At 39.1% G+C, this 72089-nt stretch overlaps 3 protein-coding genes across 3 annotated transcripts; all 3 read left to right on the top strand.

Annotated features, from left to right (window-relative positions):
• The first annotated feature begins 2557 nt into the window (after positions 1-2557).
• LOC140234680 (uncharacterized) lies at positions 2558-4251 on the top strand. Its single transcript, XM_072314749.1, has 2 exons — positions 2558-3311; positions 3728-4251. The coding sequence occupies exons 1-2, from the start codon at positions 2558-2560 to the stop codon at positions 4249-4251; spliced, it is 1278 nt and encodes a 425-aa protein (XP_072170850.1).
• An 8371-nt stretch (positions 4252-12622) lies between these two features.
• On the top strand, positions 12623-13887 carry LOC140234581 (uncharacterized). The gene is made up of 2 exons (XM_072314639.1): positions 12623-12976; positions 13633-13887. The coding sequence occupies exons 1-2, from the start codon at positions 12911-12913 to the stop codon at positions 13885-13887; spliced, it is 321 nt and encodes a 106-aa protein (XP_072170740.1). The 5' UTR covers positions 12623-12910.
• Positions 13888-29237: 15350 nt separating this feature from the next.
• On the top strand, positions 29238-55788 carry LOC140230124 (BTB/POZ domain-containing protein 9-like). Its single transcript, XM_072310323.1, has 13 exons — positions 29238-29379; positions 30795-30900; positions 37087-37222; positions 40409-40639; positions 42432-42581; positions 45318-45432; positions 46087-46306; positions 48444-48563; positions 50396-50505; positions 51330-51519; positions 52320-52427; positions 52885-52963; positions 54887-55788. The coding sequence occupies exons 1-13, from the start codon at positions 29238-29240 to the stop codon at positions 55127-55129; spliced, it is 1950 nt and encodes a 649-aa protein (XP_072166424.1). The 3' UTR covers positions 55130-55788.
• The last annotated feature ends 16301 nt before the right edge of the window (positions 55789-72089 follow it).

The following is a 72089-nucleotide window of genomic DNA, read 5'->3' as shown; positions in this document are numbered from 1 at the left end:
GATCAAGTTACTGCGCACGCTCAGATCATGTTTTTTTCTCTTTGAACGTCCGCGCGTCTAAAATCTAAAGCTCCCTATCGCCGAAAGGGTGCGTTGATGGGAGCGTTGGGTCGCGTCGCGTTGACTGGAACCCCACCCTTCGTCCAAAGCCCCCCCCCCCCCCCCCCCGGTTTTGCCGAAAGGGTGCGTTGGTACTTTTTCTCATGCAATATTAAGAGACGAGTTTTGAATTTATATTTAATCTTCAAACAACCATTTCAAAGAGGCTATCGTCCGAGATCGGTTTATACTCTTATTATAGGCGCGGTCAGACTGGCAAAAGATCGCGAAGTTTAAGATCGCGATCTTTAAGATCTCGAAGTTTTGCCAGTGTGATCGAAAACTTCCCGCGAAACTTCTCGCGAAACTTCTCGATCTGTTTGCGGGCGTTGTCTCCGAAGCGCGAGGCCATTGTCATGTTCAGATGTGCATTGTTACATCACAATCACTAGCCATCGGACGGCGCACTCTTTCTTGCGCGCGTACGAATGGACCAAACTTCGCGATCATAAACTTCTCGATCTTTTGCCAGTCAGACCGCGCCTTATCACCACTTGGTCTACAGCCAGTTGGTCTGATAGACTGTTTAATATCAGTTGGTCTAATAACCAGTTGGTCTAGTCATCATTTCGTCCAATTACTGTTTGGTCTAATTGTTTTTTGGTTTAAATTACTACTGTAGTATTTGGTCTACAGTCAATTCGTCTAATACTGTAATAGCCACTTGGTCTATTTTTGGTCTAACACCAATTTATATCATCAAATACCGATTTGGTCTATTATGAGTTGGTCTAATCCCATAAAAAAAGGAAAGTCTGCCGGAGATCTTCGGCATACTTTTTAGTCTGCGGCAAGAGTAAGCGGGAGTATGCGGCAGAACCAAGCTTTGCTGCAAACCACAGTCTGTGGCAGATCCGATGCGGGAAGGCTTCCACAGAAAGGAACTTGCGGCAGACTTCTCGCATACTGCATACTAGTACCTGTGTAGAAATCTTGCCGCAGATCTGCCGCAAATCTGCCACAACCTCTTCCTGAATCGTACTTATGAATATTCATCATTAACAGTCTACTGCAGATCTGCCGCAGATCTGCCGCAAATAGTTTAGTAACCGTGCCTTAAAACATAACAATTTTAATATTCATCATTAAGAGTCTGCGGCAGCAGCTAATTTGCATGTGAAAATGATGCCTGTCTGCGGCAGATCTGCGGCAAGGCATCCGCAGCAGTATGCAGCAGGCTGATTTCTTTCCTATGGGATTCCATTTCGTCTAATCATCAAATGGTCTAAAATAAAACCAAATTTGTCCAATATAAATTTGGTGTACACATCATTAATTTTGGTCCATTGCCCAGTTGGTCTATAGCCTCTGTCTATCATTATTTAGTCTACACCCATTTGGTCTAATAACCATTGACCTTATTGTCATTTGGTCTAATAGCCAGCCTCCTGGTCTAATCAGGTATCATTTTGGTCCAATCATTGTTTCATCTATAATTATGACCAACTGGGCGTTTTTTTTTTTGTTTTTTTTTTTGGGGGGGAGGCTTTTATTGATGTACGTGTACACCAAATTTATATTGGACAAATTTGGCTTTATTTTAACGTTAGAGCATTTGATGATTAGACGAAATGGAATTAGACCAAATCATAATAGACCAAAAATAGACCAAATGGCTATTATTAAACGAATTGACTGTAGACCAAATAGTAATTTAACCAAATAACAATTAGACCAAACAGTAATTGGACGAACTGATGACTAGACCAACTGGTTATTAGACCAACTGATATTAAACAGTCTATTAGACCAACTGGCTGTAGACTAAGTGGTAATAGAGTTTAAACCGATCCGGACGATAGCCTCTTTGAAATGGTTGTTTGAAGGTTAAATATAAATTCAAAACTCGTCTTTTAATATTACATGAGAAAAAGTACCAACGCACCCTTTCGGCAAAACCGGGGGGGGGGGGGGGGCTTTGGACGAAGGGTGGTGTTCCCATTAACGCGACGCGCCACCACCCAACCCACCCTTTCGGCACAAGTCATTCTTATCACCACTAATACTGTTAACCTTAAAGGATTCGAAATATGATGCCTAAGTCCACATAATATTATTTTATGCAAAACCATTGAATCGCAGAGAGACATCGAAATTCTCGCTTTTCCCCGATTGTGACAATCGGGGAAAAGTGCATATGGTGCATAAAGTGCATATTATGCATATCGAGTGTAGTGGCTATCCAATCAGTTTCAGGCGGGGTGGAGCACCCCAATTTGCATCTCATTATCGCCCCGTTCTATTTGAATTTCCAACGGGCATCCACGGCTGCCCGAAACTGTGTGCATGAAAAAGTCAAATCTTTACCTTCTCCTTGTGCCGCTATATGCGTGCCGCTAGTAAACTCAAACTTCCCACACTATCTAAGTTCTTAAAAACCTTCCTTTTGATTAAAAAATTATGAAATTTGCTGTACTATTACAGGAGCAATACGCAGTGGAAATAAGAAACAGATTTCATGTACTCCAGGAGAGAGAATGAGTCTGCCACAGAAACGTACCAACGCTTTATTGATGCAAATCAACAAGCAGCAGAGACATGTCTCAAGCAGATCAAAAAGGCTCGGAGGGAGGAGCAAAGCTTAAACCCTAAAGTTACTGTTGCCAGGAAGAAGACGAAAGCTGCATATAGGGCGTTCATCGCAGACGAGGGTGAAGATGGTAAGAGCAGAGAAGAATATGCAAGGACAAGGGAAAACTTGTACAGAACATATGCAATTCTGGATCAGGAAAAATTGTGTAGGCAAATAGCTGAAGTAGAGCAAGCACATGAAAATAGAAAATATGGACTGAGCTGGAAGCTCATCAATGACATCTCCGGACGAAAGGCATCTCAGTCTGTCAGGATTCGAGGTGAAAGTGCAGAAAAGAGAGTTGCGACCTGGTACTCACACTTCAAGAACCTCTTGGGCAACCCTCCTGAGCTTCTAGAAAGTAATGAACCAATAACACCTATTTTTAGTGACCTTCCCATACCAGATGGTCCGTTTACGATGAGTGAGTACACGAAGGCTAAAACAGAAATGAAGAACAACAAAAGCAGTGGGGAGGATGGGGTAGCCCCTGAAGTTCTGAAATATGTTCCTGTGGATGATATTATCTTAGAATTTATCAACCGCTCATATGAAGATGGGGACCAGCCGGAACAGTGGTCTACACTTAACATCATCCCAGTACCAAAGTCAGGGGATCTCTCCAAGACTGACAACTACCGTGGGATTTGTCTGAGCTCAGTAGTATCCAAAACATATAACAGAATGATCTTGAACCGTATCAGACCCTACATTGATCCACTGCTTAGGGACTCCCAGAATGGCTTCCGACAGAAACGATCGACTGTAGGATAGATCCTAGCACTTAGAAGAATACTTGAAGGAGTGAGAGATAGGAGCCTCCCTGCAGTGATCACATTTATCGATTTCAAGAAGGCCTTTGACAGCATCCATCGGGGGAAGCTCCTAGAGATTCTCAACGCTTATGGCATTCCTGAGAAACTAGTTCGTGCGATTGATGTCATTACTCCAAGACGCATGCAAAGGTGTGCTCGCCTGATGGAGAGACAGAGTATTTTGAAATACTGGCTGGGGTACTTCAAGGAGACACATTGGCACCCTTTCTGTTTATCGTAGCCCTTGACTATGCTTTGAGGCTTGCCATCAATGGCAAGGAGGAGGAGCTTGGATTTACATTGGTGCCCCGTCAAAGCCGTCGTGTTCCGCCCGTAATGGTCACTGACCTTGATTTTGCTGACGATATTGCCTTAATATCAGATACGACTGAAAAGGCAAGGGAGCTGCTGTTTGCAGTGGAAAAGGAGTGCAAGAAGATTGGTCTACGGCTCAATGCAAAGAAGACAAAGGTGATGGCATTTAATATCGACGGCGCAGTACTCGATGTGAAGAACGACTTCAAGTATCTGGGCTCCTGGATTGCCTCGACAGAACAAGACATCAGGATCAGACGTGGCCACGCATGGAATGCTTTGCACAGTATGAGGAAAGTGTGGAAATCTCAGCTTAGCGACGACATAAAACGGCGACTTTTTGTCACAACAGTTGAGTCTGTATTACTGTATGGAGCAGAGACGTGGACACTTACAGCCAGACAAGAGAAAGCATTATGGACGGAGTGTACACACGCATGCTCAGGTTAGCCCTTAATGTGTCATGGAGTGACTACGTTAGAAATGATGACTTGTATAGTACATTGCCAAAGGTGTCTGACAAAGTGCGTGAGAGAAGGATGCGATTATAGCGGGACACTGTGCGCGACACCCTGAACTATCTGCGAATTCCCTCGTACTCTGGGAACCTAAACAGGGAACTGCAAAACGAGGAAGACGTAAGGCCACTTTAATCAGTGTCCTGAAGAAGGATGCAGGCCTAGATAGCATTAATGACCTACGGACAGTCATGTTAGATAGAGAGGTTTGGAGGCGCAACTTTGTTTATGGAACCCGAGTTGGCATCGGCTGAAGCAAATACATGCCGTCGAATGAGAGAAGGACGCGAGAATTATCATCGGTCTCTTTTGGGAGCCACAAGCACGGAAAGTTTTCTGCGAGGCCAACAAACTGGGTATGTATGGCGAGCGCTACGCATGGATTCTGCGTGGTGTCGGCTACCAAGACCCAGAGTTCCTCTTGAGGGACGATCCCTCCATCTCTTGCGATCAAGCGCGCCGGAACACTTCTGGTTTTGGGGGGCAAAATCTGGACGGGGGCACATAGTGACGATGTGAGATCCTCGGCGCGGGAGAGAAGCGAGCGAGCGGGGGGGGGGGGTGGAAAGGGGATACCCCCTCCTACACACACACACACACACACACTCACACACACTGTAGGGAGCTTTTGTAAAACAGAGTCGCGTTTATAGACCATTTAAAAGAAAAAATAAGGAATTAAACATAGTAAAAAATAATCAGCGCGAAGGATTATGATTATTACATACGGGAGTACATAATAATGTGATGGTGTGAGATCCTCGGCGAGGGAGCGAAGCGACCGAGCTGTGGGAGGGTGTGGGAGGGGGAAAACCCCCTCCCACGGTAGGGACTTTTTGTAAAAACAGAGTATAAAAGTCGCGTTTATAGAGCATTTAAAAGCAAATTTCTAGGGAATTAACATATTGAAAAAATCAGTTGAAAGGACTATGATCATAACATATGGGAGTACATAATAATGTGATGGTGTGAGATCCTCGGTGAGGGAGCGAAGCGACCGAGCGGGGGGAGGGTGTGGGAGGGGGATACCCCCTCCCACGGTAGGGACTTTTTGTAAAAACAGAGTATAAAAGTCGCTTTTATAGAGCATTTTAAATTAAATTTCTGAGGAATTAAACATAGTAAAAGGAATCACTGCGAAGGACTATGATAATAACTTATGAAAACTTTTCAATTTACTATAAGTACGGGCAGAACGAGCGAGCCACTTTCACTTTGCCATTTATTTGAAATGTACTCATTAAAAGCTTGAACGTGATTGCATCGTTCGAACAATAAAAAATATTCTTATACTGCTGGAAAGCAAAGAAGAAAATGAAAAATGTAAGGTTTAATATAAAGGTATGTTTCAGCGGGCACACTCGAGGACACGAGGCTACCATCTATACACTTTACACATAATTAAGTTACTATTAGTGTATAGATACAATAATGTATGTTGTTAGTGTATTATAATTTTCGCCCCGTTAGGGGCGAAAATTTTGCATTTTCAGTCATGAAATTACAACATTTAGACAAGAAATATGCCTTTATTGTTCATTTTGGTCTTTAAATAAGTGATTAATTATTTCTTACAGGGGGCACTTTGGGGGGGGGGGGCAAAAACTCGTTTTGCCCCCCCCCCAACATTTTGTTTTGGGGGGCAAGTGCCACCCCTGCCCCCCCCCCCCCCCCCCGTTTCCGGCGCCCTTGCTTGCGATGCCCAACAGCTGATTGACTCGAGTCGTGGTGGTGGTAGAACTTGAGATATTAAAGCGTTTTGAAAATCCCCTCTCGCAAAACATGCTCTCTGTTTTTTTCCGACTGGACTATGGCCGGGCTCCAGTGTGTCCGAAATTGGCAACATAAGTTCATCAGGCCTCAATCCATATATGGTGAAAGTTTTCGCTTGGTTCCACTTGTACTTTTTGAGAAATCAACTTGTTTCTACAGGGTTTGGAATAGAAAATTGTAGTCAGGGAAACAATTGAAAATGACGTCATTTCTTTTCCCGTAATATTGGGCATGCGTGGTACGTGAGATTCAGGATTTCGTGCTCATTGTTGGTTTGCATGACGATTGTGACGCAGTCAATTTTGCTGAGTGTCGCAAGGCGGTGACTGCTGAGCTGCTGCCGCGCACGCTGCATGCAGCAATGCGTTGTGTGTGTGACATGCAACGCTACAGTGACGCGATTATATATACATGGGACCGACCTGTACGCTTTGCGTTCTTGTCATTTTTGACATCACCTTCTGTTTTTTTCCGATACAACCATGGCCGGGAATATTACGGTATGAAATTTAAAATGCAAGCTGATAAATGAATTTCGGTGTATTTTGTTCGAATGGCGCTTTGGTTCCGCAATCACACTTCGTGAATTTTAGGATGATTTTCGAGGCATATTTTTAGTAATTTTGCTCGCCAGATTTTCGCTAAAATTTCATATTTTATCATTGTCAAATCCTTTAATATGTTATATGTGTATATTCGGACATGTTTTAAAATTCAAACTAACTCAATTTTAATCCGAAAATAGGTTTCCTTAAATTGTTATTAGCTTGAGAAGTTGTTTACTTTTTCTCAACTACGCGAGTACATGTTGTTTATTTTATGCAAATGAGGCTCGGCTGCCGATGGATTTCTGCGAGATAATTGGGGTGGTCCACCGCGCCTGGTTTGTGGGGGGTGGTGTTGTGAGTGGAGGATTTTGTTGATGCCTCTTGGCAGTGGACGCGTATGGCGCGCCGTTCCACCGATAATGCCGATAAACACTGTTTATCGGCGATAAACAGTGTTTATCGAGCGAAAAACACTGTTTATCAAGTGATAAACAGTGTTTATCGAGAAAAACTCAGTTTATCGACCGATAAACAGAGTTTTTCGAGATAAACACTGTTTATCGAGCAATAAACTCGGTTTATCAAGTGATAAACAGCTAGTGTTTATCAAGATGAAACTCTGTTTATCAACTGATAAACAGTTTTTTTTTTCGATTAACACTGTTTATCAGCGATACAGTGTTTATCGTCGATAAACAGTGTTTATCACGAAAAACTCTGTTTATCGGTCGATAAACAGAGTTTTTCTCGATAAACACTGTTTATCACTTGATAAACAGTGTTTTTTGCTCGATAAACACTGTTTTATCGCCGATAAACAGTGTTTTTCGGCGATAAACAGTGTTTATCGGCATTATTGGTGAAACGGCGCGCCATAGACGCGACACTAATAAAGGAAACAAGACAAGCATGGATCCGATGCACACATTTATGAACTGGGGGACAATAGCCTATAGTATACAATTCCACTTTACCAGGAACGAGCATGCAGGGGGAGCTGACAGAACTGTACAAACAGCACATGAAAACAGCAACAACAACAACAACAACACACACACACATATGGTATGGTATTCCACGTGTATAGGAACAATGATTTCCCCATATAGGCCTATACATGTTTCAAACGTAAATGCATCTTTTATAGAACCACCATGACACGCTCTACAAGCACTGTAATAACGAGACCAACTGAAGAATGCATTCTCTACTCTCCATAGATTGATAAATCAAAGTGTAAGTTTGTCATACAATCCATACAGTCATAAAGAAAAAAAAAAATGCAGGAGCTTGCAGTGGGAGTGTATGGTAGTTTATAGGGGCCTACTCCCTGACCTGTGATAACTATCGGGGTTGCCGTGTCAGTCGTATGATAGTTGCATAATTTTGGTAACATTCCAAATTAAAGAAGAGAGAGAGAGAGAGAGAGAACAACATGGTTACCATAAATCTTGTTTAGGTATTGTGGATAAGTGCATACATAATTATATAGTTTTTTTATTATTTGAGATGTGTGGTTTTTTTTTTTTCTTTATCTGCGGTTTCCCGTACCATCTGCACTCTTTACATTAGAATAGAGGAATGCAATGGCAGTTGAACTTTGGGTGATGCAGTTTTTGATCACAAAAAATGAACAATCGACACTGAAATTCAAACTTGCCTTTCCAATAAGTATTGTTAATTTGATTAAGGTATTCAAAACACTGCCTTTTTTCATCAGACGATCTTTTGTTCGGTCACGATCGAGTAGCAACAGATCTGAGATATTGATTTTAAATAGCGCAAACAATCACGTATGATATTCTAGGTTTTACATAATATTTCCCACTTTTGATCTTTGATAGTTCAAACACCATATAGGCCTCCTATGAGAATACATAATACTGCAGGACATTGAACGGAGCAATAGCTGAATATAATTAGTGTGCAGTATTCTTGGAGGTAGTTTAAAAAATGAAAAATCAGTTTTATTAAATTCAAGATTGGGATAGGCCTATTTCTAAGTTAGGATTCAGATTTTGCTCTATTTTCAACCCTCTGTACAAAACTTTAATTTTGCCCAGAGGTCAATAATGTATGGGGTACGACAGGGCTGCCAACATTGGAAACTAGTTGAGAGTGAGACTCCCATAAGCCAATGCTATAATTTAGGAGTCAAAATGAGTGAGATCAATAGAAATGCATGCAAATGAAATAAAGTTTTAGAGTGAAAAAGGACCAAAATGAGTGAGTCTCACTCTCAATGAGTGAGAGTTGGCAGTCCTGGGTACGAGTAGTGTGTGGTGAACCCCCAGTGGTCCTGAACAATGGCCAGGGTTTTCAAGCATGCTCTACATGAGAAATTCCACTATCACAGCTAGTCTTTATTCATCCTGAAATGTAATATATGCTAGCACGTATGAAAACATGTGCTTACTTTTTTTTTTTTTTTTTTTTCGTGTGCATGCATTTTACCCTTCACCATGAATTCAGACTAGCAGTGCTTAGGGCAATCCATGAATCAGTGAATAAAGCACTCATGTGTCTTGATGGAGCAAAGGACCAGAAAGAACCCTTGTAGTCAGCAGAGCTCTGAAAAGGTGGTATTCGTGGTATTCATGTCTATTGTTCAGGGTCACTGCACGCACATACTCACATACAAATCATTGGTTCCTATGTAAAGTTCAATTTTGTACAGAGGGTTCAAATTTGACCAAAATCTGGAACTTAACTTTGAAATTAATCATGGATTTAACGAAAGTGTTTCATGATTTCATATTCAAATCACCTCCAAATTATTGTACACTATTCAACTATTACTCGACAATGACAGTGTCATTTTGATGAATAGTTTTCGAAGGATCAAAAGTGGGATTTTTTTTTTGCAACACTTAGTATTATATCACAGAAATCTTATTTGATTTTCGGAAGAACATGACAAGGACACATGAAAGTCATTTCAGTTTCATAACCACTGCCAACCGTTTCCCCGGTTTATGCAAAATATTACAAGGTCCGTGCGCGCATAACGTCGACAACTCCGCCCACTCCCAAGTTGCCAATAAACAGCTATAACATTTGATGACCTCTATGTAAAATGTGAACGCTATTTCAGAATGCAAAATTTTTGCCAAAAATCTTTAAAGATTATGAATATTAAAAATTTATTCCAGCAGTGAATGTTTTATTGACAAGTAGTTTTATACAGAAGGTTGAAGTATACAAGAACAGACTGATGTCACTGTTACGTCATATCATGCGCGCACAACAATAACATTAATCAAGAGCGCAGGTATAAATACGACTGTCGGTGTACTTGTGTTTACGAACTTCACCTAGGACTGAGTTGACAAGGAAGTTGCAGATATAAGTAACGTTAGAACTGAATTCCAGCAAGCGTAAGAATTTTATCAGAGGAAGGCACTCAGTAATCTTATCATCTTTATAGAAGAAATCAGGAGGAATTTAGAAAAAAAAGAAGAAATGGGTTGCAATCAGTCTAAGAGAGAGCGCCAACCAAATGTGGAGGATTGCAACAGATCATCAAAGCGATCGCAGATCAAGGTGTGGTCGTGGAGGAGGCTGTTGAGAAAGCGCAACAAGGTAACGTCACACTCACTCTTAACTATACACAGCCCAGTCGCCGCTGTACATACGTAGCGCGTAGCGTATTAACAGCGTCTGGTCGGGCTAACTCACTCTATATTGTTACACACGAAACAGATCCACTCATTCAAAAATGTAAAGAAAGAAGCACAAAAACAAAAACCACCACACTCACTGGAAATGAGTAGAGATCTAATTAAACTATATTATTGTTACCAGTATCTATAAAGCTGACTCTGTAGTACTAGATTAGATCTAATCGGATCTTGGGGTCTATCCTACTCTAACGTAAATGCTTGAGCCTTGACATGCTGAACAGTTCCACCGTCTGTAAACAGTCAACAAGTTGTATTAATATCATTAAGCCTTCTTTGGGTATTATTAGTAGGGCCCAATTACACTAGAGTTTACAAAATGACTAGCATTATCAATCATTCTTGCAATAAATTGCATTGTCTTTATGTACGATATAGATCTACCATCACAGTATGTACAGTTAATATGCTTGCTTGGTATACACGAAACTGGTAGGCTATTCTATAATTTCCCCATCTTTTGTAATAATCACTCCTTATGTGTCAGGTCGAGCCTTTAATTGTTGCAGCAAGAGAAGAGGTCGAGGATGACACAAGGAATGTGTCAATGCACAGCCCACATTCACATGCACACATTGCTGACCAGCTCCTACCATCATCAACCTCTCCCACTATCACCAGTCCCTGCTCGCCTGTAGCAGAGGAAGAAGCTCAAGCCCCCGGTAAGTACCGGTACACAGTCTTGATTGTTTATTGATACATTTCAGTTATCCAACACGTCTAGGCCTATTCATTATAGATAAATGTAGCTGTAGAAGAAATGTTGAAGTAAGATTGAATTATTTCAAATCTAATAAAGTCCATAAAGAATGCCCGGAGTTGGGACTTGACCATCATTGTCACTGAAATTTGCCCATTTTTTTTTTCATTATTGCATTCAAACTGAATGATAATACTGCATCTTAGACACAAGTGCAAATTGCCCCTTCATTTTAGGAGAGCTCACCAAGAACTACACCCTGCAAGCAATGCTTCTATGTAAAATTAGATTCCTTATATTTCACATATTCAATTATCTTAATTGCTGCTTTCGACAATTCATCCATTTAATTTTTTGTATTGTGTGTGGTTTATTTGTTGAAACGTGGAAGATGGAATGATTAAAAAACAAACAAAGCTTTACCAAAAATCATGTCAATTCCGCTCTAGACATCCCTTCATGCTTCTTGGCCTTCTCGTTTAAGTCCACATGCTTTGTTCTGAACCTGTTGTGTATAAACTTTGTGGAAAACTATTCCATGAATTGTGTGGTGATTGTGTAGTTATGATGTTCTTGCACTGTCATTTCCATTCACTGTTTGGTGTATAGACTCACCAAATACAGAATAAGCAATTTGCCTTCAGAAACAAACTTGTGTATGTATGTGTGTGTGTGCATCTGTGTTTGTGTGTATGTGAGCCTTGCTGGTCTTAAGGTTTTGAAGAATAACTTTTAGCCGATATTGTGGACAGTACCGAGATATCAAACCAATTAAAGAGTGTTTCAAGTGATGCTCTAATCATTTTAAAATAGTGTTTACCATAATGACTTTGGTTAATAAACTGACACGCTTAGTGCCTTTTTGAACAGTTGTGACTGATCTGTTCATGCTAAATTCGTAAATTTAATGCTTTGTGCACTCGTGTTAAAGGACAAGTTCACCTTCATAAACACAAGGATGGAGAGAATGTAGCAATATTAGTAGAACACATCAGTGAAAGTTTGAGGAAAATTGGACAATCGATGCAAAAGTTATGAATTTTTAAAATTTTTGTGTTGAAACCGCTGGATGAGGAGACTACTGAGGCTCGTGATGTCATATGAGTACAACAGTATAAAGAAAATGTAAAGAAAATTCAACATATTTTCACTTTTTTCGCATATAAAAGAGCACTTGACTAACCCTCTTTCTAAAGGCAATGGGAATAATATTACCCGTAACATATGTCAGTAACGAGTCAAGGGAATGTGTACTTTTTTCAAAAGATGAAATTTTGTGAAATTCTCTGTATATTTTCCTTATTATTGTTGTACGCATGTGACATCATACACTGCAGTAGTCTTCTCATCCAGCGGTGAGCGCACAAAAACTTCAAAAATTCATAACTATTGAACGGATTTTCCTATTTTCCTCAAACTTTCAATGATGTGTTCAACTAATATTGCTACATTCTCTCAATCCTTATGTTAATGAAGGTAAACTTGTCCTTTAATAGTATGTTGCAACACAAAGTATAGATTCATAAGTTATACTGGTTTACTGTACAAAAATAAAACAACCCCCTCAGGATCCCCCCCCCCAAAAAAAAAAAAAAAAAAAAAAAAAATCTGTGTTGTTAACCATCAAACCGTCATTTCTCTACCTACCTTGCAGATTTGACTGTGTATGGAGTATCCTATGCCGCTCCAAACTCTGTCAAGAGTAGCACCTTCAGGGAGCCAAAATCCCAAAATATCAGTGTCCCAAAAGCAACACCAAGTATCATTGGCTCCCTGAAAGTTCGATCTGGGGGCGTATGCTTCGAATATTTTGACCCCCGTGATGGCTTTGCCATACTGAAAAAACCTCCAGCACATATCGGGCGGCTGCTACAGGCGAATCCAAAGAAGATGACACCTGAGGAGAGAATGGAGAAGATCAGAAGCCGCATAAAACTTAGTGAAGAACGCCAAGAGGTACTAAGTAACCCATAAAAGCTGAACTTCAGGCTCATGTAACTAATCTGGGTCACTTTGCACTTTGTGCTGCTATGTGTACAAATTTAGTGTATGAGAGATAATTTGAGCGATTGATGACAGCCCAGTCAAGATTGACATCAATTTTTAAATTCTGATGCGACTTGAATCATTGTGTTTTATGTTGATTCAGTGTTCCACATGGCGATTGTACTGATTACGCTTAGTGCACTAGTGACTAGTAATTTAAATCATATTGCCAATACCAGTGAATATTAAGAGTTTGGTAATCCAAATTGTATGCCTTTGAAATCCTTTAATGCATGGAGGAGAAAGTTGCTGGATTTTAACAAGTCTAGCAGTATTAAGACCTTTCCTATCGCAGTGAATTTGCAAGTACACTTCCTGAGTCTTTGGGAAACTTTGGATCTGAAATTTGTATACAGTAAAGGTTGCATGAGGCAGATGATAAAGACATCCTCATTTTAGTTTAGGGACAACATCTGAATACTCTGTTTGGCTTCATCCGCATTCATCATCCTGGCAGTAAGTAATTGCTGTACATGTATATGAGTGCCAAACCAGCACAATTTTCCGTGATATAAAACCTTTGTATGACACCACCATTATAATACTTTGTCACACTCTGAACACAGTTCATCAAGACTGGAATCCAGATCCGGTGCAAGGAGCATGAGATGCGGGCCTACGAAACCAGGCAGAAGGCAGAGGACCTGCGGGCCCACCGGGCTGTCATGACAGCCATCAAGCTGGATGCCAAGCAGCAGCGATGGGAGCTCAGCCAGGAGGAGAAGCGGCAGGAGCGCCTGGAGAAGGCCAAAGAGATGCAGCGCAAGCAGGATGCAGCTCTCAGGGCCCGCAGCTGCACTCCCATTGGGCCTCCTAAATAGACTTACAACACAACAACAAGTCTTACAACAACAACAACAACAACAGTAGCAGCAACAGCAACAACAACAGCAACAACAACAGCAGCAACTTCAACATTGCTATTAGTTTTTCACAGCATCATGAGTAACAAACAAGTGTGATGATTTGTCGAAGCTACAGTATGACAAGAGAAATCTTCAGTAGATATCAAGTTATTATAACTGCTAACAGTGTCTTCATCACACTGAAAATCATGTGGTTACCAAGATAGGATATGTGAGTCACTGGTAAGGGGCAAGAGTCATCAAGAATCTTGGCATGTGAGTGCAATATTCCACTGTTTGCCATGGCTCAAGAAGGTTTGTTCATAGGCAAAGATCCATCTTGGAGAATGCCAGCTGGGGTGGATGTGGAATGGTTTGAGGCAAAGGGGTTGGATGGGCTACACAGATTGGTTCACTGTGCGGTTTGGTGTTTGACTAACTATGGATGTCATTGCATCAAGCAGCTATATTTCAAGAGGTTGCCTTTGTCCTTCCAACCTTCTGCATCATTTTGGATAGGTTTTTTTTTTTTTTTTTTTTTTTTTTTTTTTTTTTTTTTTTTTTTTTTTTGTATACAGCAGCACATTCTTGGCAATAACTTTAAAACAATAATTGACATGGACTCCTGACATGAAAGGGACCATGCCCATGAGGATATTGTGGAAAACGGATCTGGAAGATGGGGTCAAAAGAGGTTGTCCAAAACATCATTAGCAGTTACATCATGACTTCCATCTTGCAAACCACTCGCTGTCTTGCTTACTAGTGAGTAACAGAAAACATCCTTTGGCAAAATTTCATACCAGCAAAGATTTCCATCTAAAGGTTGAAGGCAGCAGTCTGTCACCATAACACTCAGCAAAGGGTGTTAAGATTGAGGAGTTCACTAATCGATAGATGTGTCAGTCTGTTCTTCCATAATTTGCGTGGTGGATTCATTTGTTTCTGAATTGATGTAATTGGCTCTTCATCATTGTCTCCCCCTGTGATAATTTGATCTCAACAGCATCAGTCTTGGGTCTCTGGCACTACCACTGTTAATCTGAGATCCTGATCATTGCAAGGGTGGTCTTCGAGGAGAAAAGTTCAAAATGCATCAGACCAAAGTAAAGATTATTCACCAGGTAACTTATGGAAGGATGGGAGGGCAGATAGATGCATGCACAGGTTTTTTTTTTTTTTTTTTTTGGGGGGGGGGGGGTTGAGCCAATCTCCACATATGGTGCCATAAGTCCCAAGGTATTGAGGATTAAACTGTTAAACTGTTTTCAATCAGTGCCTTCACACCTACACATAAATATCCTCACCCATAGCAGACAGCTGTACAGGTCTATTATCTGTTCAATTATCATCTCCTACATGCATTCCTTTCCATGACGAGAATAAATAATGTTGGTTTCTTTACCTTCCATTCCATCTGAGAAATCAATGAATAACATGAACTAAAATGCATTCCTTTCCCACCTGCTGAATGATTTACTTGAGCTTCCCTGCATTGTCTTCCACCTTAGAATGTCCTCTTTTCCATCTGAGACTGGTCAATGAAACATCATGCTGGTCCTTTGTTTTCCACCAGAGGACAAGTTCAATCTGAGGATGGGTCAATTAAACAACAGGTCCTCTTTTCGATCTGAGGGATAGTTTCTTAAACAACATGTCCTCTTCTCCATCTGAGGACTGGTAAATGAAACAACATGCAGGTCCTCTTTTCACCTGAGGACTGGTTCCATCTTAAGACTGGTCAAGTAAATGGCAGGTCCTCTTTACCATCTGAGAACTGGTCAAGAGAAACATGCTGGTCCACTTTTTCACCTGAGGACTGGTCCATCTTAGGATAGGTCAATATAACAACAGGTCTTCTTTTCATCTGAAGACTGGTTGATTGAACTACATGTCCTCTTTTCCATCTGAGGACTGATTAATTAAACAACAGGTCCTTTCTTCCATCACGGGACTGGTTCACCAAAGATCATTATTTCTGTTACCCAGCTTTGAGTACTGGTGCAGCAAAATGTCTGGACACCTACTTCTTTATCATAGTTTTATTATATTGCTATGTTAACTAAGTATTTGAAATTGATATATCATTGTTTTATATGCTATTTTTGAATGTGTAGTGTAAGGGTAGATAATTACTATATTTTATGTAGTTATTATGATTATATGACTGTATTATGATGTGAAACTCTAGATCAAGGGAACTAAGTTATATCAAGAGAAAAAGCAAAGGCAACAAAAATGTAGTAAAAGAATTAAGAAAAAAGTTGAAATAAGCTCTATATTAACAATGTACTGTGATAAATCAGCTGGGTTTCTGGATTGATTGCTGCATCAGTACCAAAGTTTGTGGTCATGTAATTGTCTCATCCCCTTTCAGCTTGATGAGATTATCCTAGATATGGACCTTTCTCTCCCAGTCTACTTGTAGCCTTTGATCAATCAAGAATTGACCTCCACCATTGGTAAGGAATAGCACTCAAGATGTGCAGATGAGGGTTTAGGGCAATTACCCCCTAGACCCTTCCCCTTCCCCTAACCCTAATGATAATCCTGAACCTAATCCTAACCCTAACACAAATTGTAACCCTAAACCTAACCCTACCCCTAATGTTTATTCTAACCTTATCACTAACCAGTATTTAGCCAGGGTGTCATTGTCCCGGGGGGGGGGGGGGGGGGGGGGGGGGGGTATACAACAAATGGTATACAACAGATTGATTAGCATATTGGGTAAGAGTAACTTTTCCCTATACATCATCACCATGTATGCTCTTCATATCCATTCAGGATGACTTCATCAAGCCTGTAACCATTAATTTGTCCACCCACCTTGACAAATATTTCCACCAACCATTTGCAGCATTAGTTGCAACCCTTTGAGGCCAAATTTAATCATAAGTACATCGTCTTATTTCTTGATTATAGTTTCAATACCATACCTTAAGTTCCTTTGACTTCTGCCACACTGGGTTATTTTCTCTACCTCATCTCCCTAGATTTCACATACAAGGGTAAATATCAACAGTCAATTATTTTTTTGTCTCATTTGCAGATTATATCTTGCCCTGGTCCCTGACCATCATTTGGTTCAACAGTTCCTGCTATCAGTAAGATTCAGTCTCATTACATCCATTTACTGTTCTACTTAATAGCAACCCTAGGTGACAAAGATCTATCAGACCTCCTTTGGCACTTGGATCAGGACAACTGTCCAAGCCTTTCATCATTGTGAGGCCGTATGATCAAAATTACATCCAGACTAACTTCTCTCGCTGCCTAATTGTCTCTGCTAAAGATGTTTAAGGTCACCTGTGTTTCAGTGGCCATAACTGTTGGGACCCCATTTTCACCCTTTTACCACCAAAATGGCTTGAACCATCTTGCCAGATCTCTGACTGTAATATTCTTCTTTGGGCAAGGTCATGCAAATCACACCATGCAGTTTGTGTCATGGTTAGAATAGTCTCAACACCTCCACTTCTATTACATTCATGCATCATGAATTAAGTCCTCTATTCAGATTTCATTCTCTGTCCATTAGAGATTCCTCTGAACTATTGGTAAGCCAATCAGTTTCAGACATCTTCTCCCTGGCTTTGTGTAGCTGGAAGGAATAACAGGGATGCTATTGCAATCTTTGTTGCATCCGAAATAAGAACATTCTATGTTCCTCTTATGATGTTGTTTGATGTGATGGCTTATCAGAGATGGCCAAAGATTGAACACACAGTGAGTGAGGATGTGTAGCTTTTTCCTCTCCCTTTGTCTCAGATTGTTTCCACATCCACCATCTCCGGCAAGTTCTGCTTGGATCAATTTTAAGCCTTCATGGGGTATAACAGCTCACCCTTTATTATCAAACCTTACTGGATCATGGAGAGTGAACCTTACTCACACATACCATAGATGATTGTAGACTCTGACCACTTCATCTTTATAGATCACTCCATAATAACAAACAAAAAGGGCAGCACCGGAATAGGGAAACATAAATTTAAAATGCTGCACATGGTGCATGTTTTCAAGTCTGCCAAATCATCAAAATATACACTACTTGCCATTGAATCAACTGAAATCCAGGTTACAAAACAACTGATATTATGAACAGTACTATCATTACAAACATTTGTAACCACAAACTATTGAGTTATTATGAATGAACCCTGTTGATCAGGTGGAAAAAAAAAGAAAATGAAAAAGATGATTATGTATGGTATAATACTAGTAGCTCATATTTATGATATATTGAGTCATTGTTTTCAATATAAAAAAAAAATCAAAATACAGTATGTTTTCATGCCTTTGTTCTCATATTTGTGTTCTCTGTGTGTAATATTGACTAATTAGGCCTACCCTCTAACTTTGTATCTGACTAACCACAACTTCTACACTTTACTGGATGAATACATTTACACCACAACTTGGACTTGCCATGGGCACGTCAAACACAGAATGTCATGCAGTGTTGAAATACCACATTTGCAATATGCAAAAGTGCAGTGAAGGCAAGCCAATACTGTCTTTCAAAGTTTTGTTCAATGAAAAAGAGTAAGATACAAACTGAAAATGAATGACTTCTTTTATGTTGCTGGCACATCTGAAATACAATACTATTGCAAGCATTGTTGTCATTTATGTAAGCATGTGCATGTGTGTGTGTGTGTGAGTGTGTGAATGAAAGAGGGGAAAGTTGAATAATGTTCCTTTAATCGCAAATACTAAATTCAAAAGCAGATTGCTGTATTGAAAAAAATATATCAAATCCGATGGAAATCCCGATGGAATCCCATTTTCTTTGCTCATTTTTCCACGAAAAAAAAAATAATAATGAAAAATGAGGTGTATGTAATGATGGAAATGTATGGATCTACATATCTGTGTGTCTTATGGTTGTCCACTTCAGTGCCTGTTTCTTTTTTGGTGAAGTCAATAATAGCATTCATACATGTAAATGCAGATGGTTTCTTTAATCTATGGAGAATATTACTGGTGAGTGTACTGCTTCCCACAGACGGAAAGTTTTGCACACTGTTTTGGTTTTGCGTTCAGTCGTGTCAAGGGTTTTGATTTTGCTGTGACACATATCTGGCATTCAGGTAATACGAATTGAAGAGGACAACAAGGAATAGAATAAAGATGTTATGTACCTGTTTAGTACAGACTATTGTGACAGTGAAGTCTTCGGAACCAGCAGTTTTCTTTCGTTATATAGAAATTTTGTTATATCCAAACAAATAAAGTGTGTAAAGATATCTAGATGATAATTTTGGTCCCTGAATTTTACTTTGTCGTATCCCAAATTTTGTTATAACCATGTTCGTTATAATGGGAGCGCACTGTGCATTATGAACAGAGAATGGAACAATAGTACAACATATATGCCCAGCCAGTGTTGGCATCTATAAATTAAGTAAACAGTTATATTCTCATGAGATGATTCACCCTATTTTTCTATTTGTTGGGATTTGATGGATTTAGTATCTTCTAACTTGTTCAAAATTGGTAAATATGATGGAAATAAAATATTTTTGTATTGAAAAAGTTCCAAATATTTCATCCAAGTTCACTAGAATGTTGAATTTCAGTTCTGAAATGCAAGAGCTTCCTCATGTGTGATCAAGGGGAGATATCCTTGGTCCACCTCCTTAGATTTAGTACACAGTGAAGAGTCAAGACACATGCCACACGGATCAAGAGGTGATCGACAGGTACAAAGCTTTAGATTGTTCCTGAATATTTATTTGTCTTACTAAGTACTTGTTAGATTGAACACTTTAAATATTCCACCCAGAGTGTGCCCCAGATCAATGAATTCAATTCCAAACGAGCAAAAGCTTCAATGAATTTCAATTCCAAACAAGCAAAAGCTTCCTCATATTCTAAAAATTCTGATATATTCTAACATTTGCAACGATTGGTAAATGTTTAGCAGTCATAAGAACCAAAGTGGTGGAGCCTAAACAAAAAGCACAGCTTGTATAACTTATGCCCTCAAAAATTAAAATCACATCATAGTGAGACAATTAAACACATAACAGAGTACATTATGGGAAAGAGATGGGAAGAGAGGATATAAGAAATAGAGGGATTAGATGAGGCGAGCTGAGATGAAAGGGGAAAGAAGAGATATAGAGAGGGGAGAGGATATCAAGCAGGAGGATTGATAATTTCACCAGAATTTCTTTGTAGTGATTTATTCCTGGGCTGCAGGTCATTGAAAGTTTGGATGTTGTGATTTTTTTTTTTTTATTTCTTGTCATTTTTTGTTCCACTGCTACCGATCAAAATAGGTTACATACACCCTAATATGAAACCTCTTTGATGTCAATGTAGATTGGTACGCTGATGGTGCACATCTAGTTCAAACAAATCCAAGGTTGCATCAAGGCCGGCCGGGAGGTTTTATACATGGAGTAACAACAGTTTTATTCCCTTTGATCTCATGTTTGATGCCGCCACTGAGAAATATTTTAAGTATGTGCTAAACTGGAGCTGCCTCACAGATAGGAAGACAATTGACTAGTGTCTCATTGCATAATCACCAGCCACTTTCAAAGGAAGATATGTCTTTGTGATGGTAATTACTTTTCGCTACCCCTTCTTAATAAAAGGTAGGTGGTACAGACATGAGGATGCGTGAACAGAAATTGAGCGAAAAATGCTGAAATAAAGCTGAAAATTACTCGACTGGGCATATGTGGGCACTAATCTGATATATCTATCAATAAAGAATTATACTTGAAGATTATTCCGTATTACTTTTAAGTGATAAAACCAGCTTTCCAGGATAGTACAGTTTTAAACATTTTCACTTGATACAGCTCTGATTTACACTTTTGTGAAAATTTCTGGACGGAATTGACTTTTGTTTTACATGCTTTATCATTAAGTGAAATTTCATTTAGGCAAAATATGTCCAACATTATGATAACGTTCGAAATAAATCTTCAGATTGCTCAGCAAAACGGCGGCGGCGAACATCGATTATCAAAGGCACAAGTTTATCAAAGGCACATCGATTATCAAAGGCACAATGATAGAGAATGTTGAATTTAAAAATTGTACTTGGGAAGAAATTCTGTTTGGGTGGAAGGAGGATAATAGGGGAAAACATCAGTTGTTAAATCACATTTTAATTTTGGTTAAATATTTGATTTTCAAAAGTAGAGAATATAGAAAGCCGCCTACATATCGTGAAATAAAAAATAATATTTTAGAGGATAGATTTGAGGAAAAGAAATTAGCATCAATGAAGGGAACTTTAACCTTTCATTTTAGTAAATGGGAAAATTTGAAAATAAGTATGGAAGGACCCGGAGCCAGATGTCCACGGGGAAGGGGGGGAAGGGAGGGGAAGGGTAGAGGGGAGAGGGAGGGGGGAGGGGGAGGGGGAGGGGGGTGATTAACGGGAATATCGATTCCATTTGGTTGTATATCGATTTATTTGGGTGCATATTGATGTGTTAAATATTTCTTTGTATGAAGCACCGTTACGCTGAAAGTACAGCTCCATTTAATATAAATACTTTTTTTTTTTTTTAATGAATGCGCTGTCATGTTAAAAGGACAGATCCATTTGATTTTAATGAAAGCAAGTAAGCAGTGTATGTTGGTTTTTTTTCTCGGTGAATTGTATTTCCTTTGCTAATGCACTGTTCCTGCTGAAGTACTTTTGGTTTGATTTCATTATAATTGTGTTTTGTTAAATCGTGAATTCTATAATACATATGATTCGATTTATCATGAAATTGTATTGAATATGGAATCAATAAAAGATTATGGAAAAAAAAAACAAGTGCACCTGTGGAATTCTTTTGTACATCAATAGAAATATGACAACTGTTTGAATAATTACAGCCAGTTGGAACTCCATGTATAAATACTCCCTGGTTGCACCAAGGAGGTACGAAAGTCTTACTATACCTCCTTGGTTACACCTGTGCTCCTTGATTGCACCACGGAGGTGGAAGATCTCTCTTCCAGCACCTCCCGACCTCCCTAGGCCCTGGTTATGCACCATACCACTCAGCGCGCCGCGTGCGCTGCTATGTATTTCGTTTGCTCCAAATTGCACTCGCTCAATACAGCTGTACATGTACATACTCAGTACACGTCGTACGTTCGCACACACGACGTTGAGCTAGACGATCGCAATCGATCGGTATTCAATAAACCTGTTACCTATTTTACTGACGATCGACTGCATTGATACCTTCGGGTACTCCTGTGAAGTTGTACGACACTTTCATGTAAAACGTGAGTTCATTCTGTGATATATTATCAGTTCGTTCTTGACCCACAAATACTAGTACTTGCGGCCTATATGAAGGTCACGTCACAGCAGCTAAGCGTAAATTTCGTAGTTGGTACTGTTGTGAATCTTTGTAGGGTCCTTGGCACGCACGACTAAACTCTAGGAAAACACTCTACACAGAATCAGATGCTCACGTTTGTACGGAGCGGCTCGACCTAACCAAATTGTATGTCCCATACACACCACAGCCCTGTCGCTGCAGAGCAAGTCTGGTTTGGTGGTTGGTCGGGCTACGTACACTGTAATGTACGTTGCTTTGGAATTCTGATGTGTGATGAGCCAGAAGAAGCTGAGCTGATCTGAGGGCGCGATAGTAGCCATTTATGTCGCTAGTACATTTATGAAGAAACTAGAAATCGCTGGTAAGTAGACTTTTACCTTTAATCAGTGCCGTAAAATGACTGTGAGTGACAGTGTCCAGTGACGTGTAGTGCAGTGGCAGTGAGTAGGATCGTCAATCTAAACATTGTCCACTCTGCCCTAACTATACACAGCCCAGTCGCCGCTGTACATACGTAGCGTATTAACAGCGTCTGGTCGGGCTAACTCTGCCCGTGCTGTGGTGTGTTAATGCTAGGTAGGACGCCTGCAACTTAGTGCAAGTGCAATGCATGCACATGACAACATACTTGACAGCCCCACCAGCAAGGCATAAGCTGAGCTGAAAGGAATATCAAAGGCCAATTGTGCACTTTACGACTCTATTATCGGTACCTCATTCCGAATCCGGTCAAAACGTCCCCGGGTCAAAACGTCCCCGCCGTGTTCCAACCAAAACGCCCCCGGGTCAAGTACCAGAACGTCCCCGCTTTTGTCCGCGCGCGCTCTGTGGGTCAAAACGTCAGTCCGATCCCTGCTCTGCCTCCTCTTGCATGCCAAGCCCAGGCCAACGGGCGGAGGGTCTCGTCTTGCAGCGGCGATTCGGCGCTAGTGTACTTTCGCACCTGTTTGTCGAATGACCTCCAAACATGCACAAACTCACCCTAGTTATCCAGTAACCCAAATACTTGCATCTGAGTGAGATTCGAGTCCAGTAGAAATGGAATTTCACCACTTTTTTTTTGTCACTTATCTACTTATGGGAATAATCTTGATCGCAACTACTCACTCGGAGAGGAGCAGACAGCGCGCACGGCAGCACAGCTAGCTAGCAGCGAGCCACCTAAATGCTGCTCTAAATAACAAAATTTCTTCACATTTACCGTTATGAATTGATAAGTGATACTTAGATTTTATAAAAAATTTATGACATAGAACATTTTGACCCGAGGACGTTTTGGTGCCAGCTGGGCCCGGGGACGTTTTGGTCGTATCCGAGGACGTTTTGGCTCGGGGACGTTTTGACGTGGGGACGTTATGACCGGTAAGCCCTCATTCCCCGTATAGTTAACCGCAGCAGCGACCCCAATACGTACTATGTTACAGCGCCCCGCGCCGGGGTTACTGTATGCCAAGGAAAGGTGATGTCACAATTCCCATGAACCACCGTGCACTGAGCAGCTGGTGAGCGCGAGCTATTCTCGCTGTGTATACTGTATGGAAGGCCGTTTAACAAGTGATAAGGTCACTGATATTGATAAGCCCACCTCACACTCATTACGCTTCTAAGGGCTAGCTGCATAGCTGACACATGGAACACTATGCGATCGTGATATCGCATGCTTTTGCTCTCTGCTGCAGGATTATCGAGCTATAGATGTTCTACATTTAGTAATGTTACCTTGCAGAAAATTGCCATGTTCAGGCGCAAAATGTGAGAAAGTTGGCAGTAAGTCTGTGATACAATAGCTGTCATTTCGGATAGGACATAAAATGGAGGTCCCGTGCATGAGAGAGCAACAACTCATGCACGTAAAAGATCCCGCTTCATTCATTCATCGCAAAGAGCAGGGTGTTTAACCCGGTGAAGTGGTCCCACCTCACATCCAACTGGACCCACCTCACATCCAACTGGACCCCATGGAAGATCAGCTTAACGTAGCTGAATATGGGCTATCCAGCCATCTTGTCAGATGGAAAATGAACAAACAAACATCCTGGCCACCCACAACGGTTACAGGAATATTTTTGGTAATTGTGTAGAAATGCACACCATGCACACCTACCATTTCCTTCCTTAATTTGTCAATGAAAACTTCTTGTGGCTATCAGAAATGACAAGATGGACCATATCTGACGGTTTCATGAAATTTCATAGCCAATTACACTTGGTTTACAGAAGAAAAGTAGCTAATTTTGACTCAAAAGTATGTCAATCGATGGTTGTGTCAGCGGAGCATGATGGATGATCGTTTATGTGGAAGAGCGATGTAACGATGATAATCGATCGTTGTAGTCTGTGATGCAGCCGCTTGTTTAATGTTAGGTGTTTAACCACAATTATGTCGGCTCGACGGTAAAAAGTGGAAGAAAGTGATCTTGATACATCTGTTTTTGATATCATTTTAGCTAATTTTCTCCTGGGTGTGACTGTATATCTGTCAATATTTTTTTTGCTAACTAAATGATGGAAGGATAATACAAATATATGTACAAAACGAAAAAATTTTTATAAAAAAGACAATTATCCATCATGAATATTGCACAATAAAAATGGACCTTTATACTCCAAAACAAAAGCAAATATTGGGGGTGCAGTTCTTGTATACATATGAAATGGAAAAATAAATACTATCATAAAGCAATCATTTATACTACAAATCAAACTTATCAATTAAAAACATATTAACATGTCAATTTCAGTATTCTGTTTCCACAGCGCCATGAGTATCTTTTTAGGTAGAATGAGCACTTTATAAGAAGTCCACTATATTAATACATGATTGTACACTTTTTCTAACACTATTCTCATTAATTTATTATTATTAGGCCTATATGTACAGTGTACTTACTCGGAACCAATCCCCTTTGAATTCAACTCCCTTCTCATCTTACTCTCTTTCTGTCTCTCTCCCTCCTAATATCCTTACCTTTTTCTTCCACTTTTTCTTCAACCTCATTCTATTTCTTTCAACACTATTCAGATTGAATTATCAACTTTTGTTATGATAAAATCAATACTTGCCACGATTTTTAAAGAAAGGACATCTAAATCCTGGTATGAATAGTCTGTATCAATAATTTGAATAGTGATAATCATGATACTAGTAGTGGCAATGAAAACAATGAGAAAAAAGTGTGAAAAAGAAAGGAGGGCCCTCGCGTATTGCACGAGTCGTGGTCGATATTGTTAGTAAAGCGGCTAATTAGAGACTACCAGAATCGATTATAATCGTTGACATTGTTCTCTGTGAAATCAATGCACTACTTACTACGTCGGAGACTATGTTCGCGACCGACTACTTTTCAACTCCAATTTCTCATTTTTCTTCCCTTTTCAGCTTTCTAATTCCATGAAAACTCTCTGATATGGTTCAATTTTAGCATCTCCAATAGCTGCACAAAATTTGATTTTGACAAACGGCAACGCGAACAGTAGGTGTGCATTTCTACATGAGTACCATATTTTTATGCCTCCATCATCCATCCCCACCCCATCACAAATCACGCAAACCACCCACACGGGTGAGGCTTGTGTGTGTGATGCACAGCCCTGTCGCTGTACACAAGTGCGTGCTTCACGCGGCATCTGGTTGGGGCCGATCGGACGAGTAAATCGGTAACTGTGTAGACACAACAAACTGATGAATTGGGATATGATTTCATTACTTCATTATTTCACAATAATTTTGCCAAGGGAGTGGACATAATGTCCTCTGCAATAGGTTAATTATTGATCCCCTGCTTGAGAGAATAATGCAGCGTCCATTCTTTTAAAATCATGAATGAAGGACGAAAGTTTACCACTGGTTGCGCTCCGTTGTGTGCCAATGCACAGCACCCTGTTTGTCTCTTTTCAATCACGCCAAGCAGGGAAGGGCGTTAGAGCAACCATGTGGCGTACCGTAATTGCTTTCATTACGCACACTCACGTTGACACATACATGTACACACACTGCATCCCAACGCGAAATGCACACAGCACAGTACCAGAATACATGTTGTCGAACCCGCGGTGCCTGATAGACCTGTACTCAAATTTGCACGCACTGCTCGATTAGGGTAAAATCTCACACTGATAATATAGGGCTGTGAGTGCACAATAACTGCTAGGCCAATTTAAAAATATAAAAAAAAAGGAAGAAAGGCAATCATACACTTTAAAGACTTTAGCCTAGGGCCCCTTTATTATCGGTCCCTCAATCCATGTATGCATATCAATGCCCATAGCCATACTGTAAAAGTGGAAATTTTCGCGGTGTTGAAATTTTCGCGCATTTCGCGCAACCAGAAACTAACGCGAAAATAAAAACACGCGAATATTTTTGCTTACCATACGTTCCTGTGCGTGATGTCTTGATTCCGCGGAATTAAAAACACGCGAAACTCTTCTGACCCGGCCTAGCGCGAAAAATTAGTCGCGCGAAAATATCCACTTTTACAGTAGTGCAAGGTATTTACTCAAATCCGCATCCACTGCTTATTGCTTGAGTGAGATTAGGATGAAATCACATACATACTATGTACTGATAATATAGGGCCCTTTTAAAGTTAATGATTGCCAAAATTTGACCTGACATGTTAGTTTCTTGTTTCTTGTGAGCATCCAATCAAGTGTTTATTATTCTTCAAAATGCTGATGATAGTATATAAAAAATTTGTATTCTATGTTCCTGTTCGCATCTTTTTTTAAGTTACTACATCATCTTTTTTGATATTTGATACTTATTAGCTTCCAAAAAAAAAACCATTGGAAATTTACCTACCAATCAGGATTTTATTTCATGCACACATTGCATTAGGTGCATATTCACTGTTTTACCACTAGCCAAGAATCCTGCCTACAAACCAGCCGCTATGTTACAATGTAATGTCTGTGGGCTTAGATGGTCCGCTGTTGATAACATCAGAACGTAAACGCGTTCATCACGTACAGTCTACATTGCATTGTGAATGGGCACGTCTCCGCACACACTCATTTATATACTCGTGTATGGCTTTTCTAACACTCGAATATGTACACATGTACATTGATATACTGATATTGTTGTCAAGCAATACTTGTAGATGTATCATAATCATGGATGTACAAATGTATTTGTGCATGTTTTGCTGAAATTACCACTGTGATGCATTGTCAGGGCATGATGGCTTTTAATGTTAGATATCAGAATTTTCTCCTAGTGTTTCTCCTTTTTATGTGTACTATTTCATCTGTTCAACAGACAGACATTTCTGTGAAGTGACTTATAATTGTATCTTTGATGCTTCTCTGTTTTCTAATTGATGAATGAAAAAAATGACAAAACAAAGAGACTGCAAGAGGGAATGCCTCTCTCATCAGCAAGACTTGTAAAATGGTCACGCCAGTAGAAATTTTGCCTTGACATGTGACTAGAGCATGATGGTCAAAGAAAAAAACAAAAATAACAACAAAAATCATATAAACTACTGTACATATTTTATTATGCTCTATAAATTGATCCAAAGCAGACATTGCACTTGATTGATATCATTTCTGTGACATACATTACAGTATCCATTGACCTAAATTTGTTCTTTGATGCTACAAAGCTTGCTTATTATACATTGTAAATCAAAATGTTTATGTACAGGGTACCAGTCTAGTGTACCTCATTGTGATATCTGCACTTTGTGGGGGTGAGGGTGTGACAATATATCTCATTTGAAGAAACAGTATTTTGGCTAAGGAACTATTAGAATTAAAAGGCCATGAAATCACATGAATGTTGGACCAATTTGTCAAACAGCTGTTGAAAATTGGTATGCTTCTGTGGTTGTTAGCGCACTCGCGTGTATAATTCATGAATGCTCAATGTACGTAAGTAGGGGGAGGGGAGCATGAGGATTAAAATACTGAAAAACTGCCTGCTTCACCCAATCCACTGCTTCAGTATAAACAGTTTGTTGGGGAATTGCAAGTACAGTGTTAAGTACTCGGTACATTGTCTGTACATGTACATTGTATGAGCAGAATTATCAGGTGGGAGAAATTGTGTAAAGTGAACTTGATAGCTTGCACAATTTGTATGTCACGAATTCAGCTACAAACATCTATGGAAAAAACCTTTTTTTCTCTTGAAAATAACAGTTGCAAATGTACTGTGAATACAAGGTTCATGTACAATGTATACATACATTGTACATTGTAGGTACACTTGTTCTAAGGGGGTGTTGCAAGAAAGTCAAGTTGCAATTAATCGCAATATCTATTGCAACTTCCAATCAATCACAAGTTAACAGTTGCAAGAAGGGAGCTTGCAATTAATTGCAAGATGCAATTAATTGCAAGTTTCTTGCAACACCCCCTAAGACTACTTCAGAAACTTTCAAATTACACAAATTCCTATTCATGCTGGAACACATTGATTCATGCTGAGGTACCAGCAGAATTGTAGCAGAGATGGATCCCCCCCCCCCCCCCCATATATTGTAGTAAGCCCTATTCAGTTGTTATTATGATATTGTCTAGCATGATAATCATGGCAATGTCATCATGTGATTGGTTTGCTGCCAACTTTGTTGTAGTGTTTGACAAATACCGGGTACACTGTACTAGAACTGTACTAGAACTGAACTTGGTAGAAACATCCAGTCAGCAAAAAATGTTTCCGTAACTGGGTATGCTTAAAAGCCATACAGTGTAAGATGGCATGGCATTTGAACATGTCATTAAAATAATGGAGATGTACAATTAATACAAGAAGACTAAAGTTGCATTCTTGTATCAGTATGTGCTAGTACAATGTGTCTGTCAAGAATGTCTTTCCTGGTACATGTTCACTGTACACTTGTACATTGATATTGCATGCATGCACAAAATACAATGATAGCATCAGTGCAAAAGCTAACAATTTGGTGGTTTGGAGCATGAGAAAAATGGTCTTATTTATTGATCCCCAGGAGCTGATGTTTTTCAAAAGTGGCTATGATGACAACCATCTAAGTATACATGCGGCTACGGAGTATCAAGCTTTTGATGACTGGTCTGCAACTGCCACCCTTCCTGCCAGCCATGAGCGACACGCACCGCATTAGTCCATCCACCCCCATGGGAGAAGTGGAGCATACCACCATTCTCTCTCATGATATAGGTGAGTGTAGTAGCCCTCATTTCAAAAAGAATAAGCCAGTTCGGACATAGCTCACATGCTTATGGGTGCTGCAAATGACATTTCTTTTTTTCTCAGTTGATTAGGCACTTAACTCGATTCAAGGCGACATAATACATCAGCTTACCCAACGTAGCAATTCATGGAATTCATATTCAAACAAAGAATGAACCTGCATTGACCAGGTGACCTGAATGGTTCATCAATCAACACTTGGGAATCATCCATTTCATTATTTTGTATCAAATGGGTAACAATGTTTTCCTTTAACATTGCCAAATACCAGGCTTGCTATCAGGTGGAGGTACTAGCAAGCACCATCTATAAGAATTACCAGTACATGAATAATTATGACATCACGGGGGTCTATGCTTATTTCAGTGAATTAAAAAACCAACCTGTTTCACAGTGCAAATGACCTTTTTCTGCTCGTGCGCAAACTGGAACCCCGATCTGGCTTATTCCCATGCAGGGATTGGCCAAGGGTGCCACATAAGGGGAAAAAGAGTTCTCCATCAGCTACATTGTACAAACAATGTACAATGTAGAAGTTAGTGTGTACTTGTATAATAATGTGACATCTTTATCAATTGCTCCGGTCTTATTTTCTTCAAGGACTTCGCGTTAGGATTAGGGTTGTGATAGGGTTTTAGGTTTAGTTTGATGTGAGGATTTGGATTGTGGTTAGGGGTATGTTTGTGAGTCGAAATTTTATTTGACTTAGCGTGCAGATATTTCATGGGAGCAATTGTCGTAGTAGTAAAAGTCATGGAAGCATTGATGTCACACAGTATCCACTTTCTTTATTGCCCACTGGGTAGGTACAATGTAAGTATTTGTTTATTTTGTTTGTGTAGGTCTGCATTGTAATTTATGCTAGTGATAGTGTTGACAGATACAGTGTTTACATTTGTAACTTGCAGTTTGTTTGTTTGTGTTGTTTTTTTTTTTGAAAAAGCCATTTTATATGCACCTTGAGTTATTACATGTATTTCCACGTTCCTTTAAAAGAATTGACTGTTTGCCTTTTATTCTTTTCTATCATTTGGTATTTAATGTTGGCTTCTTGTTGAGAAAGGGTTTTTAAGCTCAATCTGAATCTAGCACATTGCTGGGTTTTTTGGGGGTTTTTTTTTGCAAAGTTTTTCAATGCCAAAAGGAGAAGTGCATGATTTATAGAATTTATAGAATTGCAGTTTGTCCCTTGTCCTTGCGAAAGCAGTCAAGTATACGTAATTGCATAAATATAGATTGTCATGTGTCATCTCTATTAACAGTGTTATAAAGAAGAGTAAAGAGCACAGCTGTTGTTGACTTTTGTAGATTACTCGAGGGTTATTGCAATTTCTCGTGGTGAGCATTTGTTCTTCATGTTTTGTTATACTTTCTGTATGCAGGACACTTGTTTTCAAATGAAGATTACAGTGATGTGACCCTGGTGGTTGAGAATCACCGGTTCCACGCCCACCGCGTCATACTCGCAGCACGATGTCAATATTTCAGGTCAGAGGCTCATCTTATTTGAAGTTTATTTTGACTTTTTCACAGAAAAGTTAGTTCTGAGCATGGGCAAACACTAGATAATCTCAATACTGCTAGAAGAACAGTCATTGTTTTTGCTCAGAATGGGCTACAATTGCAAACTCACAGGAAGTTCCCAGCAGAATTCACTGCAGTTGTGAGGATCAAATTTCAGAAATGTGTGAAATTGAAACTTGATTTAGAATTTCCCTCAAAGCTAGCCTCAATTACAGTGACTGCATATAAATGACAACGAAACTTGACAATACTGAATATGAAAGTGAAACTCGATTCATTTTTTTTCTCGAAGCAAGCCTGACCAGATAGAAGCAGCCATGGCATTTTTGCCGAACTGTGTATAGTGTTGATCATACACATACTTCAAAATGATTTTGCTGATTGTGTCAGTCATTTCTTGTTTCCTAATAATGGCAAGAAGAAACAAAAGAAAAAGGAAGAAGATTAACTCTTATTCATGCTTGTTGTGTTTTTGGTTTGTTTGTTTGTGCTCTTTTTTTTCTTTTCTTTTTTTTTTTGGGGGGGGGACAGGGTATGAAGCTTGATATGAATATTTCCCTTTCAATTTCATTCACATTTACCAAGTTTGCATGAGATAATCTAGTATCTCAGATATGTAGCGTTAACATAACCCGAGTATTCTGTAGTTTTCCATCGTTAGCTGTATGGCACTTAACTTTATAAGTCGCAGGTTGAAAAACACTGACGCTCCCGGATGCATCATAGATGGCTTGTGTCAAATGTCCCTCTGGAAGTTTGCCTCCTCTAATCACAGTCTACAATGCGCCTGTTTTGATACAAAGTTGGACAACTGTTACTACTTGCCTAGGGTTAAGCTGTAGATATTGTCAGCCATTACTAATTTCCAGTGCTTGTTCCACGACTTCACTTTACTAAGTTTTCACCCCACTATCTATGAGTCATGAAGTTCCATTTTTGAAATTTTGGACTGTTGCTGTCCAAACACTGGTCCTCCACTCATTGTCCTCTTCATGGTGACCCCTTGCTTTCCCCTCATGTAGGGAGGAAATAATTTTACATGCAAGATAGGGGGGGGGGGGGGGAGGGGGGAATCATGAGACCCATTTGGGGTTGAACCTGCAAATTATTATAGCTATCACCCATTTTGCATTTCATGGAGCCATCCTGTCTTCCACATGCTCCATTACATTGATGTACATGCGGAAGTTTCATGCAGAAGGTCTTCAGACAAATGTTGAGTAATTTTTCCAGCTTTTGTCAGAGTTTTAGTCATTCATTCATGTGTTTCATTCCTCCATCAGACGGGCCCTGAAGGTACAGATTGCACTTGTATTGTAGTCATTTATCACCACTCCTCACCTTTTGTTAAGAAGTTCTATCAGTTTGCCTTTGTTGATATTGATAAATAGATCAAGGAGGAAATGATTGCCTACATGAAATTATCATATGAATGTACAGTATACACAGTGCCTGTGAAGGCCTATTTTGGAAATAATTTTAAGGGAGGCAGACAATAAATTTTGTTTCCCTCCATTACTGGTATTAAATAGTTCCATCAGGAACTTTTCGTTGGATTCTGTTGATGATGATTACTCGTGAAAGGTCACTGGACTTTTTGATATCACATACACCGTACAGATCTATCATATTCGCCATTGAATATGTGGGAGAATAAATGGTCAGTTTCTTGTCCCTCCCCTATGATGTCAAATTTCTCATACATATGATGGTTGCTAACTTCAGTAGAATTTACTCTGACATGAGTTACTAGCATACAAAATAATAAGCAGCTATGTACAGTAGGATGTGGTACTGTCACTGGTATCAGCAGTCAATTACTGCAATGACAAGTTTACCCTCTGCTGTCTGCATGCTGTGAATGCACGTTGAGCTCTTAATCTTTTTGTGACCCAGAGGATATGTTTAATCAGACAGACACGCAGTCAGCTGAAGCCACTGAGCTTTACCATGATATGTGACATAATGACCACATCCATGTCCCGACTATGCATAAAGTCAAGGCATCTATGGGACTGTTGAGTTTCTCCTGGGATTACTTTCCAGAATAATTTTAAAGGAGAAAACATCAATGATGATTCCCCCAGGATAATCACATCGTCTCCTTAAAAGTGAAAACATATAGTTCTGGTAAGGGTGCGAGAAACCATCTTTCACCATTTGATATCTGCTTGCCATATATCGAAAGCGGCTACCAAGAAACTTACTGGCTGACACAATTTACTGGGATGACGAGTTGTTTTGGAGTATTTTGAGATCAATGATAAAAGTCGATATACTGACTTTTATTCCAGAAGGATCCAGGTAAATTCGGTCTCAGAGACAATTTGGCCCTATTTCAGACAATTTACACGCAGTTTGTGATCGCCATATTCTATACTTAGGCACATGTTCATTTTGTATGCGCGCCAAAGAGGTTCTGTGATGCGCGTTGTATCAACTCAGCCTATAACTGCGACCAGCCAGAAGCACTCCCATAGTACAACACTGTACATGTACAATCCAGAGGGACAACTCGGCCCCGCCGTCAAAGCGAGGCCGAGTTGTCCCTGAGTCCGAGTCAGCCTGACCCCGATTGGGTAAGTTCTGAGATGCGAACCTTTTTGGTTAATATTTCACATTTTCGTCGTTACCCAACAAATATCTTGTTATTACATCATTATTCCACACATTTCCCAGGCATACGTGTACATTTTTGAGCGAAATTTGACAATTTTGCAGGTGGACCAGAACTATGTTTTGCCTTTAAAAGGAATGAACAATATCTATCATTCCACCACCCCCTCCCCCTTTCTGTGGGCAGATAAGTTTTTTTTTTTTTTTTTCTAGACGCGCCCAGCCGTGGGTATCATGTCACAAAATAGACCCTCGAGTTGTACCCATGCCAAGGAGAAGAGGAAGTTCTCAATTAAAGCAATGAGGAACTCATTTAAGTCCAGTATCAATTTGTTTTCTGTGGGACGGGTGATTGATGACAAAAAGAAGACCTTGTGCTTTCAACCAGACCTTAGAAACCTATCGACAAAAGCATGGATGAAGATCAAAACACAAACATGAGAATATTTTCTTGGCTTGCAAACTGTATGGCGCTTTAGCCCAACAAGTTTTTGGGAACTTCCTGCATGAAGTGTCATCTTGAATGCTTTTGCATATGAATGTTTTTGCATATCATACAATGGCAAAAGATCACCTGAAGTTGATAGAATTTCATATATTTGCACAAAATCAGAAAGAAATCCTCCCTCCCCCCCCCCCAAAAAAAAAGAAAATAAAAAATGCCACTAAGGGAATGAAACAGCAATTCTAATCTATAATGTCATCTCAGCGTAAAAGTCAATCACAAATTTTCCAATTAAGAGGTTTAAAAATTGAACAGCTAACACAAGCAGTTATAGATGAAGGACAAGGACTAATGAAAAAGAGTGTTTAACTCTGCCCTGTTAAATGATAACAATGAATGGTATGGAAAAAAAAAAATGATGTACAGATAAATCACCAAACCACAGAAACGTGGTTTCTTGGACTTGATAGGTGAAAGGTGATCAGACAATAAAGTTGTGTTGATCCTGAGGCTCTAAACTTAGAAAGTGAATTTGTTAATCTATTTTTAATCATGGTCAGATTGACTCTGGGTATTATCATGCGATTTAGTTCCAACAGTATTGATTATGCACAACTAGCATTCAGATGTCACTTGTGCTACAAGCTTAGTGGCTGTCATTTTTCTTCTTCGTAAATGTTTGTGACTTGTTGTGTACGCCAACAAACATCCAATAACGTCCGTGTGTTGATACTTGTGTGTGTAAGGAACATCTAGTTTATGCTTGTTTTGGCCCATGGACTAAATTTAGACCATGGTTTATATGAAACCACCTTCTTGAATACAGGCCATTGAGTTTTAAGGTTTTCATTGAGCACTTAGAATCACAGTGGCCATTTTCAGGGCATGCAGTGACAGCAGAAACCGATACTGAAATGTAGGTCTATGCATGCATATTTCTATGGAGTGGACACAATGTACTTGTTTCACAGCACATTCATCAGGGCATTGTGGGTGATTAGAAAGGTGATCACAGGGACCCACTCATGTTTCCAAAATTTGTTGTTTATTGGCGTCATTAGGAGCACGTGCTAACTACTAGCTGGCTTGTTGAGGTCGTCCACTTGCTCAAACGGAAGTGGAAGTAATATTCCTTGTAGCACCTGTTGCTGGTATTAAAGGTGACTCACAACACTGAAGTTTACTCCCCATGCATGATCAATTTGCCTGACATGCCTCATGTCTGAGGGCTTTGGTAAGACTACAATGTATGTCAGCAATATTCTCAATTTAGTTCATCCAGTTTATTGATTTCATCCAAGCAATGAAGCCAATATTTCATGTACAATGATGAGGAAACCACTAGAAAGCCAGTGACTTGAGATTTGTGATTTCCGTTTAGTGTGGCATGAAGGTAGATACAATAATATATGACACTAGAAAAAAAGCAGAACAGTTACCAGCACAGTACAAACAGAAAATCATGAGTGTATACCTCACTATAACCTTGATTAAAATTATGATTTCTAATAATATTCAAGAAGCTGCTGTTTCAATTTTGACTTCAGAAGATTTGAGCTAGAAATGCATTTAAGATGAGATTCCAGTGATTTTTATATCTTTGAACGGATTGCACTGAATTCATCTGCAATGGCAAAACAAAATTGTACCTATTATGTGTATTAGGATTGTGATTCACAGAATGCATGAAATGAGATAGTCATAAGAAATTTATGGCAGAATCGATCTGGCATCATAGTGTAGCAAGAAGCAAAATTGATATGATGAGACAACTGTGCTTTTTGGGATGCTCCAGAGTGCATAAAAAAAGCAAAGAAAGAAATTGAATTGGAATGCAGGGAACCAGAAAATGATAAACTGCAGTTAATCCGCTTGCTTATTAAGTTCTGTAGTTTACATTTGGTAATTGATACTGCCTCTGTGGTCGAGATGATACCAGCCAGAGCTGCCCAACCTACATTGTACTGGATTGAACTCTCCGTGTGTACCAAACGTGGAAAGTCTAGTAATAACAGTGGCATTGACCTCGTCAGTCCTTTGTTGATTTGCATTGTCAAGAAATGGTTGATCAGCAGTGTGATACCATGCTGATTCAGCTTATTGGAGTCACCGACAGTGTGTGAAGGGCAACTCACCATCTATGCAGTTAGCACTATGCACTGTGAAACCAGTTATTAAAGCTGTACCTATTAAGGGCATGCCAATGATGTATTTAATACCATTGGGATGGTGGTCTGTAATTTGATGGAGACTGTTTCCTTTGAAACTATCAGTTTTGTTTTGTTTTTGTATTTTGTTTTACAATATTGTCAAATTTTCTTTGTGTTCTAAATTATTCATCAAAGTCCAACACACCATAGTATGTACATACATTCTGACTCCTATGTTTTGGGTTCACATCCACATTGTAAGAGATAGCAAATCTGGCAGCCATCTCAGAAAAGGATTGCTTCATATTCAGTCATGACTGTATACATTGTACTTTATATTCAGTTCAGTTCAGTTCAGTTTTTATTTCTGCATTTCAAAATCAGTACAAATCGACAAATCAACAAAATACTTATATAGTCATTTACACAGCTAATATTCGTAACGTTTGGATCTTACATACATTTTCTTTCTTTTTTTTTTTTCAAGAACGAATATCATATATGAAAGGAAGCAATAGGAAATGATAAAAATGAAATGCAGGGGACCATCATCATAAGCTAAGCTTGACGAGGAAGATTGCCCCAGGCCTCAAAGGCCTGGGCCGTGGTGTCCTGCTGAGTATATTGCTGAGTATATTGCTGAGTATATTGCTGAGTATCTTAAAAGGAAACGTGTACTAAAAGACTGAAACAGAGACAGTACAGGTGTACAAGGATGGATATCACATCCAAATAGAGGAGGGTGATATGATACTACTTAGAGGGTTTCTTTTCTTCATATCAGACAGCATTTGACAAGTCACCTGGCAACTCGTAAACTTTTGAAGTGGCTCAAATGACCTGTTAGTGTAATGCTCATGAGATAGAGCTTGCATTTCTTGCAACTGACAGTAAAGATGCTCCTTCATGTCATGTGTTCCTATCCTTGCCCCTATGCAGAGCGCTGTTCTATGGTGGCTTGCGAGAGTCCAATCCAGACTGCTGCGAGATCGAGCTGCAGGACACCACGGCCCAGGCCTTTGAGGCGTTGCTCAAGTACATCTACACTGGCTGTCTCAATTTACTCGACCTCAAGGTGAGATGGGTGGTAAAAAAAAGAGAGAAAAAAAGAAGAAATTCAATACTTGTCCATTCATTGAAATAGCAAGTGCACAAGCTCCATCTCACTTGCTCAAGAATGAGTGTTGGTTATGCAAGCCAGACTGTGTGTTTTGACAATGATGCATGCTTGGGGACCTCAGTCAAGATGTCCCATATCAATTATATGCACACCAAGGACTTGGTCTAATTTCCCCTTCTTTCTCCCATCCTCAATTAAAAAAAGAAAAGAATAAATGCTGTATGTAAAGAACACAGATCATTCCTTGCAAAGTCCTATTCGTAAATATCAGGCAAAATATCGACAAATTTTTTCAGGTACCTGGTATGCATACTCTTTCGGTAAAGTGAACGTTTTAAAGTGCAAAGAGATTATTCACATCTACAGGCTAGTCGTTTACCGAAAGACACACTCAAATTGCATTCCAATTATTATGCTTTCCTTGTTGAGGTGAGTTTAGAAGGTAAGCAAGGCCCTTCATCTGTTTTACACGAGTAGGCCCACGTGAGAATGCTTGTCCTGTCATGAAAAGCTTATACATTTTATGTGCGGTTAACAAAGGCTGTGTATACTAGAGTCCTGGTACCCGTTGCTCTGTAAACAGCATTTAGTGCCAGGTCTTTATGTGGATGTTTGCATTGCACTGACAAAAATGGAGCTTTTCTAGTGTCATGTTGTCAGTGTTCTTGAAGGTGTACAACAGTTATCATAGTCTGATACATTGAACTTACCTGGTACAATATTAGAGTAAAATCTGCAAAATATCTGTGTAACTCTCATCAGAATATTAGAATTATATCTCAATATCTCATAGTGTAAGTTAGAATATTGTAAGCATTTTTTTGTTAGATTTCGGAAATGTTTAAGATTGGCAGATGGTTATCAAAGAGAAATTTTGTTCAAGAATGTTTTTTTTTTGGGTAAGTTTTTTTTTTGGTTTTTTTTGGGGGGTTTTTTTGTTTTGTTTTGTTTTTTTTTTTTAATAACAGTGCTTCATGTACTAGTTTGACTGCTATGGAGTAAATTATACTTCCAAAAGAACCTTAGCTGGTATAGTCAGAGACAATAATAGATTTTCAAAAATGTGTTTGCTTTGACTCAAGATGTGAAGCAGGTGGAACATGCCAATTTTCCTACCCAGCATCGTGCCGTGAGAAGTGAATGCTCATTAGAGATGACCCGTCACCTCAATTTCTTTCTCAGTCTTGTCTGTTTTGTGGGCCACAGTGTGTCACAATAGTGTCTCAGGGATGTTAAAGGGTAAAATTGATGTGGAGATGACAAATTGCTCGATTGAGCAACATGCAATTCAGAATGAATGCTCCTTGTAATATAAATGTGCTGTTATTTACATACCCTGGATATATGAGTGCCATAGTTCCTGTGTAGACATCACACTCACCATATATGAAAAGAGTCCCACTTTGAGTCCAGCTCAAGGCAGCAATTAACTGGGAATCAAGACATTTCAGACAGAGTTCAGTGAATATCATGTGTAATGCAATGTATGTGATGTTGTGTTCAATCTGAGGACCTCAAACCTAAAGCCTGCAACTAGGCAACCAGATGCCAGTTGCTGCAACCGTTTGCTAGTCCCAGGTTCATCTCTAATTCCAATTGGTCCACTCTGATCGGCAAATAATTACTATTGGTCAAGAGGCAGACTGTGTCATAGCTGCTTGGATCATTTGACACCACTTTTGTGGCATCTTCTGCCTTGTGGCCTAGGTCTTAGCTCCTGGGGTGAAGCTTTAATCTGGGAGGAACTGAAAAAGATTGGTTCTTCCTCTCACTCAATCTTGGGGGGGGGGGATGGTCTGGGATTCCCTCTCTGAGAATAACATGGTGAGATGCCTTGTGAGGAAACAATGTCTGAAAATTGTCTTGACGTGAGTCACTGCTGAGGCACCGACAGTGGCTCAAAGGTGGAAACCCGCCAGTGCACAGTGCATGATGTTATTCAATGTGCTATACTTTATTTGACAGAAGCCAGGTGTTCCATATCATTGACGACAATAATGTTCATTTCATGACATGCTCTTCTGTCAATCATATCAAGCTGAAGTTGTAACAGTGAGACAGTTCATTGCCAAGTAGCTGATGGTATTGATCATTTGATTAATAGTTAACATGAATGCCTAAGTGTTTTTGCCCCTAGATGTCTAAGTGTTCTGTGCTTAAAGGTGTAGAACAATATTTCTAGGTTCCAAGAGGTATTTGTCATACTAGGAAATGTTAACTTCATATTCTATCGTCAAATGCATACCTACAATTACTGGAGTATCATGGAGATAATTTGTTTCTTTGTTTGGTCTGGGTTTTTTTTTTTTTTTTTTTTAGGTGGTGGTCTTTAATTCTTAGTCATTTACAATCAGTCAATTCAGAAGTTTATTCTACAGATTGGGAGCACTGAGTAGTTCTCAAGTAAAATCAAGTTTGTCTTTAAAGAGAGAGCATAGGATGTTTGTGGGAAGGAAAGACTGAGTCAATGAATCATCTGAAGTTAAAGATCAAAATCTTAAAGACCTGTTAGCATGGGAAGACATGGGTTGTCTGATTGAACTGATCTTCACCAATGCCCATGTGGTACATTCGAAAACCACAAATAGCACCACAAATGATAGTATGTGCATTGAAGCTTGCACTCAATGGAAATGGTCAATTCCAGTCAAGGTTCTTCAGTGTGTGTGTAATTACAATGAGATTGTTGATAAAGCTGTACACAATCCGTTACAGGGATTCACAAAAATATCTGAGGTGGGCCAGCCTTTTTACTCCATGGGTATCACCACACTACTGGGTCTTGAGGGAATGGTGTAGCTTGAATCATTCTCATTCCCCCCCCCCCAAAAAAAAAAAAAAAAAGATAGAGAAAGAATCACATAGTATAGCTCCCCATGTATTCAATCCTTGTATGCTGCTTTTAGAGTGCTGTATTAGTTTTAACAAATTTCCATGTTGCTAACATGTTTATGTGGATAATCTAAAAAGTCAGTCTATGAAATATAGATTTCTAGCATATCCATTGCATGTATTGGTCATAACCAACTTCATAGGGCGAATAGCTTGATGATTCCTCCCAAATACAGTTTAAAAGAGAAAGGAAACTGATCTGGCAATTGAAATCATATAATTTACGCTCTCCCTTTGTATTGTAACCAGGAGGATCACCTGCTCGACATCCTAGGCCTGGCCCACCAGTACGGCTTCACCGAGCTGGAGGCCTCCATCTCCGACTACCTCCGCGCCATCCTCAGCATCCACAACGTGTGCCTGATCTACGACGTGGCCAGCCTGTACTCCCTGGGTGCCCTCAAGGAGACCTGCTACCACTTCATGGACCACTACGCCACCGAGGTCATGCACAGCGAGACCTTCCTCACCCTGTCCAAGGTCAGTGTCTGTCAGCTGCCTCCTCCAACCATCACACTGGTTGTCTTTTCCTTTTCTTGTCCCAAATAACCATTTAAGCTGCCAGCTAGAAAAGCGGAGGAAAAAAATAAGTGGATAAGTCATGTAAAATTTGAAAGTTTTTACACAAGTAAGTTTTCGTGCCCAGCCAACTTGTGGTAAATTTTGCTTGCTTTAATTTTCAGGGATGAGAATATTTCCTTTACGCATTAGTCAATATTCTCCCATAATATTTGCATCTTGTCTTTTTCTTCTTCTTCTTTAGTTCTCTGCCAGACCTTGCTGCTCAGTATCATACATGAATGAGGGCTGCATCTGGCTTTAACCCCTCATATGATAAATGATGACTAATCTGCAGTGGAGATGCAATATCGGGAGTGTTGTGCAGAGGATATTGAGAGTAAATTTGTATGGGGAGAGAGGGAAGAAACTAATATGCTTGTCCATCTACCCTATCTCTTCTCTATCCTGCAAGTGCAGCAACATTTCTGTGTGTATGAGCAAGCAGGCAACAAATATATCAACATATCGCAACTGATCGACAAATTGCCCTTCATCGATGAAAATAAACACTGATTATTCAGTGTTTTAGTGGTAACCTTGATAATTGTTTTTTTTTTATGTCGATGAAGGGCAGTTGGTCAATCTGTTGCAATTAAAGAAGACATCTTAAGAATCATTGATTTTATGACAAGTCTTTTTTTAGAGCTTACAGGGAAAGAGAAAGGGCAGTCGGTCAATCTGTTAAGATAGAAAAAGACTTGTCGTAAGAATCATTGATTTCAATGACTTCAACCTCTTTGTGAAAGATATGAGAGAGTGAGGGAGCGAGCAAGCCTTGTATCCATGAATGCGATATGCCTTTCAAAGGATGTATCTTACATTGGAAAGCCACACCCATAATCTTGCAGAAAACAGAATCTATACATTGATAGAGCTAATACAGGGATTAATGTTGCACCCAGTGTTCAGTAGGTCACCTTTTATCTTTTTATACTGAGGAAGCATTATGAGTGAGTGTTGGTTTGATCAGCGGGCACTGGTGTCTATGCATTTTGTAGAATAGTAGTCTTTAACTGTCAAACTATATATTCCCCCACCCCCCCCCCCCACACACACACACAATATTAAGGCAATAAACTGCTTTCTTTAGTGCATTGGTGTGACTTGTGGCACTGGGAAGAAAAGTGGCCATTAAAATACTTCTGAAGCCATTCTTACACTACAACATTGGCAGAGGACAGCCACAATGCATTTCCTGTTGACTTAGAATGATAGAGTGCCTGCTTTGGTTTACCTGGACTTTGGATGTCATCATGCATATTTGTCTTCAAGTGCTTAACAGTGCAATAAACCCAGATTGCATTTTCTATTTTCAATCCGATGTTGTTAAAATCCAATGCCTTTATGTGTTCTTGTTTTAATTCTTTTTTGTATCTTCTTGTGTTTACCCAAGTGACAGACTTTACATATTTGTATTTGATGTTTATTAGCATTTTTGTTGCTAGCAGTAGTGATAGAGACGTTGATACCAATGTACTTTCTCATCCCCTTGTATTTAATACATTTCTTCCGTGAGTCTTCACATGTCATTAACCCTCTTCATTCTGCCTCATATGCATGTCATTAATGCTTATTTCTCGCTTCTCTTTTCTTTTCCTGTTTCTATTTGTATTTCTATTTCATTCATCTTTACCTCCATCTTTCTTCTCCCTTTGTCTCTTTCTTCAAATCTCTTTCTGTGTATTCTGCTTCTGTGGTCATCCTACTGCAGGGGGCACTGAAAGAGGTGATATCCAGAAACTCATTCTATGCATCCGAGATTGACATCTTCAGGGCCGTGCAGCAGTGGGTCCATGCCAACAAAGATGTCCCTCATAAAGAGATTGTGGACGCGATCAGGTTGCCGCTAATGAGCAGACAGGTAAACACGACAGATCTTTATTTGAGTTGGAGGGATGGTATAGTTTTGGTTGAGATAGGGATGCAGATTTTAACCTTTTGCGAGATAATTGCAAACCGCGTATTGAAATATTAAAGAGCATACAATTCTAAGAGGAATCACAAGTTGATTTGATGAAAATAGGTTTAAAATGGCTGAGATATCTAAAAACAAACAGGTCCTAATAAAGGGTGGGTCCCACCTTTTATTAGAACAGACCACTTTGTTTCACTTTTTTTTTTCTTTTTTGGATATCTCAGCCATTCCAAAACCGATTTTCATCAAATAAACTTTGAATTCCTCGTAGAATGGCATGTTCTTTAATATTTCATATAAGTGGTTTGTAATTATCTTACAAAAAGTTAATAAAACCTAAATCTCCATCTCAACAAAACTATACCATCCCTTTAAGGTATATGAAGATTAATATATCTCCAAGAATGGAACTAAGTAAACAAATTTTCTTTTCTTTTTTAAAAGTCAATGTAAGGAGGATGTGTACAGACATGTCATTGTGTGAATGTTTACTTTTCCTGGGCAAAGTCAGATGGGCAAAAACAACAACAAGAACAATGACAAACAAGCAATAAATTAGGACAAAAGAGCTTTACAATTTTTTAGGCTGAGCAACAGATATGTATCAGTTGCGAGTGCATGTCTTCAATGTTACAGTAGATCTCACTGCTTCTTGTTTGTGCTGATCGCTATGTTCATATCTAGCTGACGGAATTTAATGTCATTGGTCTTTAATGTAGGCCAATACAGAGAACAATGTATTACGTTCTGTGTGTCTCCTACAGGTGTGTCTATGAATAGTCTTTATTTGTTTTCTCAGTGCTTCTGTATTGAAAAAGTTGGCATATGAAAGGCGTGTTTGTACATTTGAAAGAAGGATCTGCTGTGTAATTGTTGATCTCAAACATGTGGCAATGAGTGGATAAGGCTGTAGAATGGCAAGTGAAAAAAGCCCTGGTTTGAATCCTACCCAATGCATGCATCCCTGGACAAGCTCATATTACCCACAATGCCCCCTCTTTAGTCGGGTGTGTAGATGGGCACGTAGCAGTGCTGAGGTAGTAATAGCTTAAACTTGGCAGGGCCTTCTGGGAGAAGCAGTGCTTACACTAAAGAGGCTACTGTTGGTAGATAAGACCTTGTTGCTTTTTGTTTTTAATCATTTGACATATCTGAGAAATTTACAGTGGTGAAATTTAAGTTATTTTGGAGCAGAACAATTATGTAAACATGATACTCTGCAAATGTTCCAGTAGAGCAAACTCATTGTTTATTTAAAGTGTATTTTAAAAAGGCATGAAAAACCAGTAAAAGACATCAGTGTCTCCCTATTGGGATGTCATGCAGTCACAGGAGGAAGTGTGCATGGGGGAGAAAAGTAATAAATCACCCGTGACTATTGGTAAAGAATCTCTTCCTCAGTTTATCACTTATTGTAAACACTCACTGCGCTCCATGCAAGTGTACACGTGAGGTGGAACTTTGAACTCTGAATTAGACTGTAAAAAAATATCAATAACACCTGTAGTGTTTAGCAGCATTTAGTCTTTAACAGTACTTTTGTGTATGGCTTGTAACATCATACAGTGAAGTGATAAGGGTAAAGGTCTAGTACTCTGTGTTTGAATTGGCAGGTTCAAATATTTGTCCCACATTTTGTTTCCTTATTCGCATTCATTGACGGATTTCTTACATGATAAGGCATTGCAGAAAATATTTCTCCCAGTTGCCAGTATGGGCACTTGGGCTAGGGCTTTTGTACTGTTAACAGGCAAGTGTCTATTTATTTTGCTTGCCCAACAGTGAGTGTTAGTTGTCCAGTAGCATGTGGGTGTGTATCACTATGATTAAACTAAAAAGTGCAAGGAGAAGGCAGACCGTCACAACACAGCTCACTTACCCTGGATATTGTGTGCTTCTGTAGTATTTTAGTCATTGTTTGTGAAAATTGACGATACAATTTGTACTGAAAATTGTCATTTAACCTCTCTAGGTAGCCAGATGCGGAATATTGCCAGTGATTGGAACAAATTTTGTGGCATCAAAGAAGTTGTCATGAGTCCACTTTTTTTTTTCTTTCTTTCTTTTTGACCAAGCATCCTCATTATTCTTGGAGGAGTTATGCAGTAAAATGGTCGTACTTCCTTTACTTGTGCATAAAGAAGGATAATGTCAGCTATCATTAGGTTCCAGCTCAAAGGCAGTGTGAGCACATGATGTATGGTCTGCCATATCTAAGACAGGCAAACCTGTGGTACATACCGGGATGTTCTATTCAACACTGCAATCATAATGTATTGCCAAGCCACGTATTCTATAGCAAATTGTAGTTTCTTGGGATGAAAAACCTGATTTTGATGCAACTGGATATGATTCGTGAAATTGTAATAATTCTTCATTGTTTTTCTTCATTTAAATAAGATGTGAAAGCTCAGTCTTTCACATGAAAGTGAGAAAATAAGAGGAGTTAGAATTTTAAAGTTGTGTTTGCCCTCTTCAGTCACTTGGACGATCAATCGCTCAACCCAAGCTATATATTTCATGGAATTTTTCATTGGTATGTATTATCACAGGATGTGACGTAATCTGGATGACGGGATCATGTGTAAATATGAGAAGTGGCCAGTTTCCCCACATGCTGTCTCCTGCTATCCCACTCCACTGATTATCTCTCTCTCTCTTTCTCACTCTTATTGTGTGCAGGAATTGTTGTACACAGTGCGTCCATCCAACCTCCTTTGTGCTGATGCCATCCTGGATGCCTTCAAGACAAAGGAGGAGTGTAGGAGCGCTGACCTCAACTACAGGGGAGTCCTCAGTGAGTATGCCTTGACCACCGGTATAGTGACCGATCCTACCAAACAGCCTCTCTGACTTAATGCATAAAAACATGTCATCCCTTCAGTTGAGAATTAGAAGGATGTAAACACTCTAAAACGTCTGTGGGTTTCACATTTGGTATCTTTCTTTAAAGAGGAAGTTTCTCTAATTTCAAGTATCTTGAGTTTTATGTTAAGTACAGTGTTCTTTTTCCAGTGGCCATGTTCATGCAAATATTATTCTCCATACCTTCTGGAGGGACAAGTTAAAGTGCTCTTTTGATGGCCATGAAAAATGGATTTTTGTGATTTTTTTTTCCTTCTTACTACTCTGATGTCACAATTGTTGTAGGTAGAGTTCCTGTCTATAGAGAGGGCAGCACAAGGAATTAATCTGAACTGGAAAAATGTATAACCTTTGAGTACATGGTAAAATTTTCCTCAATCATTTACTTAGTATTTCACTATTCTTTATGCATTTGTTGACACTATTTTATGCATTTGTTGAATCCATGTAGATGTATGGGAAACCTTCCCTACTCTTTGAAATGTATTGAAATTATGTTTTCGTGAATGCAAACAAGTGACCCTTAAGTGGCAAGCAAGCCTTGTGACGTACAGTCATGGTTTTTCTCGTGTGTGTACATCACCAGTCCCGGAGGAGAATGTGGCGACGGCAAAGCATGGTGCAGCGGTGGTGAAGGGGGAGATGAGATCCTCCCTGCTGGACGGAGACTGCCAAAACTACGATCTGGATCGGGGCTTCACAAGGCACCCCATAGAGGATGTACACTGTGAGGGCATCGTCATCACCCTTGGGAAGCCCACCATCATCAATACCATCCGGCTCCTACTGTGGGACCGTGATACAAGGTGATTCTTGGCTGGTTTTTCTTATTCTTCTTTTTTTTCTACCAATTGTGCATTCTAACTGGCATTCCTGTTCAACCTCAGCCTTCACGATCTTTCATGAATTTCCCATGGAACCAAGATTCTCAGAAGAAACATGAATGCAAAAGGTTTTGTCTGCTCATTGCATTGAATACCAGTGGCTATGCACAAAAGTTTCATGCTGCAAAAAAGACTGTCAGCTCCAGTTCGCAAAAGTTTCATGCTGTGAATGTTTCTGGTTTTACAGTAGCTGGTGACAATGAATGGAACGCTATGTCAACCATCCATGATGCTCTTGTTGTTAATTCAATTTGCTCACCTGAGAAAATGGCTCAAGTGACCTATTGCTATCGCTCACTGTCCAAAATTTGTTGTGCATTGTGTGTAGACTTCTTGACATTTTCATTTTCTTCTTTGAAATTGGTGGTTAAAATTTGATCAAACTTGTGAGGGATCACTAGTGAGGGGTGGGCATCATAGTTTGTCCAAATGGAGGTGGTGCCCCATATGGGCCCGTATACCTCAAATCAGTGAATTATCATAAAGTTTTGACATTTTCATCTTCTGGAAAATTGGCGGCTGGATTTTGACTCAACTTTTTTACAAATTAAAGGTAGGGGGTACCTTTTACAGACCTCCCAAAATGCAGCAAAACATTAAATATGAACCTCAGAGGACTTGTTTAGGCCACTGTTGAGAAATTTGGAAGTCAACAGTTATCTACAATTTGAATAATGCACAAAACTCAACTACTCAGTAGTTCTGTGTGTCAGCCACACTTAAGCCTTTTTGTTGCAGTCTTCTGTATTTTTTTTATCTATAAACACAAATCTAAAAGTATAAGAGCTGATGTAATAACATATAGAGTGTGTGGCAAGAATGTATATAGAAATGTTTGTAAGTTTTGATGAACTTTCTTCACAAAATATACATGATGGACACACATGCAGTGCATGGGTCTGCAAAGGTAGCCTAGTAATGTACTGGAATTTACGGTGAGCCCCGAAAAAAATTCAATTCAAAATCTAACGGTCAATAAAAATGTACTAAATGTTACCTTCCACTTTCAATACTTTATGGGAGTTTCTAAAATGATACTCTCTTCAACATACCACTGTAGTTATACAACTCTTCATTTAAGGCATGCAAATGGGATTCCCTACCTTTAAGGCGGTACCCCAGGGGTCCCTTTATGCCTAGATACCCAAAGATAGCCAAGCATTGTCAATGAGGCTTACTGCAATCCTAAAATCTGAAGATTTTTTTAATAGTTTGCCTCAGGTAGGGAACCATGAAGGCGAAGTGTAATGCTGAGGTGAGCGCAAAACCCACAGGTCTCGTGTTCTTAGTGAATCAGCATTAGAGTTAGCCCTCAATCAATTTCCTAAGGTACCCTCTTCTCACCAGTAAAAGAGTGAAATGAAATAAAGCTGCTTTTTTTCTTCAAAGATCTATGTAAGATGAGGCCACTGAAATATCATCATAGTAAGACAATGATGCTGATGCATGCACATGCAGTTATTATGAAGAAATCAAAAAGTATTCAAAAAGTGTCTGCTTATAATTGGTGTAATGAATGAGATTTGCCATAAGTAGATAATGTTGTTATACCATCATAATCTCGTTTATGATTTATCGATATTTCTATTAAAGTCTTTTAGTAAAAGGCATGTCTTTATTTCTTTTTGTAAACACAAAAGTATCATATCTGTACTGGGATTACAAGACATTTTTATCTAGAATTTTAGTGCTAATAGACTTTTAAGATTAATTGTCAGATAATCAGGTAAGTGATGTGTCTAACTCCTAGCAGTCTTACCCCCAAAATGAAGCCACCACGGCATATTTAAGGAAAGACTGCCATGTTTTTTGTTTTTTTGCTCTCCTGAACATCTGATAATTTTGTAATAAGAGGTTTTGCTTTATCAAAGGAAGGTTGCCATGTTTTTGGTTTTGTTGTTTTGCTCCCCTGAACATTTGACATTTTTGAGACATGAGCTTTTGTCGCCCCAACAGTGATATGTGCTTCAAGGCACACTGGCCACAAAAACAGGAACTTTCTTTGCACACTCATTTACAAGTCTTACAACTTCCTCTTTTTTGTTACTGTCGTATGAAGGTCATACTCGTACTACATAGAGACATCGGTGGATGAGAAGGACTGGATCAAGATCATTGACCATTCAAAGTATCTGTGTCGATCCTGGCAGACTCTGCACTTCCAATCACGGGTGTGCAAGTGAGTATCTAAAACATTTATTTACAGGAATTATGTATTGCATGTATGCATGTTGACATCTGTTGATTCGTGATAGTGTCAACATGACTCACATGGCCAGATGGCCACTTCATGACAATTTTGTTGTTCTCTTTCTCTTTTGCTGTGATGCGGCTAAAAAACAAATCAAAACAAAAAACAAAGCAAAACAAACTTCCAGACCAAAATTCTGTCTATGATATAATCTGTCAATAATTACTAAAGTACCAATATGATATTGGACCGCACTGTTCTCTAGACTGAGCATAATTTCTAAGTTTCTAATATGATTAGCAAAAGATATAATCCTTTTATTCCCAGCTCCTTTGTACACCCCTTCATTTGGCAGAACCATTATGATATCCCTTTTATTTCCAGCTCACCTCTAGGCTTTCATGTGGCAGAAATGTGTCTTACAACCCTTTCATTCCTCGTTCCTCTGTAGACCCTTTTGATCGGCAGAGATGTTTCTATACCCCATTTATTCCCATCTCCTTTATACAACCTATCATTTGACAAAGCAGTTTTTATAATCCTATCCACCCTCCCCCCCCCCCCCCCCAGCTCCCTTGTACATCTTTTCATTTGGCAGAATGACTTCTATAACCCTGTTATTCCCAGCTACTTTGCATTATGAAGGAGAGTTTCTTTAACCCTATTTTTCCCAGCTTAGTGTAGGCACTTGCATTTGGGAGGAGAGTTTCTATAACCCTTTTATTCCCAGCTTAGTGTAGACTCTTTCATTTAGGAGGAGAGTTTCTATATCCTTTTTATTCCCAACATAGTGTAGGCACTTGCATTTGAGAGGAGAGTTTCTATAACCCTTTCATTCCCAGCATAGTGTACGCACTTGCATTTGGCTGGAGAGTTTCTATAACCCTTTTATTCCCAGCTTAGTGTTGGCCCTTGCATTTGGAAGGAGAGTTTCTATAACCCTTTTATTCCCAGCATAGTGTAGGCACTTGCATTTGGGAGGACAGTTTTTATAACCCTTTTATTCCCAGCTTAGTTTAGGCACTTGCATTTAGCAAGATATAGTATAACCCTTTTATTCCCAACTACTTTGTAAACTCCTTCATTTGGCTTGAGAGTTAACCCTTTTATTCCCAGGTACTTTGTTTACCCTTTCATCTGGCTGTTGACTAGCTATACTCCTTTTGTTCCCAGTTACTTTGTAGATCCTTTCATTTGGCAGGAGAGTTTTATATTCCTATTATTCCCAGCTCTTTACCACAACAGCGTCTATAAACCCTTAAATCCCAGACCCTTTTATTTGGCAGGATAATTCCTGTAACCATTTCATTCCCAGCTATTTTATTAACCCTTTCATTTGGCAGGACCATTTCTATAACCCTTTTATTCCCAGCTACGTTGTAAACCCTTTCATTTGGCAGGGGAGTTTCTATAACACTATTATTCCCAGTTACTTTGTAAACCCTTTTATTTTGCAGGAGAGTTTCTATAATTTTATACCTAGCTTTTTTGGTGCAACAGCTTCTATAACCCTTTTATTCCCAGCTACTTTGTAGGCCATTTTATTTGGCAGGACAATACCTATAACCTTTTATTCCCAGCTTTGTTTACCCTTTCATTTGGCAGCATTGTTTTTTCAGTCCTTTCATTCCCAGCTCCCTTGTTGTTTATAGAATGATGTCAATACAACTATTTCTCATCTTCCATAAAGTGATGTAGATAGCTAAGGGTCATCTCTTCTTCATGTTCATTTTTACAGAGTTGGTAGTTTTTTAATCATATTTGTCAGTGATTTATTAGTTGATTTCTTGTACTCTTTCCCATATGTGTTCTATTTTTAGGTACATTCGCATTGTTGGAGTTCACAACACAGTCAATAAAGTTTTTCATCTCGTATCATTTGAAGCCTTTCACACGACAAGGGTGTTCCAGTTGGATGAGGGTCTCATAGGTATGTAACTTGGTCTGACTTGCAGCAAGATTTGAAGAAATTCCGTGCATCTGTAATTCGCAGATACAGTGCACTGCAGTATGTATAAAATCATGTTGTTAAGTAGAGATAGAAAAACTCTCGTTCAAGAATTCTGTTACCTCTTTTTTGTCAAATTTTAACAAGTCTTTTAAAAAAAAATTCTTTGAAGACATTAACATTCATAGAAGGAATGCATCCCCAAAGTAGAGTTAACATTGCCTTGTTCGACAATGTTATTGTCTTATGCAATCGTTGTAAATGCTAGATGAAACAGACCTAGCCAGTACTTTTTATACCATTAATACTATGGGACTGTAAATTTACAATTACTCACTGAGGGAGAGAGGTTTCCTCCCCTTCTGCCTCATCTTTCTCACCAACTGCCTTTCAAACCCTTTATTTCATTCTCTCTCCATTCTTCCTCCTGTTCTCCTGTCTCCCTTGCAGTGCAGCCTCAACTTCAGCTCACCTCCGCCTCTCAGCTGTCACTATTTGCCTTCCTTTTACTTTCCCTATGTGGCTTCTCTCCTCCACTCTCCTCTTTCTATGAGGGTCATTCTTTGCCAAACAAATGTCCTTTTAAGACTATGTATGCATGGTGTTACTACAATCATGTCTTCCTCATTTACATCACCATTCAAAAATTCAAACAAAACAAGTTATTGATATTCCACTGAAATTAGAATTCGACATGAAATGACATGAGTGATATGAATGTTAGAAGATAGAGAGCACAGAATAATATGTCGCACAGAGGAAGGAGAGACATGATAACTCTTGGTTGCTTTTGTCACTGCCTGTAGTCCCTCAGCAGAATGTAGCAACGATCAAAGCCAGCGCAAGCGTGATCGAGGGAGTGAGCAGGAGTCGGAACGCCCTCCTGAACGGAGACACCAAGAACTATGACTGGGACTCGGGCTACACGTGCCACCAGCTGGGCAGCGGCTCCATCATAGTACAGCTGGCCCAGCCGTATGTCCTGGGGAGTATCAGGTATGGGTCGTAGGTCAAAGGTCATGGGTTATAAGTCATGGTGGATGGGTCCTGGTAGAGCAGAGAATACCTCAGCTTATTTCCCCCAGTCTTCTCAAGGGAATGACATCTAAATTAGCCAGCATATCGATGGATTTGTTTCAATTTGTCATGCACCATCACCCTTATTTCCTGTCAATCTAAAAAAGACTCTCATGGTACTCAAAAACAAATTTAAGACTTGAGAAAAACTAACACAGATTCTCTTCATGGCTCTTTACTCAGAGATGTGTCAAGGATGCATGGGGTGAAGATGTCCTCTGTCCTTTATATTAAAAAATGCTTGCGCTTTTACAAATTTTTGAGTGAACATGTATGCAGATGTTACATTAGTCAATGAAAGAGCTTCATGAATTTTGATAAAATGAAAAACTTCACTTTTTAGGGCTCGTGCATCAGTCCATGCACTTTTTTGTTGGGAGTTGAATCTATGATATACTTGCATTTGTCTTCAAATGTCTTGAAATTAAGGAATTATCCGAGATTGCAGTGATGATCAATTTGAATAAATGCAATAAGTCTTTTTTTTTTTTCTTCTTCTTCTTCTTCTTCTTTTTTTTTTTTTCTTCTTCTTCTTCTTTTTTTTTTCTTCTTCTTCTTCTTTTTTTTTTTTGCCTTGTATGTGACTATTCATAAATATGCGGTAAAAGAGGACAAAATGAGAACAGAAGAAGTGAAGAAAAAAAAAATCTTTATGACATTTTGCTGAACGTGGCAAAATTGTAAGCTTCTGTTGTATTTCATTGACAAACCACCTTCAGGTTATTACTCTGGGACTGTGATACGAGAACCTACAGCTACTTTGTGGATGTCTCCACCGACAACCAAAGCTGGGTCAGGGTTGCTGACAAAACCAAAGAGGCTTGCAGGTGAGGTCTCGCAGAATCCGGAGGGCAATATTAACATTATGATGGGAACCTTCAAGGGCAATATTTTGTGATGTATGTATCCAGCAAAAGCATTGACCATGCAAGTATGGAATTATAAAGTATATGAATGTTTTGTATGCAACGATATAAATCTGAAGGAGTAAATGGATGTGTTTCTGCAAATGAGAGAATGAAGCAACAACCATGAAGTGCTGATTTAACTCGATGAAAGACGAGTCCCGAGAATGCTCGGGCAGGTGTCTATTAGAAATGTGTATTATAGCAAAATCAGTCCTTCCTCAACGGGGTAAGAAGAATAGAAGCTCTCATAATGCTGTCAGTGATACGATGTGAAAGTATGGCATGTCTTGGTTTCTTTAGAAGTCTGCAGTGTGAACATAAGAAATGGGAGGAATAGATTTCATGTATGATTTTATGGATTATCATAACGTAACAGATCTTGGCAGACGCTTTACTTCCCAAGGAGGCCTGTGACCTTCATCAGGATAGTTGGAGTGAGGAACACAGCAAATGAGGTATGTGGCTGTCAGTCCTAACAAGCAATCTTACACCACGTTCAAGCTGACTTGAATAATAGTACTCTAAAACCAAAAATTTTTGAATCAATGAAACTTTCACCAATTTCGTGAGGAGTCCAGATTCACAAAGTTAAAATGGCCATGAAAGTGTTTGTCTACAAAATGCATTGAATGCCAGTGGCAATTCGTGAAAGTTTCATGCTGCAAAAAAAAAAAAGAAAAAAAAGAATGCCATTGACTCCAATTTGCTAGTGTCTGTGGTTTCACAGTGTACAGTTATAGGCTCCTTTTTTGGGGCATTGATATTCTTGCTCCATTGAGGGATCTCGACTCAATATTATGACTGGAGGAGCTTACTCCAAGGGTTATAGCATGGGGGTTGAAATCCCGAGGGGCAATATATCAACTATGGCCCAAATAAGAGGAGTCTTTATCTGTTTTATATACTGAATAGAATTACATGAAATATTTGTGGTCACACTTAACTAGCCAGTTCACACATCCAGTGCCGACATTGGCATTTGCGTCAGTGCATGTGCAAATTTGCAGTGGTCATGATGCTATTAATTCCCTACTTCCCCATTGGTTTGTGCAAAGTGAAATATCATAAAACTTCTGTTTTTGTCCCTTAATTCAGGAACAACACTTTCTCCTCCATAAGTCACCAGTGTTTGGTTATTACAATGCAACAACAAGAATAACAAAACAATAACCCAGATGTGATATGATTGATACATTACCTGTACAAAAAGAGAAATGTAGTGAAGAATTGTGTGTTGATAAATAGGAGACTTGCAAGGCTTTAATATAATCTCATCTTATCCGCATATCATTTTGCCACTGACATTATTGCTTTATGAAAGCATGTGCAAGTTTATAATTCCATAACTCTTTGTTGCACATTAAATTTTGATAAGATATCTGCTATTCTTTTTGTATCTGATTTATTCTATGTATTAAGGTTGCTTTTAATGATGGTAACATTGTACTGGAAGCATGAAGGGGCTAAATAATATCTATTCTTTACTTTATACTATCAAATATGTGCTGTATGTATTACACAAAATGAATTGAGATACGGGTTTACCATAGTTTTAACCATAGTAACATGATTGTACAAGATATAATTTATTATTATCCGTATCAGGCATCTGAGCTGTGGTTCTTCGAAATTGTATTCCCCTCGTCTTACGCATGGAATTACGCGCCAGCAGGGAGAAGAGGAGCAAATTTTCCATATTCCCTGCTTTGGCAAACGCCTATGGTATTTGCGTGTTAAAAATGAGGGGAATATAGCATCCGGGCACTTGAGCTCCCAGTGAGGAAAATTTGCTGTTGATGACAGTTTCTCGCAGAGTAGTTTGGCGACGAAGGGCAAATTCCCATAGGTTAACACGTAAAACTAAAGGACGATCGCTGTTACTGTGTCAGCCTTGCTGTTTCTACGCACGCCGCATACCCGAGTTTCGCGACAGAGGGCAAATTCCCATAGGTTAACACGTAAAAATAGGGGACGATCCCTGTGCCTGTGTGAGTTGGCTGTTATATGCGGGTCACGTACCTGAGCTGTGCATAGGGATGCAGTGCGCAGTGTGGTGTAGAGCTCGAGCTGGCGCCAAGTGGAAAATTGTTACCGTGACTTAGGAAGGTAATTGTAAAAAAAAAAGAAAAAAAAAGTAACATTGTAATGATTTATTTTGCTGCTCAAGATGCCTGAAATGAGTAATAATAATGATATGGACTGTGTACTTTCGGGGTATACAACATTAATTGCCCTCACTAGAATTGTATTGCCCTCGTCTTCGACTAGGGCAATCCAATTCTAGTTCAGGCAATAAATGTCGTATCCCCCTCAAGGCCAGTACATATTATTATATGAAACTACCAAAGTGATTTACCCTTTGCCATCATCCCCACCAGGTATTCCACTGTGTCCATTTTGAGTGCCCCGCCCAGAACACTGAGGAGAATGAGTCGCACTCCTCCGACATGGATGAGGACAGCTGTGCACTGTCCACCCAAGCAGGGTCAATTCGCCTCTCTAGCTCCACCTCCAACAACCCCCACCCGCCGCACTCCACCTCCCAGCAGTCACCCACCACACCCTCCTCCACACGCAGCTCACCAACATCCAGTGTGGGGAGGGCGTCTCCGCGCTTTTGATCTCGGGAGGGGGCCGGTGTCGGCAGCAGTGGAAGGGGGTTTGGTAGTTAGCAGGAGTTAGACACTCCATCTTGAACATCTCATCGCTAGTGCTCTTTGGACATCATCACTAGATGATTTCAGCTTCCACTTATATGTAGGTGCATGTAGAGGATCTTTAGGAGCTATTCTCGTCCACAGTGTGGTGGAAGATTTACTTAACTTGCACCCCATCCACGCCCACCTGTGTGTACTCTTCCAGTGTCTGCACCCCTGAGCATGCCCATGTCACCATCACCATGGGAGTACCATGGGAAGGAACCAGTGAAAATTGTGGGAGAGAGAGAAAAAAGTGCCATGCCACATGGTCTCTGTTGGAAAGCTGGTGTGAGTCATTTCTGCAGCCTGCACATGTGGTCCGAATGGATGGAGACTTCTTGCAAGAAAGGAAGAGATAGCAGTATTCTACTAAGGATAGATTCCATGTTATGCGATGCAAAACCAGCCTTCGCCATCCGCCAATTTACCACACTCAGATCACTTGCCAGTATTTATAGTAATTTGTTGTCAGCGTCTTTTTAATCAATGTCGATTCTGACAAGAGTGCATTATCTGTTTTGAGGGTCACTCTCTTATCAAAGAGTGTAATACTTTGAAAACTCTGTCATTGTGTGACAGTTCAGTGCACTATTTTTGTGTTTTACATGTGATATAGTCTCCTTGAAGGAGATTTGATTTATATTTGATGTTTGTGTAATCTTAATGTCTTGAGATTGGGAAATCTGTATGGCAGCTTTCATCAAGAATATAGAGGCTGTTTCTGATTGATAGAGGAATGTCGCATAGTTATAAACCCATTCAAGTACATCAGAAGTAAGTGTAAACTAGGAATCTAGAGAATGTGTGATAAACCTACATTCAATCATCTCCAAGGTGTTTAAAACAAAAATCATTTGAAACCTGCATCAAAATTTGACTTGCTTATAAAAAATATCCAAAAGTAAGTCTTTGAGTACATACTATACTAATGTATACTGTGCCCATACAGAGAGCTCTGCATTCTCAGGCTGTTCATGTCAGCATTCTTTTCCTCATTACTTCCCTGAGCTACATTGAAGGAGAAGTCCACCTTCATATACATGTGGATTGAGTGAATGCAACAATATTAGTAGAACAAATCAGTGAAAGTTTGAGGGAAATCTGACAATCTGTTCAAAAGTTATGAATTTTTAAAGTATCTGCACAGTCACTGCTGGATGAGAAGACTACTACAGTGTATGATGTCACATGCAGAGAATGATAATTATAAGGAAAGTAAAAAGAGAATTTCACAAAACTTTGCTTTTTGAATAAAGTGCACATTTCTTTGACTTCTACTGATATATGTTAGGGGTAATATAATTCTCCTTGCCTTCTGAAAGAGAGAAGTCGAGTGTTCTTTTCTTATGCGAAGAAAATGAAAATATGTTAATTTTTCTTTATTCATTCTTTATATCTTTGTACACATGTGACATCACAAGCTATAGTAGTCTTCTCATCCAGCGTGAAACTTAAAAAATTCATAATGTTTGAACAGATTGTCAGATTTTCCTCAAACTCTCACTGATGTGTTCTACTAATATTGCTGCATTCACTCGACCCACATATCTGTGATGGTGAACTTGTCCTTTAAAAAGGAAACTTCTTTCTTCTCTACAACAGACATCTTCAGGAAGATTTGGTTGTCTTTTCAGAGACTGAACAGTGGTAGGTATCCATTGAATTTAACTTCACATTATGTGTGGATCTTCTGTGCGAGTGCCCACACAAAAAGAAGAGTGTATTTTTGAGGATTATTGATCTTTAAATGTAGATCTGTTCCTGATGTCTGTTCATCACATGTAACCTTGTATCTGTTGTTCAGACCTGCCTCAGTTTATCTATCCTTCATGTAATAGTCCATGGTTGTAGCTCAGTGAAGTTTACATGTACTTCAGGGTAGCATAATATGTGGAAATTACTAACTTTGTCATCCAGGGAAAAGTCATCATAAGGTCCAATAGCTGAAGAATATCTATAGAATATCATCCAATAGCAAAAAGAATATCTACATGTAAACAGAATATCGTCCAATAGGAGAAGAATACCTAGGTTGTGAAGATACAGAAGTAATATGACTGTGTCGGGTTTAATTTCACAACATGATGTCTGAAGGCATTCCAGCCACAAGTGACTATGACAGGGGGTGTATCATTTCTTGTAATAGCCATAAAGCAACACTCGTTTCATGCAGATGCAATCTTCATCGACAGCTATGTGTAATATAATGGACATTTTATGACATAGCCACAAGGTTGTGAGTGCAGACCATTTGGAAGGCAGAGTGCGATGACCTGACACGGTTTCACTATGGTGGAATGAACATGAAACTGATATGACACGTCTTCATTTAGTGATGGTGAATTCTGTAATCTGATTGGTCAATCAACCACGTAATATATCCCATATTACTTGAATGAGGTCATTGCTCCCATAGCATTTTGTGTTTTACAATTCGCATTCATATTGTGCACATATCCAGCAATTTGAACATCAAAAATTCATTCAAGATTGACCAATACAGGATAATCTAGGGTCTATACCTAAATCTAGAGTGTCTAGTCTTCACACTAAATGATGAAATTTTTGCCTCCTGCTTTTTTCCAGACTTGTGGAATATTGCTCCAGACTGTAGATATTTCCTGTATTATGTGAACAAGCAGGGGGTTACTAATACTAATTGCACGTCATTAGCCCTGCGTGCATATAGTGTGTAATTGAGAAGCATTATCTGTGTAAGGGAATAGGGAAGGCTGTAATGCAGGAAATTCAGGAGTACAGCAATGTCTCTTGGCTAGTGCATGGTCTAATGATGCTGGTTCTAGTAGTTACCTGATGATGAACTTCTCCAATCAGTCCCCATATCCTATATAGGCAGACATTAGGGGATTGTGAAATCTGTGAAGGCTTCCATTTCAGTAGAATGTTATGTGGTAAAAGGCATAACGGTGCACTTGTATTCTTTCTTGGGTATGTATGTAGCCCTGAAAAGGGCCTACCCACTCTTGATGTTTCTGCAAGCGTGTTCTTGACATGTTCAAAAACACAGTATATCCCGCATTACATGAACTTGAAAACAGCAAGAGCATGTCATGCTTTGCTGAAATGTTGGGAGTGGGTAGGCCCTTATCAGGGCCACATACATATCCAAGAAAAAATATGTAATACAGCATTAAGCCTTCTACCACGCAATTAAGGGATTGAATAGTGTGAGTGATTATTAGCCACCGGTCACCGAGTCTGGTATCTCTCTCAGGTCTTGCACGCAAGATATCTTGTCCACACTCAGGGTCAGTGCTAGGACCAAAGGCGAGACAGCTTGCCCTACAACACATGTCTCTTTGGCCAAAGGATTATAGCCTTCTCTGTGATCATTCAGTCGTGTCATTTAGCTGGTGACTTAGAGCCCAGAATTTGATTCAAGCACATCTTTTGATACCATGGGGTGTATACTGATGTGATTTTTTTTTCCCCCTTGCAAATTAATCCCAACATTAGATGTTATGTGGCAGATTTGCTAAAACCTGCACTTCCCATTCCCATAGACCAATGGAATAACACGTTTTCTGGTGTTTTTCTTCTTCATTTTCTTTTCTCATGTCACGTTGACTAAAACAGTATAAAATTGCATTCAGTGGATGAAGGTTGACTTGCAAAAAAAAAAAAAAAAAAAAAAAATTCCAAAACAACAACAGCAACCTATATGTCCTACGGGGTTATACTGAAGATATGGGCAATTCACCATATCTTTTTGTCTTTTAAAGAAAAAAAAAAAACGAAAACAAAACAAGGACAAATACATAGCCTTAGAGAACGCTAACATAGTAGATATCCCTAATTTGTGATGGTGGCTTGCTTCTTTTTTTTTTCCTTTCTTTTTTTTTTTCTTCCTTTCTTTTTTTTTTCTTTCTCTTCATCTCCATATCAGGTTTTGTTGTTGTTGTTTTCTTTTTTTTTTCCCATTTTATTCCACCTGACTGCTAGTGGCAGGTAACTGTTTAAAGGAGAGCTCCCGATAATTTTCAGATATTCACATTTGAACAACAATAAATTGCTTATGCTGGGTTAAGAGTTCTAGAATTTATAGTGTTTCAGATTAGGAATGAGAATGTTTTCAAAATTTATGAGCAATCATACTGAACAAGGATGATGACATGACAGCTTCACCATAAGAAATCATGAGTGAGGACTCAAGGAAGCAGAACAAAAGAAAGCATGCTTGAATTCTACTCAAATGAGCTTGTTACGCAAGTTGTATTGAAATGGCATTGCATTGCTACATTTCTGAAATATGTAAGCCTCTATGTCATCATCCTTGTTCAACGTAATTTGTTTGGGGTTTTTCAGAGTATTGGTTTCTCTGCTCAAGGACCACATTAAATTCCACAAATGTATACATGGAGCTGTCAATTTATGTAATACTACATGATGTGAAATTATGAAAAATGTCTGGACTTCCCCTTTAAACTAATGTCACTTCTCTTTGGAGCAGTAGCCCTGCCACTGGCAATTACATGGGAGACGAGGGAGTTCTGTGAACTTTATACGGCACCAACTTCTCAAACATTCATGAGCCGAACAGGGTAGGTGGTGTCGATGACATTTGTCTGAGATGCATTTATCCCCCGAGGATGACAATGTGTTGGCATGTTTCTTCCCTCCCCTCCCCCTTCCCCACCCCCTAGTCTGACTGACTGCATTTCAACATTTTATGTGGCCATGCCTTCTTTTTCTGGTGCTGTAGATCACACTGCTCATCCGTCAACTGTGCCATCTCTGGATGAGCTATGCATTAGTCAGTACTTTGTGGGGGTGGAGTGTGCTGGGCTGGCATCGGATGAATGATCCGTGATGTGATGTTTATATACGTCATCAAGATGAAACATAGATGAGAGATATAGAGTTGACCACTTCGCTGTATTTTCATCATGAACCGTCCCTTCTCCTATGTGCTCCTTCTCCTGTTGTTCTCCCCTGTTCTGTAACACTGTGCTTTCAGTACCTGTAATATGTCTGTCATCACTTGTCCATAATGTTGCAAATTCTTAGGACCCGTCAGTCACATTCAGTGCCCTTTTCACCATTTTTCTGGCTTATGTTTCTGAAACATTGTTGCGAGAAACACAGTTTTACTGCTGTTTCATGTGTCGGAATCCAATCAGATCCATCTGACACAGTTCAGGGGAGAGGCTTTGATTTATTTGTGTCATCCATTCTGCTGTGTAGAATTGTTTTATTGTTGTGTAATCCAAATTGTGATGGTTCCATTTCTGTTGTGATTTTATTGACCAATGCTCACTTTTTCCCTCATGGTCTGTTTGTTTATTTGTTTGTTTGTTAAATAACTCATTGTTTTGCTATTGTTCTGCCTTATCTCTGATAACACTGTGTATCCCATTGAGATGAACCAAGCACAGTCTTTATGACTTTCCAGTAACCATCTGCATGTTGGATAGTGTTATTTCTTCCAGCCTTGTTGCTCACAGAATCTTTGGGATGGCTTGGTGCTTCGATAAGGGAGAATCCCACCTCACAGGCCAGATAAACACCTTCAAGTCTGGATTTATGGGTGTTTCCATAATGAGTCACAATTACCATGCCCTTTACTGCACTTTTGACTTTTGCTTGACAAGTCATGAGGCAGTAAAAACAAAACCATGGTGTAGTGGGGAGAGGGAAGAAGCGGGATTATAGTGTATTAAGACTTTGTTGTTCTGAAATGCTTAACAGTGTGAGGTATGTGGTATTTGACATAACAGGAGTAAATCCCACAGGGATTTTTCAGACTGGGATTTTCGTTTTTGGTGTTTTGTTTTTTTTTCACATAGACATATTGATTTTTGTACTCTCTGATTCAGAATATCTTTTGAACCTTGTTGACATTGTGAGGAGCATTTCCTGTTTTTGACAGATCAGAGTGTGAAAAACTTTTCAAAGTCACCAGCAACTGAAGATATCAAAACAACAGGAGATAAAAGATGGAGATTAGTAAGTCCACCCTCACAAAACAGATAAAGGTAGTATTTTTTACATCCTCCCAGGTAAATGAAACCATTTATCCACACCAGACATCATCACTTTGGAATACACAAAGTATTGTGATATGAGTTGCAGAGGGATGTAGTCCGTTCTGCCTCATTTTCTTCTAGAACTTCTCCCCCCTCCATAAATTCAATTTTTTAAGGAAACATTATTTTGTATAACTTCTGATTTGGATGTCGAAGAATGAATATGAATTTGACGTTGACAGATTGTGTGGGGAATTGCTCCCCTTAAATGCATTTTACAATGGAATTTTTTTGCCATTTGCTGGCCACAATTTGCTGTTTTATGTGAATCCGATGCATGCGTATAAAATGCCAAGGTCCCAAATCAAGTGGAGGGTTTCCTGTTTATCGTACCACTTGTGATGATGGGCGTAAGCTCTCATTCCAACCCCTGGCACGCCATATTGCCAAGATATGCCCCCCCCCCCCCCCCCCCCCCAGTCAGGATTACCTGGTTGTTTTATTCCTTCCTGTGTGAGCCATCTCTCTCCTCGTTTTTTCCCCCTTCCACCACCATCACCACCATCATCACTACCACAAGTGTAGGTAATGGATTCATCAACGACCCATATTTCCATGTAGTAATGTGCTTGTGGCATCCAAATTGATTGGGGGGGGGGGGGAGTGGATGAAATAGATATGAAATAGACACCAAAGCAAGGTCTTGTTGCCATAGGATACGGATGTCTTCTCATCAAGTTCAGCAATGCACAGTGCTGCCTCCAGATGTAGAGGCCCTTTGTTTCTCGTCTTGTGTGGGTGGATGGAAGCTATTGTTTGCATTGTGAAAGGATTCAAAGAAATTGTTCCGTGGGAGACAAATGAACATGTTTTTGGTTTCAAGATTACATCTGCTTCTGCAGGTACTCCTCCCTCCCTGTTTCTTTTTTCGTGTATTTCATTTAATGGTATGGATGTAATGCGAAGCACTCCTTTGGTCAAGTCTTTGTTGTAGAGAGAATGAAATATTTCCAGTTTTAGTATTTGTAGTAAATGAAGACTGCAAAGCAAATGTTATCAGGTGCAAATTGCAGAGTGTGGGTGATACTGAACACACACAGACTCACACACATCACACACAGACACACAAAGAGTTAGTATGTCACTGAAGCATGTGACGATATTCCAGTTGTAGATACAATGGTGCTATTTAAGCTGTAATTCTTGAAGAATGTCATGGCAAGATTCAGTGAAGAATCAGTGCTGCATATATGTATGAGTGTGCACTAGATATGTACAAATAGTATGTTCCTTTATCATTTTTCATGTTGCTTGCCTTTTCTTTTTTTTCCTTTTTTTAATGAGTGAGTCTTGTATCAACCTTCATATTGCAACTCTAGGCGCATGTCGGCCATTTCTTCACTCTGTATAAAACAGCAAATGAGTTCTTCGTTTTACAACTGTAAAAGTACCATGAAGTAGCATTGTTTTATCTGCTATTTAGTGTGTCATGGCAAGAATGTGTCCCCATTTGCTATAGATAATGAAATTGCATTGCATACTGGAATGAAACACTAAGAAATGTTCACATACGACATAGACCACTGCTATGAGCTGATTGGACCAACACACTCTAAACTAGCTGGGTGGATACTATCAAGGTTCCTATTTCACAATGTATCCATTTTTGTTGGAGTTGGCCTCCCACAAGTGGTGTTTGGTTACCTGTACAAGATGTCAGTTTCAATTGTATGTTTGTTTAAAATAGGGGAAAAGAAACAAAACAAAACAAGGAGAATATGACAGGAGAATAGATCGAGCGAGCACATGGTGCCAAGATCCAGTTCCAGTAATATGTAATTGAAGTGTTAGTTACAGATTTATGTTAAGAATTTGACGCAAGTAATTTCATGTTACTCTTGTTGAGCATAGTAGCTTCCTCACCAAACATGCATGCTCTTCATAAAACTTCCTGCTAATATGGATTACTGCGAAGTAAACTAGTCAAACTTGCAGTATAGAAATCGTTTCAATGCACAATAGATTTTTTTATATCGTATATCAAATTTAATAAAGCCAACAAGCCAAAATAGCACACGCAAGTAAATCATAAGCATTAATCTTTGCATTTTGTTTCAGCATGTTTGTGGTTATTTCCTTACTATTGTCATCTTTCTAGTGGTGACTTTGTGGTAGATGCATGCAAAGCTTGAGTTGGGATTTAGAATCTTACATGGCCACTAGGGAAGAAATTACTTATAAAGCAAGTATTTGTGGAACCAACAACTTTGATATTAAAGGTTTCTCAAAAAAAAAAAAAAAAAGGCGAGGCAGTGAGGTTACAGTGAATTTGCCATGAGGTACTGCTGCTGCTGCCGCCGCCAACAGATGTGGACCCGTGAAGTCTGTATTCTTATTCTCTGAACCACAGCAGTTCCTCATTAGTGTCTGCTTATATGACACGTATATTATTACTTCATGTTTTGCGCAGTGTTGCTTGTATTTGCTTTGCATCCATGTTCAGTGGTAATTGCATACATACATAAAGCATAGAAATATCTTTTCTGGTAATACTTCTCTACTCATTCATCCCAAGTCATCTTTATTCTCAGCTACCTTTCAACTAGTCAGTAGAGGAAGACTGAACAACAAGGAATTATTGAACTTTGTCGCCCTCTATTGCCAGCCCGTGCCACCATCCACCAAGTTTTATCTGGCAAAAGCATTTGTGTTAGAAAGGCTAGTGTTGAGTTTTAGGTAAATCTGCACTGCTATTTCTGGTGGAAGACTAAATATTCCTTGTGGTGCTGACTGTCTCTTCTCTGCAAGGTAATCCTACAGCCGCGTCATTTTCATGGTTGAGAATTTTGATGCTCATTGACAAACCAAAGTCCTGTGCTCATACACAGTGCAATTCATGTTGTAGGAGAATTCATGAGAGAAAACCAGCCAAAAGAGGAAAACTAGCTTCTCTCACAAAATCCACTGTAGGCCTAAATCTTATCCAGGTTGTATAGATAGGCCAGTGTTATTAATTTGACATCAGTTAGTGTTGATGTATGTAGGCGATTACATGAAGTAAGTGAATTACGTTACTCATTGTACACTTACAATGTTATGTTGCATGAGCAGCTTCACATAGAGTTTGTCTGTTAATGTGTTGAATTAGCTTTTCATTGTGTAATAGAAATGTACCATGAAAAGCATGTGCATTTATATTCAGCCACTTTGTGTAAATTGTAAAGTTTATGTATTATGAGAGTATAAAATGTATGTTATGATTTTAGCCATGTTACTATATGATCATATGCTGTTCTATGATGAGGCTTGTTATATACATATATATTTTTCATTAAAAAAAAAGGAAAAGATGAGAGAAATGCATAAAAACTGTTTTGCATCAAGAGACGAAAAAATCCTGATGTTAATAAGGAAATACCTGACTTTGTATTCATCTGTGATTGTTGAAATATGACCTCATGCACAATAAATTGAAGCAGCCATGCGCCTGTTGTAAATCAATCAGTTCTCGATGTCTGGTTGGGCTATGACCATTGTTCTCAAGAGTACCAGGTATGTGAAGAGAGAACCAAGAAGAGAGAATTGATGAGTGAGAAATGAAAAGAAAAAATGAAAGAAGTGGGCAGATGAGGATGGAAGAGTGAAAAAATGGGAGGAATATTGATGAAAAAGTCATTTTTTACAATGTAGCATAAAGCATTTTCATATGAAATGAGACAGTTCTTCACTGAAGTATTGTGTGATTGATTTACATCATATCTCATGGTACCACGTCCATTCATGTCAGATTCCTCATTCGTGAGGAATGACTGGAAACCCTTTGGAGTATGGCCCATTCATCATCTCGGCCAGGCGTGCCCAGATAGCTGTTGGCACGCTTTCAGGCTCTGCCAGGGACCTATAAAACTACCTTGCCTCCTCCTTCCTTCCCTGGTTGGCTGGCTGTGGCGTGATCTCGGTGACAAGATGATACATGTATCTGTGACTGGCATCCATCCTCATTCTTGCGTCATCTGAAATCAGATTAGTTTTGATGTACCTTCGTCCACATCTTGTAGGAGGGAACTTACAGACCACTATTTCATGGGCGCGCTGGAGCTCTTGCAGTAACCAATGTGCCACCTTTCCTCTCGTTAACCGTAATGTTATAAATGAGAGTCAGTGCCATAAACTTGGACCTGGATGAATGAAAATGCCACTTTTTAGGGGCTGTACCAAGTCAACATACCCCCCCCCCCCCCAAAAAAAAAAAGAAAAAAGAAAAAATGTTATCTTTACTGCTAAAACATGTTGAGATGTTAGCTGAATAGGATGCATTTTTATTTGATATCTAGATTCATGCAACTGTTTTTGAAAGGTTTATATTCCCTTTAGCTCTTAATGTGCCATGTTCGCATGTCCGACTTTGTCGACGGCGTGCCAACTTCGCATATTCTGCTCAAATGCACAAACTCGCACAATCTGATCGACAAATCGCCAAATGCAGCAGTATAATGAAAGCATTTCTAGCGCTTTCGTTCCTCTCATATTTAGCTTGCATTTTATGTAGTGCAAGCAATGTTCCCTTCTGGATTTGCATGTAAATTGTAAGTTTTTGTTACTGTTTTGTGTGCAAAAGTCATGCCTTTACAGTAATACATGTAATTATAGCTATTGGTCAATTGGAAGAAAAACAATCATAGACTTGTCATACAATTCACATCAAAGCAAAGCTTGGCATTTTCTCTACAACTTTACTCAGTATGTATCGAGCTCAACAGAAATCTATAGAAGTTACATAGACTTGAAAAACCAAATGTTTTCTAAGCATAACTACTTTATGGTGTCAATGGTGAATAATGTGGCACACAGGGGGTTTCCACCATGGTACATAAAGAGTTAAAGGAAATAAATTCATCAGATTTATGACTCACATTTGTATTGGCTATTGAATAGAGTTATAGTAGTCATAAAAACTTGGTACGAAGGGGTATTCAGCAGTAGCTGAAGATTTATTGCTGGACAATGCATCACAACGGTCACCAGCACTGGTGATGTTTGATATTTGAGAGAGTGTGTGTGTAATCCTATGTTCTGTCATAATAGTAGACCCATGTATTGAACTTTGTGTAGAATATGGTTGATTAAATTTCTGACCCCTTGTAAGCTCTGGTCCCGAGTCATCCCTATTGTGCATTGATAACTGTACCTGGCAATGTTAGGGTACTAAAGAATGGCAGGTACGTCCAGGATAACTGATAAGACTTCATGAATAAGACAATGTTATCGTCACTTTTTGTACACTGTTTTAAATAGGCTCATTCAAGCATCAGCATATGCTAGTCACCCAATGAGTATATCATATTTGATATTTGTCAATCTATGCTAGCATTTCAAATTTTATGAAAGAAAAATGCAAAGTTTTTGTATGTGGGAGACTGAAATGCCCCTCTAGTCTTATGATGTAAATTACAAATAAAATGTATATGAATGATAACACATTTTTTTCCTTTCTTATTGTCAAACTAGGATAATGTGTACTGCATGCATGGATACAATTATATTGTATACGAATGCAAATACTCGTCTACAAAATATACCGGTAAATGGTACATACTCATCTATGAAATATACCAGTAAATGGAATTTATCTTGTTGGGAACTTTTATATCAGGTGACTGAGGTGTCCCAATTGAAATTACTTTCAGCCACGAGTTGTGTTCAAAGGTTGAAGTAAAAAACAAACAAAACAAAAAACAAACAAAAGCTGCATGTTGCCTCATGATTATAGTCCATGCAGCTAAACCAACAGTGATGCACACATTCAATGATCAAAAGAAAACTGGTATACAATAGGATATATAATATACACCTACTCGGCTGGTTGTGTAAAGCTACATGCTTGAAAATGAGATTAAAGTCATCTGACATGTTAATCCACATACAGTGTGATCTTGAAAGAGTGATTGTGGTCCTGTGGTTTCCCTGGAGTGCTGGTACTCCTTGTCACTGTTAAATGCTGTGTTTTCTCAACACAAAACAATGTCTTCTTGACCCTGCTCTAGATTTGACAAGGACAGGATGTTCTTACACATCCACCCAGAGAAAGGGGAAGTGAATTCTGAGATGCAAAGTCTGAAAAATTCATTTCATTCGGGTCCTTTTGTTTACAGAGCAAACAATAGCTGTTTCATACAAGACATCATTGTCACATGACCAGAATGTTTTCTTCTTTATTTCTGTCCAGGTGCCCCGGAAATGGCCATTCACATCAAAAGTTGTCATAACTCCATTTTGTTTGTGCTTTTGTTGCCATTGTAAGCATTTACTTTAGTCAATTCAGAATGACTTGCTTTAAAGGCCCTCTGATGATCAGTTCCTGTCCTGTGAAATTCAATTCCATGTTGATGTCAATAGGTCTTTTTATCACAAATTCAGGAATGTTCTGATCAACTATGCAGCAAATGTTTGCAATGATTGATTTTACATTTTTACTTGCGCCCACTGAACTTCACTCCTAAAAAAAAGCAACAACAACTAAGAATTAAAAAAAAAAATGAATAAACAAATAAATAATTATATACATATATATATATATATATATATATATATATATATATATATATATATATATATATATATATACATTTCTTGTCTTTTTGTGATGTCATCAGCAGTAAAGTCAGCTAGAAATGAGTAGCAATAATAAATAATGATGCCTTGCCATAACAGGTGAACCAACTCACAATAGTAAGGCACATTTCATGCAGTACAATTGCACACCTGTGTCTGTCATGAGGTTGCTCATACTCTCTATCCTAACTGGAACATTCAATTTCCACATACCAATGACCACCATTACATCTTAGGTGAAGATCAAGGTAAAGTGGGTATCTTATTGGCTTAGCATTGCATGCATCCTGAAAAGAGCTAACTGCCAGTACCAATTCAAATTTCCTTGATCAACATGGAATTGGACATCAGGGATCCTTATGGGACAAATTTCCTTCTTTTAGCAGTTCCTTTGCACTGACGATGCATGAGCATCTTATAATACAAGTTCTTGATGCATCGAAAGAGGTGGTCAACTGAATTAACTGTTAAGGAGCAAAATGCTGCCAGCAAGGTCAGCCATTTTATTCCAGGTTCTGATGTCTATTCAAGTGAGCTCATTGTATTATAGCAGAGTTTTATAAGGAAGGTGAGAGAAGTCTGAAATCATCAGCAATCATCTCTCATAAAGCCACAGTCGTAGAATCAGATGATTTTATCTCTGCCTCTACAGTGTAGCTTGCAGCTGCAACGTGCTACAAATCCTAGGGGACAATTGATATTACAAACAACATATTAAGTATTTGGGGGAAAGTATCCTGTAAAGTGAACTTGAGATACATAACCAATCTGATTGGCTAATGGTTCATCAGCACCAGTTATTTCTACAAGCCTGATCTCCCTTTACAGATCGACCATGGAAACATCACAGCTTGCAAAAATTTCCTTGAGGACCAGCTGAAAGCTGCCAACAGCAAGATGCTGATGTTGTTTTGCCAAACTTAAGAGGCGTTGCTTTGCTTGATTGTGACTTCTGCACCATTCATGATTGGAGCTTGATTGTGACTTCTGCCCCATTCATGGCTACATCTGCTTTCCACGAAAGCCTTGCCCGTGGTAATGCCAACAACCTTTATGATCAAGTCCAAATTGCAGCATGTGCTATTAACTTTGGGATAATCAGGCAGCATACACTCTCAAACCCACGTGATATTCCTCTCCAACACATAGAAAACTGTTACACTAGTTTACAATGTATGTCACAGTGATGATCAAGTATAGGGCATTGAACCCATGTGGTGTTACTGATGAACTAATTGTCTGTAGGCCCTAGTTATTTCCCTGAGGTCATAATGCACATCTGTACCAGTACATTTTGCATGCAGCCTTGCATATGAATTTCTGATGCTCTCCAACCATAAATGTATTCATTTTGACCAGCTACAGTCACTATATAATCCTTGTTATGCCCCACTTGATATGTTTTTGCAGGAACCATGACTGCAGACGGTATGTATCACAAAGCTGTAAATCATGATCAACAAAATTACAGTGTACTAGACATTTTTTTTTCTTAAGAGGTTTTAGAACCCAGACTAGTTCCCTCTCTATCAGTATTTATAATAATACAATTCAAGTCTATGATTTTATATACAGAGAGGAACAGCAAAATAAGAAGAAAAAACAACAACTCAAACTACACTCTCTCAGCAAAACAATCCCCTTCATTCTTAGATTTTTTTTTCTCTCACATATCGGGCTCTCTATGTGCAAGTCTTTTCAATCTCAATTACATATACTGAGTAGGAGTATGCCTGTAGGTAAAAATTAGATTACACTTCATTTCATTTATTTCCACATTAAAAACTACAATCATTACAGTTTGAAGTCATAGTATAAAGACATATTCATTATGGGGGACCAATTAAAGCCTGTGGTGAAATATGAATTTGTTTTTTTTTTTTTGTTTTTTTTTTTAAATTCTAGTTACATTTGTGAATTATGATTCGGTCCAATTTATCTAGGATATTCTCATCAGCATTTACACTGCTCTCCCAGAGAACCCTGCCATCAGTGTTACCACAAACCCAGCTGTACGAGCTGAAATTTTCGCGTACAGATATTTTCGCGAATTGCTACTTGGAGGACATTTTCACGTGTTGTTAATTTCGCGGTTGCGAGGTCTAACTGTACTTATCTATTCGCACGTTGTTATTTTCGTGTGTTGTTATTTTCACGGTTCAAAGGCGATTCGCGAAATTCGCAAAAATAAAACCACCGTGAAAATTTCAGCTCGTACAGTATTACACCTGGCTCATAAGGGACACAGGTAAAATATCTTGTCCAAGGATGAATGCACTGGATGGGATTTGAACCATGAACTTTCTGTTTAAATGCCAGTGCCATATCCACTGGACCATATCATCGCTCCATGTCCTTCAGTGCTTCTGAAATATACATTTCCAAAAGCACAAACAGAAAAGGGGATTAAAGGTTTAGCTTTTGTTGTTGTGAATGTTACATTTGTGATCATGAATAAACTGTTGTGATATCAAAATATTTAAGACCTACTAAATCTCTTTCATTAGGTATGAGACACTCGCCTCAGGGATCTATCTCCATGCCCACACTCCTGACAAGCTTTCGCTCTCGCCTCCAAAAACATACCCACAAAGTATTCATATCCAACAGCCAAAAAAAGTCACATTTAGAGACAATGTTTGTTTGTTTGTTGCTGGTTGTTGTTGTTTTTTTAAATCAAAATAAACCAAATATTATAACAAGTATGCACCAGATCACAGCCTGGGTTTACAGCCTAAAAAGGCTAAAGCTCTTTACTGCAGGAGGCGACTCACCCCCTCCTACACCCTCCCCCACTCAGAAGCTTTGTTCCCTCCGGTGGGGCTGATGTACCGCACAATCTCACGCATAGCTGCTTCCTGACCTTGTTATCTCTGAAAACGTATAGGTCCCACTTTAAGGGGATGGTATGGTATTGGTTGAGGTGAGGATTCACCTTTTAATAATAATATTTTGTGAGAAATTTAAAAACCACTCGATGAAATGTTAAAGAGCATACAGTTCTAAGGGGAATTGAAAGTTTATATGATGAAAATTGGTTTAGAAATGACGGAGATATCGAAAATCAAGATTAAATAAAGAGATCCTAATAAAAGTTGTGGCCTGTCACATTTCATTAGGATCGCTATTTTTTTTTTTTTTTTTTGATATCTCAGCCATTTCCAGACCAATTTTCATCAAATAAACTGTGAAATACTCTAAGAATGACATGTTCTTTCATATTTCATAAGAGGTTTCTCATCATCTCACAAACACACACACACGCACAAAAAGTTGGAAACCTGCAGCCCCGTCTGAACCAAAACTGTATTATTCCTTTAAGATATATCAGTCTATCTATCAATGCACTGCCACTTTACCCTAGTTTGTGGAAAGGCAACTGCCTTTGAATATCAAAGTGCCAAAAAAAGATTTGCCCTTAAATATATCTATCCATCATAATCTTAAGTGACTACTTCATACCTCCTTTACATATCTTTCTTTTTTTCTAAATCGATCCTTCATTTAATGTTCGAGGCACATATTGGAATGCACACTGTTGGGAGCTCTGTGTAGATTCATCACATAATGCTAACATGAAGGAAAGCAATTAATTGTCATGTGAGAAGCAGAAAAACATTTATCACTGACACAAACTTGAAGGCTTGTAATGCCCTTCTGGGCATCCAACCTGGCTTGCAACGTCCATCAAACTCGATCAATATTGTCGAGTCTCCCCAAGGCTGTGAAAGAAATCCCACACAAACAAGTAGAACTGGTCTGTGTCATTAGCCCCCACAAACATCAATATCTTTATCTTTTTTCCTTTCTTGACTGTTTTTTAGTTATTTTTCTCAGCAGAGTTTCCCTGGCAAACAATCCTTCCCTTGAAGCAAATAACTGAAAATATCAATTCAATTTTCTCCCAGCAACAAAATTAAAGTAAATCTCTTGTATTCATAATAGCTGTCAAGTATTGCTTGTTTGTTTTATCCCTGCTTTTATATTTTTTTTTTACCCCAAAGTTCCATTTCTATCCCGTAGTTCAAAGCAGTATCGTGAATTGACTTGTGTCATCAAGAGAACTCCTACAAGGTTGTTTGATGCAAATATGTACAAGAAATACTGGGGGCCACATTCAAATTCAAAGAAAATTTAAGTCATGTCTACATGCATATTTTGTTTAGATTTAGTACTTGAGCTCCAATAAGAGCATAAGAGGTGCATTTGCATATATATGCACTTGTCAGCCATGCATTCAGTATTGGGTGTCTTTTGGCACTCCGGATTGCCATGCACATTAT

This window comes from Diadema setosum, chromosome 1, assembly GCF_964275005.1.
Source record: "Diadema setosum chromosome 1, eeDiaSeto1, whole genome shotgun sequence".
NCBI classification, from domain to species: Eukaryota; Metazoa; Echinodermata; class Echinoidea; order Diadematoida; family Diadematidae; genus Diadema; species Diadema setosum.
Note: the sequence above shows the minus strand (reverse complement) of the source record. Positions and strands in the feature narration are given on the sequence as shown.

Coding starts and splice junctions, on each gene's coding strand:
- LOC140234680 (XM_072314749.1), top strand. CDS start 2,558: ATGTACTCCAGGAGAGAGAATGAGTCTGCCACAGAAACGTACCAACGC. Junction 3,312..3,727: donor CTCCAAGACTGACAACTACC/GTGGGATTTGTC, acceptor TGTTTATCGTAG/CCCTTGACTATGCTTTGAGG.
- LOC140234581 (XM_072314639.1), top strand. CDS start 12,911: ATGACACCTGAGGAGAGAATGGAGAAGATCAGAAGCCGCATAAAACTT. Junction 12,977..13,632: donor TTAGTGAAGAACGCCAAGAG/GTACTAAGTAAC, acceptor CTCTGAACACAG/TTCATCAAGACTGGAATCCA.
- LOC140230124 (XM_072310323.1), top strand. CDS start 29,238: ATGCGGCTACGGAGTATCAAGCTTTTGATGACTGGTCTGCAACTGCCA. Junction 29,380..30,794: donor CATTCTCTCTCATGATATAG/GTGAGTGTAGTA, acceptor TTCTGTATGCAG/GACACTTGTTTTCAAATGAA. Junction 52,964..54,886: donor TGAGGAACACAGCAAATGAG/GTATGTGGCTGT, acceptor CATCCCCACCAG/GTATTCCACTGTGTCCATTT.